This window comes from Pholcus phalangioides, unplaced genomic scaffold (genome assembly GCF_987345545.1).
Source record: "Pholcus phalangioides strain wild (caught in Gottingen) unplaced genomic scaffold, Ppha-v1.0 ptg000021l_1, whole genome shotgun sequence".
NCBI lineage: Eukaryota > Metazoa > Arthropoda > Arachnida > Araneae > Pholcidae > Pholcus > Pholcus phalangioides.
In genome coordinates this window covers 4405778-4476315 of record NW_028301614.1, presented here as the reverse complement: position 1 = coordinate 4476315, position 70538 = coordinate 4405778, and the positions used below count along the sequence as shown (strand labels likewise).

The 70538-nt window shown below is 36.6% G+C and overlaps 1 protein-coding gene across 1 annotated transcript; it reads right to left on the bottom strand.

Moving 5' to 3' along the window:
- Positions 1-11389: 11389 nt before the first annotated feature.
- On the bottom strand, positions 11390-60281 carry LOC149070522 (acetoacetyl-CoA synthetase-like). The gene is made up of 18 exons (XM_089249024.1): positions 59898-60281; positions 46451-46576; positions 45735-45838; positions 43076-43190; positions 40798-40908; positions 40593-40690; positions 39620-39734; positions 38128-38209; positions 33712-33865; positions 31410-31487; positions 28162-28351; positions 26248-26370; positions 20813-20926; positions 20154-20279; positions 19095-19164; positions 15979-16037; positions 13924-14126; positions 11390-13238 (listed from the first exon to the last, which is right to left on the bottom strand). Exons 1-18 carry the CDS (start codon positions 59983-59985, stop codon positions 13101-13103), a joined length of 2094 nt encoding a protein of 697 aa, XP_089105150.1. The 5' UTR covers positions 59986-60281; the 3' UTR covers positions 11390-13100.
- Between the last annotated feature and the right edge of the window lie 10257 nt (positions 60282-70538).

Sequence of the window (70538 nt, the reverse complement as noted above, 5' to 3'; positions counted from 1 at the left end):
ATAAAACCAAAATCACTTCAATAGACAAGAAAACTTATCTTTACTTATCTTTTACATCCTCTCCTTGTTCTACTTGGATACCCAATACGGTATATTTATTCACTTTCACCGCAATTAAATTTCCCCGATACCCGACAAGTTTCTCCACCGAAGGTCAGCAATGCCGTATTTTCGCTAACGAATACTTCGCCCACCATTGTTTTTCTATGACCCTCGCGCGTTAGAATTCGAATTCTTAAATAGTATGGATCTTAAACATCGAAGGCTTTTGCTCGTTGGTAAAAAGTGATGGAGAATTTTCCTTTAAATTCTCTGAGGTACGCTTTCCCCGCCTGAGGATGTTAGTAAATGACTTCACAGAAGAGAATTAAACAAAAAAAAAATCATGTTTATTCTATTTTTTTTTTAATCCCCGCATTTCTATTCTCTGCGACACTATGTGCGGTGTTTTTTAATAACAATAATAATACGCCCCGCTACGAGAATATATAACAAAGACGCGGAAAATTTTTCAAAGTCATCGTGCGGAGCGCCACGCCTTTTATTTCAAAGACTATCCGATCGGGAAGGTCGATCGCGTCCACTTTCAATAATTGATCTTTACTTCCGCCTCTGAGCTAATAACCTTGTAGAAGATTTGTCGATGACAACGGATCCGTAAGCTATTGAAAGGCCTTTTCTTCTAATATTGGGCCTACGTGTCTAATAACTACCCTGGTGAGTTGGTTTTTTCCCCCACGTCTGAATTTCAAGATCATAATATTTTTATTTCTCAGAGCAACCTCGAATATAACAAGATTTCTTTCATCCGTTTTTGAGGCTTCTACACCGCAAATGTCAAGCATCACCGTGTCGTTTACTGTATATATGGTATTTTGTGACTGATGTCACTCGAATTAGGTTTTTGTTTTTATTAGATTTGCTTGATGAACGTGAAAATTCTTTGGATATCTTATCCCATGGGTCATAAATCGTTAGTTTACGTGGGTGTGGTCAAAGCCTCTGGGTATGTGATTCTTCAGACATGCGTCAGTTAAACATCATGGGTGGAAAAGATTTGCTATTAATGGAATCATAACGATGATGGGAATTTTCGGCTGTAAGAAACAATTACGTGGGATTTTCCTAATTTGATAATTCCAACAGCGTTTATCCTTGAGTCTATCGTTGCTGCGATAAGATATCAAAAATATTGTAGATTGAAAATACATTAAAAGTCCGATGTATAACGAATACGGCTTATTACGAGTGATTATCAAAGAGCTAACGTTCAAAGTGCAAGAAAAAATTACTTATTTATTTATATACATCCCAACTACATATAAAATCCAATTACATTTGGAAAGGGGAAAAAAAGGCAAAGTGTAAATACATTAAGCAAATACGAATAAAAATGCATGAGAAATAACTACATTAAGAAATAAGTAAAAAAAGACAACACTTTAAATACGTACATAAAAAATAAAATACAACTAACAAAAGAGGAAAAGTCTATAAAAATAAGTCAGTACGTTGAAAACGCAGAATTACAAAGAATACAAAATCTGTTTATAGCACAGCATTCCCCATGTTGTTTCCATATATTGCTTTAGCAAAAAAGTTAAAATAAACATTCGGTTTAGCGAGATTACAAAAAAAACTAGAAAAAAATCAGCTGTTCTTTTATCTGCAAGGGATCATTAAAGTATTATGTCAGCATCGATTCGGGGGGTTCGGGTTTGCTGATTTTTGATGACAAGGGGGGAGAGGGTTTGATTGATGCTTACGTCATCAACTACTCTTTATAAAAATATGAAATCTGATTCGGTGTGCCAGAAACAAGAAAAATCTTTCGCTAGTTTGTGGGCACCTGAACTAGCATTCTCCCGATTGATAAGTCCTCTACAGATCCGCTTTAGCGATCTACAATCTGGAAATGTGTCCGGGCAGCTTAAGTGCTCTAAAACTGCGCCGCGCGTCACTCAAGTGATCCGTAATCTTACCACGCATCACCTAAGTAATCTGGGAATGTGCCGTGGGTAACTGGAGTGATGTAGAACTGCACTGGGGCCGCTTAGGCCCCCAGTACCTTAAAACTGTGCCACATGTCCATGAAGGGATTGATCTCTAAATGTGCCAAGGACAGCTTAAGTGTTCTCTGGAACTATGCCGCGGTTCACTTGAGTGATCTGTGTGTATGTGCCGTTTAGTTCATTTTTATACAATAAGGCTTGAAGTGACAGACCACATCAGATAACTCCCAAGGGTCCGTGGGTCATGGGTTTAGCATACATGACTTAGATGGTGAATCGCAATTAATTTATTCTTAAAAAGAAAATTTGCGTTCTTAGCCTTCAAATAGCATTGAAATTGATAGAAAATGATTATAATATCATATAAAAGTATTTGCTTTCAAAATTTTAATTTTTTCAAATATTTTTTTGCATCAAAAATAAATAATTTTTTTATTGTCTAGGGGGCAGTACCCCCCCCCCCCCCCTGCTCTCCGGCGTACGTCTCTGATCCCGATATGCGTTAGGAGGTAAGAGGCGCAGAGCTGACAAAATTTTGCTGACAACGTGGCTAAAAATCTGCTGACGTGAAACTTGAACGGCCCCCAAGAATTGAGTTGAAGATCGTATGCTATTTGTAGAGTGGTGTTTCCTAAATCCCCTTCCCCCCCCCCCCCGACATTTTGGAACTATCGGAACGGGAAAAATCATATTTCTATATATTTCTTATTCAGTTTTCATAAAATACTGAGAATAAAGCAAACCCTCCCCCCCCCCCCGTCCTAAACGGTCCTTTAGATCAAAATACTTGCCCACTATTTTTTTTTTATATAACGTGATCACGACGTATTCCCAGGAGATCTTTACGATCCGTCCAGGGAATTTGTTAGTATGTTAGTAGACATCCATGCCCGAACCGGGATTCGAACCCAGACCTGCACAGTCAGAAGGTAGCTCTCTATTCACTGGATTGCTAGGCGTTTCATTTTCTAAAAATTCATAGTGTAAAAAAAAATTGAAAGAACTATTCTGACTTCCAATCTCTTCCACAGAGGGTGGGCATAATAATTAATTAAATATAATTAGCAGTGAAGTTGTCACGAGACAAACGAGAAACTAGTCCAGTTGCTCAGTTGTACAGTACTTCGGTGCGAGAAAGACATGACCTTATAAATTTCACTTTTATAATCTATCCAAATTTTATTTTCTTTCAAATTGTTTCTCTGCCTATACGAGATATGAACTTGAATATTCAATCTCGTACAATGATATTAGCCTATCTATTGCTTGAGGCTTAAAATGCTAATCATATAAGCAATTAAATATGCTTCTAATACCTTTGAAGTTCACTCTTTTTTTTGCCATAAGTGGCCTAGTTAAGCAATTTAATTGGATTTATGATTTTCGAAAAAATCTCTCCGTAATAATTACTCTATACGAGTATTACTATACAGTGGAGCAGGCCTGGAAGAATCCTCAAAAATTTACATCCGTGGTCGGGCATGTAACTTTGAATAATAGATGCTCGAACCAAAATTTTATATGTCTGAAAAGTATCATCACTAAATTTACTTAAAATAAAAAAAAATTATTTGTATTAAAAAAATATCGATATATAATTGTGATATAATTTTTTTTTTTAATTCAAAAGCAATGGGAGCCATTAGTCAAACCGCTAATTCTAATTGCACGCATCGTCAGCGTCGGAAATGAAGTAAGTCACCAAGTTAGAACTCACCTCGCTTATAGAATCACTAGCTGTTACTTGCGGCTTCACTCGCGTGCATTTGATAAAATTTTTCGACGATGATTTCTCCCCCCCCCCACACACACACACACACAGTATTTGAACCACCTCATGACATCTTGGGAGTTGGATTTTCAGAAATCCCGTCTAAGTGAGCCTCTATATTATAAAATATGATACAGACCAAATTTCGTATTTATAGCTTCAGCGGTTTCGACTCAGCGATGATTATTACTATTATTATTATTGATGATGTCACTCTCCTCTTAGGGGCCATTCAAGTACTACGTAAGCAGATTTTTAGCCATTTTTGACCCCCCTCCCCACCCCCTTGTCAGCAAAATTTCGTCAGCAGCTTAGAATATTTCATACCTTCGAAAAGGGTGGTTGAAGACGTAAGCAACCTTCAAACCCCCCTTCCCCCCCTTGTCATCAAAAGTCAGCAAATCGGAAATCCCCTTCCCCTCCCCCCCCCCCCCGATGCTGACGTAATACTGGAATGACCCCCTTATCCATACAAAGGTTTTTTAACAGCTGGCTGATAACTTTAAATCGGGTAAGTCGTCATCTGGTGGCATTGTAAGCAATTGTGAACTTTGGCCTGAGTTAGGTCCGACCGTCCATGTACGGTCCCGTTCAGTGCACACGAGCTCCAAAGAAATATTGGGATATTCGTTTCCTCTGTAGTCTATAAGGCGTTCACTTGGAAAATGAAAGGACGTAGGTTCAATTCCCCGCAGGGCAGTTGAATTTTCCCTCTTTCCAAAAATATATCTTCGCATCAGTCAGATGTTAAAAAAACCTTCGTAAACTAAGAAGACTTTCCTTTTATTCCCATGAAAAATCATCACCATCAGGATATACTATTTCGTTGGAAGTGAGGTTTTTGGTTTTCCAGAACAAAGCCAGTTTTCCAGTATATGATTCATTTTTAGCCCAGTTGCAGCACATGAGAGCCCGATTATTCTTCTTGAATTAATTTGTAGTATGAAATTTTAACAGTGCCCTAGTTTCTCCGATAGTTGCAAATTTACAGTGGTATAATGATATACAGGGTGTTCTGTTAATGGACTGTTAAACTCAGAGGGTTGTTAGTAGGCATTAAGAGGAACAAAAATTGCAATGGAACATGGTGTCGCAAATCACGCTGAGCGGGGGAAATGCATGCAGGCTCTGACTTCAGAGGAGACGAAGGGTGGATATCAGTTGATCGCTGAATGCGTTCGTGGGTTCCTATGGGGTCACCTTAAATCACTCGTTTATGCGACGCCTGTGGATACACTGGAGGATCTCATAGCGTGGATTGTCGTCGCTTCGGAAGACATCAAAAGCATACCTGGTATCTCCGAGCAAGTCCGGGAATCGTTTATACGTCGTTGTAGACTGTGCAACGACGTCATCGGCCGCCACTTGCAACAACTCTTGTAATATAATTAGTCAAATAAATCTTTTTGCAGTTATTATTGTACTTTTTGTCGTTCGAGCGTGGCGTCGAAACCTGCATGCGTTTTTCGCAATTTTCACCCTCTCAACGTGATTTGCGACACCATGTTCCATTGCGATTTTTGTTCCTCTTGATGTCTACTAGCAATCCTCTGAGTTTGTCGGTCCATTAACAGAAGCCGCCCCCCCCCCCCCGTATATTATCCACAGCGTGCGCGAACAGCTACACGGTATGTGAGTAAAAAAAGTCTGTGATAGAAAGATGTACGGTACATGATCATCATACTTGTAATATAGCTGCTAAATAGGACAGTGAAAATCGATCAAAATACGTTGGCAACAAATATGCGTCATGTCTACCGAAGAAAGCATTTCCGTGAAGTTTCACACATGAGTGTAGAAACACTTTCTCCACAATTTAGTGTTCAGTAATCGGCGTTTTTTTTTTTTCAATTTTTTTTATCTACGATGAAAAAAATTAAAGAAACGTAAGTGTTTAAATTTTGTGCGTGCGTGCGTGCGCGCCCGTGGGGGTCGGGTATGTGATAAAAAAAATGCATGCCCTGTCGAAATTTTCTGTTGAATTTAAATCTTAAATAATCCAACCTTCCTTCTGCTTACCAAATGCTTGGAGAAAGAGATTTTGACATGCTTTGCAACGCTGATAAAAAGCTATGCATGTTGAAAAAACATGTGCTTTTCAAAAAGAATAGAAGTCTCTGAACTGAAACATGAGGTGAAGTGAAAATAATTTTCAATTACGTATTTCTCACAAAAAAAGTAGGACATTCAGAAAACGTACCCGCCTTTTTTTTTCTGAATAAATCGAATTTTTGAATTAATAATTTACGATTCTAATTGATTTGAAAGGGGAAGTTCAAATGATGGCTGCATTCATCTCTTAATCTTTTCACCACAAAATTTGATAGGCGACAAATGGTGTTTCAGGAGAACATTGGTATCATCAATGTTTTCCAAATGTCATGAATGGGAAAAACAACAGCTGGGGAAAATTTTCATTTGACTATAAAATATTGATACAAAATATTTAAAATTATAAAAAAAGATGAAATTTGAAAGTATACCACCGATCCCACTCAACTGATCTGGAACTGTGCCGTGAGCTACTTATGTGATGTGGAATTACCCCGCAGGTCAGTTCTGGAAAAATGCCGGGGGGGGGTGCCGCTTTTTTGAGTGATCGGTAAACATGCAGTGCGCCACTGAAGGGATCTAGGAATATGTCACGAATAAATCAAGTAATGCAGAACAGCAACGAAGGTCACTTTATTGATCTAGAAATGTGCCGCTTAGTTCATGTTCACAAAATTAGGTTTGAAATCGCGGGACCACATCAAACGACCCCGAAGGCCACATTTTACCTGCGAGCAAAGGATTCAGCATGTTTGCTATATAGGTCAAGGGTGGCAAACCTCTTTCTTCTCGTAGGCCAACATAAAGGTCAGCTGCAGAGTCGCGAGCCTCACTGACGGTGCCACATCGGCGTATACGCCAAACTATTATTTCAAATTAATTAATTAACTATAAAATTTCTTTTGCCGCTAGAAATTTGCCGTCAGTAAGCAGTTGTGCTCATCAAGAAATCTACTGTTGGAACGATAGCTTAAATGATAATCACAAATGTGATTCAATACACGGTGCGTTTACCTTGTCGGGGCCACACAAATTAAGTTCACGGGCCAGCTGTTGACAGCCCCTACTATAGGTCATTATGGATACAATAGTATCAAAACTATATGAATGCGTAGGGAATTTTCATTCTATAAATCGTATTTTAGAAAAATTAGGAAAAACATTTTTTTCTTAATGTAAATTTCTTTGTTCATCAAAAAAAAGGGGAAACAATTTTTTTCAATAAATAACCTCAAACGTCGAATGCTTTATATTATTTTCTCTCAAATAATTCATATCTTATACGGTCAGTATCAATGGGGTCAATAAATAAAACGATTAATGTTTTACTTAAATGTCAAAAACAAAGTTGGACGGTCAAGGATTAAGAACGAAATACATCGCAACCCGTGTTTTTCTATGAATCAATGCATCGCTCTAAATATTCGAAACAGTTAAAATTTATAATGAAAAACTCGTAAAAAATTTTGTGCATCGTTTTCGAGAGGACAGGAAGCGGTCCAATTACAGGCCCAAAAAACAAAAACAAAAAAATGCATAACCAACCAACTCACAGAGAATGTTCATTATTGTAATGGTCAGTGAATATTTTTTCCCCTCGGACGCGTCCGTGCCTCTATAATCGCATGTTTTTTTAATGCTAATGGGCATCTAGACCGAGTAGAGATCATTAGAATAATCGTGAAACATGTTTTTCATTAAGGGCATGTGGACAAAATCATTAACCTGTCCCGAAAAAACAAAGGTTGTCTTTTTAAGATTTGTAACCTGTTCTCTCGGCGTCCCTGGGGCACCCTTCTTTTCCCCATGGCGTCACCATTGACATTTTTTGCTGATTATCATTTATTCCTACACCACTGAAAACAGTTTTAAATAGACTAGCGAAAAAATGTTTCGAAAAAGTTTCCTTCAATAGGTTTTTTTCCCTATGTTTTTTGTTCACACAAGATCACTGATCGCTAGCTTTTCTCCCCTTACCATCGACAACCCTAATCTGACTGAGGTAGATACATTTTCTCAGGGCGTACCGAGAGTCTTTAAGACTCCCATACGCTTCCCTGTTCGATGCTGCTTCGTAGGAGCTGGAAATCCTGATCTACCCGCCATTTAAACTACCTACTATGACCAAAGTTTAATTTTTGGCAGGGTGTCCTATAAGATCGTAAACAATTCAAGAATTCACAAAAAATTGAGAAATTGTTTACATTTGGATGTGGCTTCTGCGAGGTTATTCTTATAAAAAAAAAACGGGGGCGGTTCTTTGATAAAAATTAAGTTCAATTTTTTATCGATAGAGAACGCTCCTCGATAGCGAATCACTGGAAATGCGGAAACTAGTCTTATAAATGTACGATTAACGGTTGATTTTCGACCTTCCAGTTTCTGTAAAACCAGACATGGTTCCTGGTTCTGTCCCATGGGGGGAAATAAGCACTGCACTCTGAGGTTTTGGGACAAGCTGGAGAGATCTTCCAGTTACTGGCGCTTACATAAGGTTTCACTGCGAAATTGACATTGAGGGATAAAACGTTATTGGTGAAGATGTTTCACCTCAGTCACCGGCTGAAGCTTCACGAACGTGTTGGACACAGAAGAGAGGTCCTGTTCCAGAATTACCGTATGTGCTCGTGTATAAGCCGAAACCCCCCCCCCCCCCCTCAGGACCACCAAAACCGCAATAAATTGAAAACCCGTGCATAAGCCGACCCCAAAAAATCCGTGCATTTCAGAGAAAAAAATATTCTTATATTTTCATGCACAAGATTTAGAATATCAAGCATAAGAATTTTACGGAAATTTACAATCGAAAATGATTCAAACTTTTTAATCCGTTTCTTCTGATTCTCCAAGCTCATCGTAATCCATCAGATCATCATATAGGGTGTGCGGCATCTCCGTTTTTATCTTCATCTTGGCTGTCATCGCCATTGTCACTTTCAAAGAGGATATCATCTTCAGTTCCGTCCATCGCATTGCTAATGTAACACTTTTTTGAAAGATCGGATGATAATTTCGGTGGAAAAAGAATTCCACGCCTCGTGTAGGCTACCCATTGGCACAATGTCAGATTTCTTCAAGGCACCCCTTTTTGTAGTTTCTTTATCATCGGAACTCTATTCGATCCAAAAATTCTTTAAATAGTCTTTGAAAAGCTTGGTTGATGCTCAAATCTAAAGGTTGTACAATCGACGTTAGCCCACCTGGTATCAAAGTCAATGATGTTTTCGATTTCTTTGCCTCGGCTTCGATATTATCGGTTCTGTGGGGCCTTTCGTTCCATATTTCCATTAGGGATCATTCAGGTATTACATCAGCATCGATGGGGTGGGGGGGGGGGGTTCCGATTTGCTGACATTTGATGACAAGGGGGGGGAGGAGGGGTTTGGATGATGCTTACGTCATCAACCACCCTTTATGAAAATATGAAATATTCTTGATGGCATCTTACTCGGTGAGCCAAATACGAGAAAAATCTTTCGCTAGTTTGTGGGCACGAGAACTAACATTCTTCCTAATGATAAATCCTTTACAGTTTCCGGGCCGCTTAAGCGCTCTGGAACTGTGCAACGCATCATTCAAGTGATCCGTAATTATGACACGGATCACGTAAATTATCTGGGAATGTTCCACGAATAACTTTTGAGTGATGTAGAACCGCACTGAGGGGGGGGGGGCGGTGCTCTAAAATTGTGCGAAATTTCATTCAAGGGATCTCTAAATGTGCCACAGATCATTTAAGTGTTCTGGATCTGTGTCGCGGGTTACTTGGATGATCTTTGAATGTGCCATGAGCCTACTTCAGTGATCTGAATATGTGCCACGGGTCATTTAAGCGATCTGTAAATGTGATGCTTAGTTTATTTTTACAAAATTGGGTTTGAGGGGCAACCCACATCACATAACATTCAGGGCCACATTTGGTCCGCGTGTCAAGGGTTTATCATATATGGCTTAAAGGGTGGGTCGCAATGAATTTCTTAAAGAAAATTTTTGAGTTCTTACCTTTCAAATAGCATTGAAATTAACAGGAATCGACTATAATTACACATATTAAGGTATTTTCTTTCCAAATTTTAATTTTTTTTAAAAATGTTTATTTTACATTAAAACAATTGTTTTTTCGTCTGGGGGGAGGCACATGAGCCCCCCCCCCATGCCCTCCTCCCGCGTACGTTTCTGATCCCACCAATCTGCGTTATGCGTTAGGATTCAGAGGGGCAGAGCTGATGACGAAATTTTGCTGAGCCAAGATTATAGCGTTATTTTGCAGGAAAAACGTAATTCCCTCGAGAAGGAACAAAAATCTGAAACCCTCCTCAAGAGAATTCTGCGTACGAACATGGGCAGGGTTACCAGGTTCAAAAACGGAGAAAGCAGAACACCTGCACGTGCCCCCTTAATGTTTTCCCGATTTTCACAAAAGATGACGCCACTTTTCTTTAAAAAAAACCTCCGTCCCAATTAGGGTTACTAGATTAGAAAACTGAGAAAGGAGGACATCTGCACGTGCACTCTCTGTGACGTCATTTTCCCAAAATTTTCACAACAGACGGCGCCACTGTACTGACAAAAAAAAACCGCCACTAAACAAGAAACAAATAGCTGTTATAATCTCCCTTCCCCTTATAAGTATTTCCATCGTCTGGCAGTTTATTGATTTTCCTGAGGCATGGCGAACGGTTTACGGTTTCCTTTAGCCAACAACGTTGTCTTTTGTTACATTTATTGGCATTTCCAGAAGCTTTCATAGCCCTGATAAAAGCCTCTACCCTCAAAAGTTTTTCTCCCTTCGGGAGTGTTTCTTTTTTGCCAGAGTCAGCGTTGAGTGTTTTTTGCACCCTATTTTCTTCATTTCTGACCCCTCCCAAATGCCCTCTTCAAGGGTGGTGCTCCTTGGACAATAACTATAATGATTTGTTTTGACATGCTATAAATTTACTGTAGAAGGCCCTCGAAATGTCTGACCTGGGGACCCGTGGAAGATCCCTAACCCTAACCGCTAATGCCCCCTCCCTAACCACTTTGGTACACGGTATTAGCGGTTGCTGCGCAAACAATTGATGTTGCGATTTTCGTCTTGCAAAACTGTTTTTTCCGTACTGTCTTTTGCATATCATCCTGGGGTACCTGCTTGGAAGCAACTTGGGTTCTGTTCTGGGAATTCGACGACAATTGGTGTAAATATGTGCGAGGAACAAAAACTCATAAAGCACACTGATTTCAATGTAGAGATATATGTTTCAGAGTGAAAAAAAAAAATCCCCAGGAAAAAATAATTCCAGAAACTTCAAAAGGAGGAAAAAAACGGCAAATTTTTCAAACATAGGAGGACGTTTGAAATGGCATCAAAAAGTAGGACGTCTGGTAAACCTAAACCTGACGTACCAACCCCCCCCCCCACTCCCTCTTGAAACCTCTCAAGGTACTCCCGGTTACGAACCACTGGCATAGAGGAACATTGAAAATTAGACGGTATGGAGAAGAAATTGCCTAATCATTTTTAATCGGGAACAATGAAAACTCTAATGAGCAATGAAATATGCAAATGAAAATGTAACGAAATACATAAGCTTTATTTACAACACACATTTAGCTACAGAATCTTTCTAAAATAAGTGATTTCGAATTCACATACGCATAGAAAAATCAGTTGTCTTTTTTTTAAATGCTTTTCATACGTAAGTTCACTAATAGGAAGAGAAACGTGTAAAATCACGTAAAATACGGTACATAAAAAAAAAAAAAAAAATTATCTTAAAAAAAAAAATAAATAGTTAATTTCTCGAAGATCTTATTTTTCATATTCAAAAAAATAGAATATAATACAGTTGTTTTTTTTTGGTAGATCATCTTAAAAGAAATATACATTGAGAAAAACTTTACTAACAATGTAATTGTGTTGGTAATGGGCAGTAATGATGTGTGGCAGTGAACTTAGGCTGCATTTTATCGATATAATAATCGAAACCGAAGTATGAAAATGAAAGTTTTCTAACGATTAAATAGCAATAAATTAAAAAAAAGCATCGAAATTATTGTCTGTAATAATATCTGAAACCCTTTTTTGACTGACGTTGCGTTCGAGCAACGCTCCGTTTAAAAAAAAAATTCAAGTAATTTTCATGCAAATTTTCGTATGAGAAACGAACATTTTAAACGTCTAATGAGTACTAAGAAATTTCTTTAAATCTCTTTACAAAGATATTTGATTTTTTATGAAATGTGAAATTTTCCTTCTGATTTTTCCATTCCGATTTTATTTTTCATGACCATGAAGGGAAATAATTTCTTTAAAAATTGGAAAAAAAATTGGTTTTTTGCCTCAAAATGCATGAGGTTTCTTGAAAACGTAACTAATAATTAATTACATTAATTAAAAGTTAATTAATCTGAAAATTATACTAACTGCGAAGCAAAACGCTCTAAATTTATGTTCAATTTTTTTAAACTTAAAAAATATGAAATATTTTCAAGTAACCATTCACCATTTATTAAAAAGTATCTGTAATTTGGTCATGAAATAATTACTAGAGCTGTCAAAAATGTGTTAAAGAAGGGGGTCTTCTAACTTTTAGACACGGCGGGCCAAATTGAAACTTCCCATGGATCTCGCGGGCCACCAACTCATGTAACTTAACGACATCCTAATTGAAGGGGACAATGGGATCCAAAGTTGAACAGGGACAAAAATAATTGAAGACATTTATTTATTTTAGTATTACTTCTTTTATAAATTAACAATTTTCATTGGATCTGAAATAACTTCCTCTCTAGTTCTGAAAATGTTTCTGTTAATTAATTACTGTTTAAATTTATTCTAAGATTAATTTAATCTGGAATCACTTTAAATGATTCCTTAATTATTTATTTCAGCAGTTCTGAAATTATTTGTTCCAAAAAAATGTTTAATTACTTCTTTCAGTAATTTTGAACTTTTATCAATTCAGAGAAAAATCATTTCTTTCATTATTTCTAAAATTAAAGCTTTGCCAATGTTTTCAACCATTTTTTAAAAATGATCGGCAGGCCACAACAAAAAGCTTCGAGGGCCAAATGTGGCCTATGGTCCAAGCGTTGACGACCCCTGGATTAAAGGAAAAAAATTAAAATGTAACGACAAAAGTACATTAATATTCGCACGAATAATTGATTCAGAATTAATTTTTATCATATGCTATGATTTGATATTATTAAATCTGTTTTTGTTTTTTGTCTCCTTTTTCACAAAGAATTTACAATCTTGACCAGTGTCCATCGTTTGCTTCCTAATAGTTTTGTAACTCTGGAATATTGCAGTAATTCTTTAGGCATCCTGGGTTCTTGACGTTGGCTACTTCTGGTACTTTGTTCGTGGCGATGATCTTCCTCACTAGCCTCTCGACTTTCTTATTGTTGAGGTTGTACTGTAAAGAAATCAAGGAAAAATAAACGAGTTTTTTTTTAATATTAAAAATGATTTCATGCTGAATTATGCAAGCATGCGTTTTAATGTGTTCATTCATTCAAAATATGAGTGAAAGTTTGCGTTAAAAGTTTTGCGGTTATTAAATTTTTGGCTCTACAAAGTTTGTGTTCATAAAAGTTTTCAATTCGTAAAATTTGTTTCATTTTCACCAAAGTTTGTTCTTTAAATTTTACCAAAGTTTTTACTCGCTAAATTTTTTTTTCACCAAAGTTCGTGCTCATCAAATTTTGACCAAAGTTTAAATTTTTCGCTCATCAAAATTTATTATGTTTGTTCTCATCATAGTTTTCATGAAATTTTGTACTCGTCTTGATAATCATGAGAGTTTATGTCCAGCCTAGTTTGCATTCATTAATGCTCAACCATACTTCATCTTATATATATATCAAGATATATATATACATCAAAGATTATTGTCATCAAAGTATTTGTCAACGTTTATACCCTTCAAGTTTCCTAAAACATTTAATCATTTTAACAGTAGTTTGAACTCATCAAAGTTTATATTCGTTCAAAGATTTTTCATTAAAGTTTGTATTCATCAAGTCAATGTTAATTAAAGTTCCCTTTGTTTCCGGTATGAAGGTTGAAGGTTTGTAATGATCATTCTGCCATATACTCACTGGGATTTCCTTAACTTCCAGGACAACTGCTGGCATGTAATCGATCGTCAACTCTTCGATTACTTTTTCTTGGATTTTCTTGACGAGTTCCTTCGAGAATTTGTATCCGTCCTTGAGTTTGACGAATAAGACAGCCCTCTGGTCACCGACACTATTGTCCTGACCCACACAAAGATAGTCTGCTAATTCTTCCATAGTGTGAACTGAAAATCCCAAGAAAACATCGTGACAAGTTAATATTGAATTTTTAATGAACTCGGGGGCAATATTTGCTTGATTCATTTTGAAAAATATAAAAACAATTATAAATCGTCTTTTCATTAATCACTCTGAAAAAAAACCACAGAATGTATGTGTGTGTGTGTGTGTGTGTGTGTGTGTGTGTGTCGTCATAAATTATTTTTAGTTAAAAATTCATAAATATTGAAGGAATTGGTACTTTGAATGCAAAAACGTTATTCTCATGAAAGCAGGTGGATTTTGTTTCCCCGTACGCAGAAATAGTTCAAGTCTTTGTTGATAGAGGGCACTGCACTAAAGCAAACTGGAAATATGTAAATTGGAATCCTATAAAATGCCGGGTGTACGATTAACAGCTAATTTCTGAATTTTCCTGTTACTGGCGCTTAAAGTTTTTCATTATGATGTTGAGATTGGTGAATAAAGCATCATTGCTAAAGTAATTTTACCTCAGCCACGAATCGCTGACTGAATCTTTACGAACGTTTCAGACACAGAAACGATTGAAGAAAGGAGCGGTTGCAATTCATCCCGCCGGACTGGTTTCCCCGGCTCTTTGTCGAGAAAAAAATTGAACTAATTTTTTTTCCTGCACCAAAAAACATCTCCCTTTGTGAGAATTACTTTTTTGCAAACCTCATTCAAATATACCAAGTCCTTTTAATTTCTAGGACTGTATTTACGAATTTATAGGACACCCTGTATAAACGAGGGCAACAGGAAAATTAAACTTTTTTTGTTAATCAAGTTAAATATAAAATAATATTTTTTATGAGTTTCAAAGGCTAAGAACCGATATCCTGGTCTGGTCTTTCCTTTCATTCAAACCGAGCACAACTCAGGTCTATCACCATCTAAGGGCGATTTACTACCTACCTAGTGAGCTGTGCCGGAAGTGTAACAGTGTGTGTGTACCTAACAGTCTTTGAGTGCGTATGTAGTGTTGTGTTTGATTTTTCAGTGCGGCCATATATATTTCGGAAGTGAAGTGAGTGATGTGTTATGATTGAATTACATTTGTACTGACTGTTTATAGGTCTGATGCTCTCTGTGGCGAGACTTTTTAAAGGGGAGATCGGCTCGCATTCGCTCCTTGAAGATGGGACCTGGTCTGGGTAATATTATAATACAGGGTGGGCAAAAAGTCCGTAGGAACTTTACAAATTTATAAAAAGCAGAACAATAACCGAAATAAAAAACGGTTTGCAGGGTTAGCATCGCTAGGTCACGGGAATTTGTTTTTGACAGGAAAAAAAATGACTACAAAAAACAGCCGATAGGTGACACTGACGTACACAAGTCAAAGAAAAGATACGCAAATAACGAACAGAATGCTTTCAAATCGTTTATTACAGCAGTAGGCTATGTATTCCACATGACCAAGGCCACACTGCTGCGGCACTCTGCCGTTGCTGTATTTGTGACTCGCCTGCAATGTGTTATCCACTGTGTTGGTGGTCATGTGGAACATATACTGCTGTAATAAACGATTTGGAGGCATTCTATTCGTTATTTGCGTATCTTTCCTTTGACTTGTGTATATATATGTAAGCGTCACCCACCGGCTGTTTTTGAATTATTTTTCCCTGTCAAAAAAAATTCCCGTAACCTAGCAACGCTTACCTTACAAACCGTTTTTATTTCGGTTATTTTTCCGAATTTTATTAATTTTTAAAATTTATATGGAATTTTTATCCAGTCTGTACATAAATTAACATTGCTATAATTAATCAAAACAAATTTAAGATACTGTGATATCTATAATTAAATTTTTCCTTTTTTTAGCATATTTAATATAGTATAAATCACACTCACTTGCGCAGTAAATATCGGCGGATCCAAATCGTTCGCCATTTGGATTCAATGTCTCGTCGCTATCAAGAAAAAAGGAAAGAGTATAAACGATATAAACAAAATAAATTTTTCTATATAAAAGCTTTCAAAATACAAAATATATCTTTCCAAAAAAGAAATTTTTTTTGGAAAAATCCATTTTAAATATGATTCGAGCAATTAGTTTTATGAAACATTACCTTTCATCGATCACGTCAATTCAAACTGAGCCAAATTAATGACTCAATTGCCCTTATCGATTGAAAAAGAATGCGTTTTTAATGAATTCTCATTGAAAAATCACATAAAATCTTGAACAGAACAAATTCTAGTGTTGTTTTCTGGTGTCATGCAAATGTTCCATAAATTATAAATTGTTTAAAAATTTATAAAAATTGAAGGAATTGGTACGCGGCTTGTGAAAATGTTATTCTCACTAAAAGGGACTTTATCTTTGACAGAGAAGAAAATTAGTTCAAATGTTGTCGATAGAAGGCACTGCACAGAAGAACCGATTAGCGAATAAGGTCACGCTAGATGAATATTCATTTTTCCAGAAAAAACTCATACTATCAAGATTGATAATGAGGCAATGTTGAATGAATGATGGAATGACCATGTTACGGTAAATGTGATAAACCCGGTTAATATGTATAATCGCCGAGCATTTTGGTAACTTGATAAATTTCACAAAATTTTTGACTTTTACTGGCGGTGATGCATGGTACTCAAGCGTCGTTGGTAAATTTGATAAATTTCCCCAAACTAATTTTTTTACCGGTGATTATGCATAATACTCAAGCGCCGCGTCGTTCGTAAACATGATAAATCGTACTATATCATATACTATACATGATAATTCGTACATGTGATGCGTCATTATATCGGGGTACGATAGAAAAATTTGTTTATCGGGGTTTGGACTATTAATATTCATCGCACATACTAGACTCATTTGGAATTTTTTTCATATTTATTGAATTCATCAATTACACTAGGGTATTATGCATAATCACAAATAAAAGAGAAAAGTTTCAAGTATTTATCAAATTTACCAACGACACTTGATTATTATGCATAATCGCCGGTAAAAGGGATAAATTAATCAAACTTACCAAGACAATTGGCAAGTATGCATAATAATACACACACACCGATTGATCGCATTTAAATCGTAAAAACCACGTATAGTCAACTGGAAAATTTATTAATGCTTATTCATGCCATCAGTAACGAAACGTGTACCCAGGAATGCTGGCTGCCATCCCATGGGTAGCTTTACCATAATCAAAACACATTGTTTTCTTTTACGTGTATGAATAACTTATTATTTTGCCATTGTTTTTTCCCCCATATTACTTTTTTTCCTATTGACACTAATAATTATAAGCCAGAAGTTCAAAATCCCATTCGAGTAGGACACATTACGGTCGTAATATGATACTAGTTTCAATTGTAATTATGTACAGTCAAGGACACTTTGAATTCCGTCGTACCGTATTCTGTTAATGTTAAAGGAAAATGTACGATTATAATTGGATTGCAAATGAACTTTAGTATCGATTTCAAAAATTTGTTTACAATTTAGATTTTGATTAAACCTAAAAGCGTGCGTGATTATAAAAACTAAATTGAACTTTCTTTCAATTCGTCTGCAACGATTGTTTATTGCCAATGGAGTAATTTGATACAGTTTCGCCCGAGAAAAGAAGTGGGTTGTGTTGTGCCAGGGTGCAAAGAATTATCCCGTTACACTTTTAAATTTTGGTGATAGAATTTACTTTGAATTAGAAAAATTATCCAAATAACGTGCCCATTATAGATGTCATTTATTTTACTAGAGGCCGTATACAGACTGTGTCCCAAATTCTTTGTACCGCGGATATCTCTCCGACCGTTGGATTTAAAAACATATTTTCAATTACAAAGAGTTTTAAAATGATGTGCGGTTACTCAGAATGTCTTAAATTTTCCAAGGGGTCGTATACGTATAAAAATAGAAAAATTAACTTTTTTATGTGAACCCTGTGAGTGCTAAAACTTCCAATTAGTGAAACGGAAATGCGACAGTAGGGGCTACATAGGAGACAGGAGAGACCGTAACAAAAGAAATTAAATTTAGTATCTCAGTATATATATACGGCCCCTAGTAAAAACAAATGGCATATCTGAAAATGGATAAGTTATTTGGATAGTTTTCCTGGTTGAAAGTGTGTGTCTATCACCAACCATTAGAAAGATAGAGGCTGTAATAAGGATAAGACTTTACACCCTGCATAGCTTTGCGTGTAAAGTGCTGCTGTTGTCGATTTTCCAAACCTAGTTAATTAGTCTTTCGGATCACATGCATAGGAGATTTATCCAACTTCATATATTATGCACGTTGTTGGATGTATTTTTATGTACGTTGTATTTTTTATGTAAATTTCAAATACAAGACTGTCCCTTAATTTCTGTGTCATACATAATATGTATGACACAGAAATATACTATATGTTAGGGGTGGCCAACCCACGGCACGCTGCCAAAAGTGACACGCCATTGTATCAGGAGCAGCACGCTAACACTTTTCAGAAATAAAAGATTCATTTCATCTTTAGGTATAGTTGCTGGACATCCTGTGAGTACCAGATTCAAGATCATCCACATGGGGGACATTGTACAAACATGAATTCTTAATGGGGGGGGGGGGGTGCTAAGCCCTTACAAAGTTTATTGGGGAGGGGGGGGGGCAAGCACCCGAGTCCCCATGTTCCGGTGTCTATGCCCTACACGGTGTAGCTAAGATGAACTTTGTTTTTCTACCGATGTACATAAAAACACAAACTGTATGCGATAATCGAATCTATGCCTCAAAAGAAAGACAATTTAGAACTCAAAAGAGTGAAAAATTTGAACAATTTTACGAAAATAAGAGGAGAGCCGCAAAATGTTTTGCAGAAATGGAAAGAAAATGCTCGTAACCAGTAAAACGGGATATATGGTCTGTGTTTTAAAATTCGTAGAGTGTCATACGCATCGAAAATAATCTCGATTTTGGCACGGCTTGAGAAAAAGGTTGGCAACCCTTGCAATATACTATAAACATTCGTAATTACCTTCTTCCAACGACAACCAAGCCCTTTGTGATTGGATCAAACCAAGCTTCGTCATTCTGACTCCACATACCTGGAAAAATATTCAAATATTAATTAAAAAACAGACAAATGCTAAAATGTGTCTTTTTTTCGATTTTTGTAAATAGTGATAAGTAATTATATAGAGAATAAATATCAGCAATGTGTTTTGAATGCACTCGTTGGTTCTCAACCTGGGGCAATATGCGCCCCCCTCCCCCCCGTGATCTTGGGATATTTTAAGGGAACCACGAGAAGTGGTGAAGGGAGCTAAAAAGAAAACTATGAACAAAAAAAGCTTTCTCAAGTGAAATATGATAGGAAAACATGCAGCTACTTTCAGTATCCAGCAGAGCTGTTTATAGCATTAGGGTCATCTTAAGCAATGGGCCCATGCGAGGGGCATGCTTATATTCTGGAAGGGACAGAGACCGGACCGTGTCTGGTCTGACGGAAACATCACTTCGAACGGGAACCCAATGCTGAGATGCCCATAACGGACGTGCCATAAAACACCCACAAGAAAGCTTAGTCAACTTTAACTTAGGATAGGCGCGGAATCACAGTGATGTGTCGGAAGGAGTGATTTATTGTGTTCGTTCGTCTCATATCTTATATGCACCTACATTTTCCCCTACAATGGGATGACGACCCCCCCCCCCCACCTTCTGGATTCGTGTATGACTCAGAGATTTCAGAGATCGGTCTTATATATTTATTTATTTATATTTTTTTCAATTTTTATTTATTTAAAACTTCGTTTTTAAATTTGAAGTTTTAAATAAATTTAAATTTGGTCATGGCTAAATTCAATTCAAGAAATAGAATGGATCTCACTCCAGGATGAGAGTGGTCACGAAAATAGAATATGGTCCAAAAGAGGGCCATGAGCTAAAGAAGGGATGAGAAAAACTGTTCTAACTAAAATAACTTTATTGAATATTCGTCTTATGAATTTGACTATTTGCACTCAAAAAATTCTCACACATATATAGCTTCTTTCTATACTCTAACACTAAATAATTGATACGGATTTGCTACCTGGATATTTGGACAAGTATAATTCGTTGAGCCTTTGGTGCGCCTTGTCGTTGAGTACACCAATGGGCATGGAAGGCGTAGGCGTGCCTATGACCAGTTCACCTTTTTGACCAACGACGTTCTTACCTATAAGGGAAAACCACAAAATAAATACAATGATTCTATTAATAGATTGAAAAAAGTCATTATACATAATTCCATAACATAATTTTCGATCATAAATATGTTCGATCATACTTGTTTACTGGCGATGTGCATATAATGGCACCTGCCCATGTATATATATTTTTTTTTTCAAGCTCAATAAAGGGTTAGGTTTCGTCTCTCTGTTCCTATTACTATCGCTATCATTACATAATTTCGATAGCAGCATTATCCATTTACCAGGAATGCAGAAAACTGGCATTTATGTATAGATGCTTATTTTTGGAAAGATAAATTCACTTATGCTTCTACGGGGACTCGGTAATAATAATTATAATCATAATATGACCGTGATAATCATTCTCACGTGAAGGTGACGTCACAAAGTGTTTGTTTGTATTATAATGTGTGTGTATTTGTGTAATATAAATATTTTAAAAAATTCATGAGTGTGTGGGAGAAGCGCTTGTATATTTATTTTATCCATATCAGATGCAAAATGAAAAAAGTATTACCTTGTTCGTCCAGACACCTGAGATCAACTCCGAGAGCCGGTGCTTGTATCTCCCCGCTATAGGCGGGTTCATTCAAATCAAATCCTCCAAATACGCCTATCACTTCGGTAGCTCCTGCAGAATATATTACAACAGAAAAATATTATTCGAATTCAATTAATTTCATTAATGACCGAATTTCAATGCAAATAAATTTGCAAGATCGTATATGGTAATAAATATTGGCATTCTAATCGCTAGTCATCGGGTGTCAAGATCAGAGCAGTCTTAAGAGCATCATGGGGCCCCAGGACAAATTGGTTTTTCTGAGGAACTTACCTGTTTACCAATTTACATGCTTACTATCGAAGATTGGAATTAAATATAGTTAACATGAGTTGGTCCGCAAATACAAATAAATGCAAAGGCCACAATAGGCAAATTACCCCACGATAACAGACGATAAATTTATTCCTATTGAATGAAATAATACATTTCCAATTGTTGTCATTTAGTATTAGTAACTTATGTATGGCCTTCGTATATTTAGGGTAACCATATCTCATCGAGAAAATTGCCAAAATTTCAATCCTAAATGCTTATTGTAGGCACAAAAAAGCAATTTTCAAAAAATATATATTATTTATTGCTAAAATTGCTAAAGCGCTGGGGAATTGAGGGGGGGGGGCTGCTACAAATCACAGTTAAAAAATATATATTTAATGGGGGAATTAATTTATTTCATTGAAAGAACTGCTGATTGGTAATTGGGATCTCAAATACGGTAAAAAAAAATGCGACATCGACAATTGTCATCAAAAACGTTGTCATAACCCGGCAAAATAATCAATTGTTGCTCATGCTGTAAGTTAGTGGTGGTGGTCGAATTATTTAAGGAATATTTCTCTCTATATTTGGGTAGAGAATGTTTGAGAAACGCTGCACCAACTCAAAACTTTTTAGTGTTATTATGTTATAAAATGCTTTGCGAAAGGCCCGAAAGTTGCATCGGAAAATTTATGTATATATTATGTATGTGTGGAAAAAACTACACACATACATAATATACACATAAATAAAAAGTAAATGGGAATCTTAAGTAAAAAAAAGTAACATTTTTGTAATAAAGACAAGATTTTTCTGCTGATAAAAAATCGAATAAAGCACCTACAGCATTCAAGTTGAATTGCCCTTAACCCTTCGCCGAGCGCAATATGTTGACCGCTGAGTTTGGGAGCAATGTGCTTGATGGGCACATATTCAGAAAACATAATGTACACCTAATTAAGCTCATTTATGCAACTGTCAAATGAATATCATTATTAGGGGTGTCAAAAGAAAAAACACAAGTTTTAAACACAAGTTACAACATTAAGTTTTTGCAAAAAAAAATATTTTGCAAAAATATTTTGCAATAATTTTTGAATCCAATCTAATCGAACAAATTTTAATGAAACGTACGACCCACTATCAAATAAAGTTAGAAAATCGTTTAAAAATGTATATGTGCGTTCACAGTATTAATATCTATTCAGTCCTCTTCAGAGAGTGGGAGGGTCTGTACCTTCTCCAGTAAGACACCGATCGCACGCCATATTTGCATATGTGTTGCACGGCATTTTCAAAAATGTGACGAGTTCGGGAGCAATGAGCTTCTCTTGAACAAATCTTGAACAAATTCCCTTAGTAAAGTTCAAGGACAAACTAAAAGGTAAAGTTACATAGAGCAGTGGTTCGCAACATTTTGGAAGCCCGCGACCCGGTTTCATCTATTTTTGTAAGTGGAAGGCTCGGTCAAATACACAACTAATGGAAAATGAAACGGCAGATCAAGTCGTGGCCCGGTATGAATGATGTCACGGCCTAGCGGTTGAGAGACATTGGCATAGAAGGAAGCTACTAGGAAGGGCCGGTTGCCAACGCCGACAAGCGGCGGGGCAACGTGAAAAAAAATAACCGCACTGCGCTTGTCAGATCGAATGCGAACGACGCCGACGGAGGGTTAAAATGCTATCAAAAATGCGTAGGTATTCAGAGTCCATATTGCTATGTAGACTGGAGTCGTATAAGAATCCAGTCTACATAGCGCGCAATATGGACTCTGAGTGCTATGTAGACTGGAGTCATATAAGAATCGAAAACGTTTTGAAAAATGACACTGTTAATATTGGTTATACACATACTCGATTCGCGAGTTACATTTTTTACGCATCCGGGCACTTCATTACATAAGATCAAACTCGTGCGTCATTTCTACCTCAGTCGAACTGTTAATATTATCTAATGCTGCAATTGATATTCAATGCACCAATCATTGTCATTTGTCTCTCTCTCGTAAACGTTCAAACGACAGCGTTTCGTCGCTGTTCGTTCAACGTTCGCTTCAACGATAACGCGGTGGGAGGTTCGAAGCATCATCTGCGTATGACAAATCTAACACTCGTGAATGAATCCCCTAAACATTTATTTGACTGATATCATCAAGATCAAAAATCTCAAGCATTTGCTGAATGTATATCCATCCATACGCACGTGCGCATGTAAAACAATCATAACCTCATTGAAATGCAAGCCACGGCGTGAATAAAAAGTAGATCTTTTTCGGTTATGAGAGAGGAAATAAAAAATTGGCTTTTGACCTTTAAGTTCAAACTTGCTAGTTGATAAATTTTTGCGCCATGTTGTTTTTTTCCCCCCTACCATCCCTGGCAGTTTCATGTCAACAACGTGGCTAGTGTGTCAAGAAGGTGGTAAAGAAGATCCGAAGAGTAAAGAAGAACCTAATTATGTAACGAGGTGAAAAATCACTTTATTTTAGCTACTGTTTATTCAAGTTTGTCTTCTTTTTGTTTGTGCGTCATTTATTAAATAGATATGTTACCGCCTAACCTCGAAATTGTCCAATTCACGACTGGGCTGGCCACTTCGCAAATTGGCCGATTTCGTTAAATATTGATCCGGTCAGTTCGCGAAGTGGCCGGTGATCCGTGGTCAAAGTCTGATAACTAAAGACATGGTTTGGGATCATCGTCAAGTTAGCTTATTTTTTCGTGATAATTATGTCCACGTTGGTTATGGCAACCCATTAAACTGCAGTCAATATGTGGTAATTATTTTTTTTCTCCGAAATTTGGCAGGAGAAAAATCTATGTTTATATAATTGTTTTTATAGTTTTTCTCTTAAATTTCACTTCTTTCTCTCCCGTCACGTGGAGCAAATCCAATACAGCTGTTACATATTAGAGACATGTCTCACACGTTGGCGATTAAAAAAAATGGATTTTTGGCTCCTAGCGGACCATCTTACATCAGCACATTGGGCTTTGGCCAGAGATCGGCGGCCACTGCGAAAAAAAGGCCAGCAAATTCCGAAATATTTCTCCCATTCCCACTTTGGCCAAAACTCTTGGCAAATTCACTTAATGGCCGCACTTCGGGCTTCAGCAGTAACAGATATATCTTCGTATCATTATTGTTATTATACCTTAAAACCTCCTATAAGCAAGACTACTGTATTAGTGCTTCCGAAGATATCTTACAACATCGGTATTTGGCACCACCTAATCACTGAAATTGTTGATAAAGTTTTCGGTATTGCCTTTTATGTGATACACAAAAGTGTATGGCAGTAAACATCTTTAAAGTGGCAATACACCTCTAACTGTGTGTGAATTTTGTTTACTGACTATATATATAATTAAATTTTCTTTGCGCCACAACGTTGATTTAGAAAAGCTGCCAAAAGCAGCATAAATTCGATGTCACGTGATGATACTGTTGTTTCTCGATATAACGCGATGATCCCTCTACAGCGATATTTTTTCTTGGTGAGTAGAATATTGTTGTACTGAGGTTTCACTGTACTAAAAAAAAAGAAATGATGATATAGAGAAATATATGCAGGGTTCCCACTCTCTTATCGTTGTCAAATGGCTATTTTTTGAATCGCAAGTTTTAGAGACGACTTTCAGTTAGAAAATGATATTCGTCGAGATATTTGAATTAAAAAAAGAGAAAGGGGTGAAAAAAACAGCATAAGCTAGGGGAGGTCACTCAAGTATTACGTCTGAACTAATATTCTCCCTAATGATAAGTCCTCTACAGAGACACCACTTAAGTGGTCTCTAAATGTTTCGCGGATACTTCAAGTGCTCTGGAAATGTGTCCGGGCCGCTAAAGTGTTCTGGAACTGTGCCACGCATCACTCAAGTGATCCGTAATTATGCCGCGGATCGCTTAAGTAATCTGGGGATGTGCCGCAGGTAGCTTGAGTGATGTATAACTGCACTGAGGACCGCACCAGTGTTCTAAAACTGTGCCCCATGTCACTCAAAGGATCTCTAAATGTGTCACGGATCGCTTGAGTGTTCTGGAATTGTTTCGCGGGTTACTTAAGTGATCTGAAAAAGTGTCACGGTCTTCTTAAATTCTCTGGAATTGCGCCTAATCATTTAAGCGATCTGTAAATGTGCCGCTTAGTTCATTTTTACAAAATTTTGTTGGGGGGGAGCAGACCACATCAGAGAACCTCCAAGGGCACATTTGCCATATATGACTTGAAGGGTGGGTACAATGAATTTCTTGAAAAGAAATTGTGAGTTCTTAGTCTTCAAATAGCATTGAAATTGACAGAAATTTATTATAACATATAAAGGTATTTTCTTTCGAAATTTTAATTTTTTTTAATATTTTTTGCGTTAAAATTTTTTTTTTCGTCTGGGGGGGTTGCGTGAGCCACCTATGTGTCTCCCGTTCCTCTCACGTACGTCTCTAATCCTACCAATATGCATTACGAGGTAGGAGCAGTGCTGATGAAGTTTTGCTGACAAGGGGGTCAAAAATGGCTAAACATTTGCTGACGCAAAACTTGAACGGCCCCTAACGAACAACGGTCTTTCTCTCATTAATATGTTGTTCTTTCCCTCTTTTCTCTCTGCTTTTGAATTATATATATATATCTCAGCGAATATTGCACTTAGAGACGTGGAAATTTTTTGTCGACCTCAGGAGAGACAGGGCACCAACTTTTTAATTGGAAATTAAAGGACGGGGGACAGTATGGAAATCAAAATTTCGTAACTATTAATACAGTCAAACCTCGTTAGTGCGTCACCCGGTTAACACGTCACTCCGCTTACCGGGTCACTTTTTGGAAGTCCCAATTGTCCTCAGGCAGGAATTGGCACAGCTATGTGTTACTCCGTTTAACGAGTCACTCCGCTTACTAAGTCATATTTTTGCTCTCCCAAGAGTGACTCATTAACGAGGTTTGACTGTATATCTTTTTTCCCCCATTTGAAGTGCATTTAAGATGATGGGGGCGATATCATTTGAAATATTTTTTTTTTCTGTTTGAAAGTTGTCTCTAAAACTAGGGGTTCAGGAAATAGCCATTCGACAACGATAAGAGTGGACATCCTGTACGTGTGTGTAAGCATTTTTTTTAAATGTCTTACCGTATAAACATCCAACGAATAAGTCCTCGTGTACCTGTCTGTATAAGAAATCAAAGTTTTGAAGTTTCACTGGACTGCCACCGATTGTGACCATCTTTAGATTTTTGAGATCGCAGCCTGGAGCTAAAATTTGAAAGACAAGAATGATCGGAAACGAATCGAGTGAGGATTTGCATATCATATTTTAAAAATATATATAAATGTGTAATTGGAAATTTATATATTTTTTAATATGTTTACATTGGAGGAGCGCAGGTGTCGAGGAGATATGATTGAAGTATTTAAAATTTTCAACGGGGTGAATAGGATGGGACATGAGTTATTACTACGTCGTCAATCAACTGCTTCGACGAGGAGACACCGGCATGAATTGGTAAGGGACAATTCCAGGTTGTGTGGTGGCGTAGGAAATGTTTTTTTTTCTAATATGGTTGTGAATAAATGGAATAACTTACCATTGGGGGTCGTTGGTTCCAACACAATTTACACGTTCAAAAATAAATACGACAAACATATGGAGATAAATCGAGAAGCTATTCATATATTTAGATAAGAGACTGGGGGTTCAGCGCACCAACCTCTCGGTGAGTACAAAAAAGTCAGAAATGTCGGACGCTGCGGCTCGGGATAGGTAAGAAATTGCAGGTCCCGGTGTAATTAGCCCTCGTGTGCAGAAAATGGCCCTGATTCGGCGACAAAAATGATCAGAGTTTGAGAACTCTGTGTGTGTTTCTCATTCCTCCTGCTACTTCAAACAGGCTGCAACTACAAATGACAATGTACTTATGAGAATTGTTGAGTACGATCAACGCCATCAAATACATAAAGATGGTGTTGGTGGGTCTGTATTGCCGTATGATTTAGATCAGGCATGGCCAACTGCTGGTCAGTAGGCCACGAGGGGATTTTGTGCGGCCCCCGACAAGGTATAAATACTGTGTATTAAATCACGTGTATGATCATTATTTTAGCTATTGGTTCACCAGACCGGCACTTTTTTACATCGAACCACCGATATTTTGGTTGAAGAAGGTAGCTCACGTAATAAGAATACGCGTATCTCGCGAATCTGGTTCTATGTAATTTCATGGACTTACAAGAGCATCAGATGATGTTACGCACGCATCTTTTCATATCTACAGGTAGTTTGCCTGGTCCATATTATCTTGGTACCATCATGTGTTTGCTCATTCTAGGTGATTTCGGAGAGGATGGTAAATATCGTCCATATGATTGGCTTTTTAGCACGTTAGCACGCTTTTTAACGCAATAATAAATCTCCTTTCGACATCTACCGGTGAATGAATCAATCGTGTCAACCCATGCGGTCACATGGGGTGCCGCGTAGATGAAATAGAGGAGTGCAGAGTCTAGGGTGCGGGTTTAACGAGTAAATTGTCCATGTTTTTCGTGACGTGCTTAATGTTTCGTGTTTCGTTCTTAATGACGTGCACAAATTTGCGAATTTTTGGGCTATTTTACTGGTACGGCTTATACGCCGGAAGGTGCTTCCCACGACGATGCAACTGGCCGGTATGTTGGCCCTCGAATAGAAAGAAGTTGGCCACCCCCGATCTAGATTAATCATTGCATACTCGTAGCATACCTTCCTCACACCTGGGCCAAAACTGACTACTAATTTTTTTTTTTTGGACTGCTTTGTGTTTGTTGTATGTCAAAATGAATTTTAAAAAGAAAAAATTAATTAATCGATTAATTAAGGCAGATATCTTTACTAGGACCATCTCAGTTAGGTGCATATATATATGTGTTCCTCAGATCTTAACTTGAAAAAAATAATCATTAAAAACCATTTAAAACGAGGAACTCATGAGTGTACCTCTGGAGCGCAGAGAGGTATACTTATGTGTGTGTTATGTTTACACTCTGAGAACTTGTGGTTGATTCACTCACCAGGAACGATTCCTTCCTTTTCCAGTTTATCAACGATGCACGTCACAAGGAACGTATAAGAGACTTTGTACTTGGACATCATATCCCAGAAATGGTGCTTAGACAGGAAAAACGGATTGCCATTGTACAGCAAGACGGTCGCACCCAACATGAAGTTCGCAACAAAGAGATTCCACAAATTCCAACCGACCTACAAAATGAAAAAAAGCAAAGAAGTAAAGAAGTCAATGTAAAATCAAAAGAGCATTAAGTTATTTGAAAAAATTCTATGAACCTCTCAGAAATATCACGCGAAAAGAGACAACAGACAGCACGTACTTTCTATCTCAGTCAATGAAACTTAATTAATTGAACTGCATTGTAATTATTATCATCATCATCATCATCATTAAGTGATTAGTCATGAACTAGTTCTAGGTATTCGGTGCTTCACCCTTGATCGAATTCATTCGTAATTATTATGGCTATAAATCCTTCTTTTTACGGTAATTACCTGGATCAAGTGGTCTTGTTGTCGAACTGTGTGTGGCCTTTGCAACGGCCTGCATCATTTTTTCTTCGATAACTTGCCACACTGAGGGTGTGTCCAGTGTGGCCGAATGATTCTTTTAAGAATACCCGATTTCGTAAAAAATTCTTCTTTTTTTTATATTTTGAAATTCCAGATTTTGTCACGTTTATTGCATAATATGGGTGACAAACGGTTATATCAACTTTATTGCGTGCCTTAATTTTGCCGCCCACCATGTCTGGTTGAAGGTATTCTGAACATTCTTTTTTCCTCCTCTAAATAATTAATAGCGGATTCTTTATGCTGTGTGATGACCTCCATAAATTCATCTTCCCTTCACGAATAGCCAAAGCATTTGCGACATCTTGTCTGTCGCTAGAACACATTCATCTTGACACAAATATTTATCACAAAATAAAGAGAACTTTTTCAAAAAAACAAAAAACTATTAAAAATGAAATCAGTGATGTCTCTCGGCGCTTTCCAAATTATTCCAGCATCACATATTTATTCAGCTCGTACACATTCAATCTCCGACTCAAGTCCTCGAGCTAAAAACCTCAAACTTTCCTCATATGCCATTCAAGGGTGCAAAACATGTTACTGTTTTACAATGCATTTTCCATGCGGCATAATAACTTTCTCTATTAGCATAAACAAATACATACATATCTCCAAGTTTTTTCTATGCCAAGGACGGCTTGTCTCTATTGGACACTACGCGTCATCTCGACATTTTTCATGAGTTTTGTTCGCCAGATAGATTCTAGTTCATTTTTGGCGTCGATCAAATTGACATTGTCTAGTAATATTTAAGCCTTGAGGTATCCGACTACGCCCGAAGACACTCTTTACGTAAAATGGTACTGGAGTGTACTTTAATAACATTTTTTTGATAGAAAGTAGTACAACAATAAATTTCAGACTACCCATATCATTTTCTGTGAAAAGGTCATTTTTAAGTCAAATTTTAAGTCGAAATTCATGTAATATTCGAAGCATGATTGCAAAATATTCTATGAATGGGAATGTTTTGTTATTTTCACAGTACATTCAGCTAGTGATTTTGCAACTATTGAACCAAAATGTAAAGGATTGTGTGGTATGCTCATAAGTTACACTGAAATCTGTCAATGCACGTGTGAATTACATTCTACATATCGTCCACAAAACAATGGAATTAGACAAATAAATGTGATAGACCTTAGATTTTAGTTCAACAATATCAACAATATATAGCAAAATATCATATTAAAATTTCGCAATGATACAATGAACAGATTTTTATAAATCATGTTTAAGAAAACATGTTTCTCTCTCACATGTTCAACTCAAGTAAAATGTCAAAAATAGCACTCTTCGTAAAGCACGTTTGAAGTTTTAATTCACGTATTACTTGTATCTCTAGAAAAACAACACTAAAGTGTACGTCGATTCTAAGCGTCATATAAACAAAACTAGGCCTGTTTTGGAATCGCAACATACGGGGCTTTCATAAAAAATGGAAAAATAGTAATCAATATTTTCTTCCAAAATGGCGTTTCCAACTTCGTCGGAAGCGGTTTCTAAATTTCCCTTATACGCATTTTATAACTGCAACTGCGGAAATCACCAAACCCTCAATGAAATTCAATACCTTTCCCAAGAAGAATATTTTTTTCCGAATTTTTTGCAGGTCTTAGTGTTCCTTCCCCCAACTCTAACATAAAAAACAATCTAGGAAGAGAAATACTCCGACTTCTTCTATTATTTATACTGTACACATACTCCTATAGTTTTTCGAAGGGAAGGAGAAAAAGCACCGTCTCTCTCTATCTCTCCTTTTGTTAACAAACTTTAAAAAAAAAAGCTCGATATTCCTATTGGCAATTAATCCGACTAATTGGGGAGAAATATAACATATTTGTGATAAGTCCTCAATACAACACTGGATGGGCTCGGCATTGCCGAATTTTTTTTTTTTAATTATTTATTATTATTATTATTATTTTAACAACACAGCACACAGACACCGTACCAGGAAATACAAATGAAAGACAATACAACATATATGGACAATAAACAATACATTCACTATGCAGCTCTTAGGGACCCACTTGGTCCGTCCTAGGGCGAATAAAAAATTTCTGTATGCAATAAGTACTACTGAACCAGACATGAACCTCGTCCATATTCGTCTGCGGAACTTCTAACGAATTGGTACATGTTGGAATGTGTGCGTGTAGTGAACCTTCCGTGAATCTTGTTTCTTTGTAATGTTTGTTATGTATAGTGCTGCCATCTGCCATCAATTTTTCTAACTATGCATGAAGTATAATGATTGATTAGTACACCATTGTAGGCCTGTTGCTCTGTGCGGTGAGACTTTTTAACGGGGAGATCGGCTGACATTTGTGCCTCGAAGCTGGGAACAACGTGTATACACTAAACAGCACGCTCTTGATTTATTTCAATAACTTGGTTTTGAGTTGGGCCCCAAGTTGGGGTCTTCAACTCGTTCTGGGCCGGACTGCCCTCGTGGCGTCGAATTTGCGAGTTGATGCCTTATCTCTAATAGGAGGGGTCGGGAGTTTTTCTAAAGCTTATTCCAGCAAAAAACTGAGGGCTTTTTTACGGATGCTGGATATCAAGTTTTTCGCGAGTCATCATCAAGTTTAGTGAAACATTCCACAGATATATCCACCTTTCACGCCATTGAGAGGATTAGTTAATATGATAAGTAATGATTGATACTTACTGGGAAAGGTGTCATAATGACATCATTCCTGTTGAAATTACAGTGTAGTCCAAAGTCTCTTAGAAGAGCGAGAATTGTCTAAAAATATAGAAAAGTATTGAAACACAAATTGAAAGGGTAAATAAAATTTTTTTTTCACCAAAAGTTTAAAAAAAAGTCTGGATTAATCATTAGACATAAATAGATGTCTTTATGGAATAGATGTCTTATTCGATAATGCAGTACAATAAGACTGATAATACAAGCCAAAAGTCTAACGAGATGACAGAGCCTGGGGGAAATTAATTGCTCATATTTATAATCGCTTTGTTTTCCCTTTGTAAGCGTGAATTGTCCTATAATAATTGACCATCGTTGGAAATAACGTTAAGCCAGGGGGGCCTCACTCATGTTTAGGCTGGTCATTCGCAGAGATTTGCCTACATTTTTTTGCTTCCTGCTGCTGCAATGAAGCACCAACGGCGTAATCTGCCTACAGACTGACCCAATGTTTCTTGGCGAATATTCGCTTTCAGAACACTCTCTGTGTTGCGACTGTTGGCGTTCTTGGACCCAGGGCCGGAACTAGAGGGGGGGGGGCGAGGGTGCAACTGCTCCGGGCCACAAAATTTAGGTGAAAATGAAAAACATGAAAAAGTTGCCCAACGCCCGTATATGAATCAAACTCCCTTGATATAATCTTTCATTAATTTCGTTTCCTTATCAAGAAAATTTTCCTCTATTTTCTTTCAGTTTTCTCTCATTTTTTGAATGATTGGAAAATTCCGAGCCGATTTTTTTCTTAGTTTTTATATTTTCACGCATATAATAAACCAATTTCTCTTCATACTGTACACGCACGTGACGATTATAGTGAAGAATGTTTTTCATTTTTCTCCCTTTAAATGATTGCTTCATATCTCTCTCGTTTGAAGTTATATTACTTTTTATCTCGGGAATATCATCCACCATCATCAAAAAGGTTGCTATATGATGGAGTCTGTGTCAAGGTCAGGCACAAACGCAATTGTCCAGAGAATATTTAGGTTGGAACGAGACAGTCTGTGTGTATGTGATCATTATCTCGCATTCTTCCGAATGATGGAAGGTTAACCACTTTGTATGCGTATGATTGGTATATGGCATGGGCTTGAACACATGCACGAGTGCATGCGTGTACACACTACCTACTCTCATCTTGTCTATCCAGGAAGTTACCGAATTATTCTGTTTATTTCTTCCTGGAAAATTATTTTTCGCTATTTTTTTTAATTTCATCAAGGGTCATTCGGGTATAATTTCTTTCGTGGTGCTTAATTGGGTAGACTACTCGCAGCTCCGGTTTATCCTCATACTAACTGCCTTGTTCTCCGAATTCGAAGGTAATAATGATTCCCTGTGTGTCCCTGAACACGAAGGGGTATTAGTCACATACTACGCGACAATTGTTGTTAATCCTGCAGCGTTGAGTTTATCACTCAGTTGGCTGGTCTTTGATTTCTGTCTATCGAGCAAGAATGGTTCGAGAATGATTCTTTGAACATGACATTTCACCATCTATTTTGACACCAGAAACCACGAATGTGAACGGAATAGAGACCGTTTGGGACGTCTTAGATAGACACATTCAACACATAAGTGTCGTATTTCATCAGATCTATTGGAACTTTTGAGGCTTGTCTGATTGATTCCTTGTCTTTTGCTCAACGGAACGGTCTTTAGCAACTTGTCGATGCGTTGTACATCGACATTCTTGCCTGGATAATGTAATATGGTCAAAAAGTGACCATCGTTGTCAAAGAATTTCGTCCTGCAACGTTGAGTTTTCCACCCAGTTTGTTGGCCGTTCATTTCTATCTGTCGAGAAAGAATGGTTCTCTGAGCATGACAGGGAATTCACCGTTTATTTTGGGCACCAGATATGAATTTTTTAGACAGAAACATTCATCTCATAAGTGTCCTATTGCATCAAAATCTTTCAAGGCTTGTCAGGTGTGATTGGCTTGTTTTAATTCAACTGAAACATTCTTCAGCAACTTGTCGAGTTGATGCGATTCGGGAACTTATTCGGGAACTTCGGGAATTTCGTAGAACGGGAACTTATCGAAATATTGAATTTCCAATTCAGTGACTGTTGTTTTCAATATTGAATAGTGAGTAATAATAGGTTTCTCGTGAATATATGGATTCAAATACTCCGATCAGTTCCACGTTCAGTTCCCAATTCAATGTTCGTTATATTTTATGTTCATGATAGACTAAATGTAAAAATTTTAGGTAAAAGTCTTATAATGTGTAATTTTATGCATATTTCTATACTCACCACTGGTGAATGCAATAATCCTTTCGGAACTCCCGTTGTTCCAGAGGTGAAGTTAACGAAAAGTGGAGTATTGAAGGGCAATTGCTCGAACTTCAGTTCCGGAACCGTTCCGTCCCGATTCCTTCCAGAATCCAGAAAATCATTCAAGAATATACTGCAAAAGATATTCAATTAAGATTTATAAGTAAATCATTAGCACAAATTAGTCTTTTAATTCCGCAAAGTAGGAATAAAATTGAAGCTCATGTTTCAGATAAGCGTTTCTCAACCTTCGGTAAGCGGAAATGAAACGGGGGGGGGGGGTGCTCAGGAATATTTAATTATAATTAAATTGAAATTATTTCTCTGACACCACAAATATTGGTTACATTCACCATAGCAGAGGTCTCCAAACCTTTTTTCTTATCGCGAGCACTGCCTGTACGTATCATCAAAAGAAGAGCACCCTTACGGTAAATTTGGCATACCAATGCATGAAATCAAGGTGATTTCAATCCTTGAATGCAATTTGTACAAGGTGTTATATTGGAATGTTAGTCAAGTGCTCGCGAGCACGAAACCTGGCACGAGCATCAAGCACTCTGGGTGCTTCATGGACGCACGCGTCCGTCAATCCGTCGCGAGCGACGGACGTCAATATGATTTTTCTACCTACATTCTTTTATCAATTTATGTACAGTATATTATACTGTTTTATTCTTACATTTGTTTTTGTTTCCCTCCCCCCCCCCCCACTCCTTTTCTCTTCTACTTTTTTTTTCCTTCTCCTTTTCCATTTCCTAACGTGCGGTTGTTAGAACAGGGTTACCATATTTATCGCCGATTCGTCAAATAGAAAGCATCCGAATTTCTTGCCAAGCGCTTGGAAGCGATGTGCTTAAGTGATGCGGAACTGTATCGCCAGTCACTTATGTTATCTGGTAATTAGCCGCTTAGTGCATTGTCATAAATTTAGGTTTGGCCACATCAGATGACTCTGAGGGCCACATTTGGCCAGTAGGCTATGCGTTTTGGATTATAATCATATGTATAAATGTTCATCTCATATACTTAAATTAAATATTTTCTTTCTGTATTATATTTTGATCCACTACCACTTGTCATCGCATCGTTGGCGATTTTTCTATGATAGGTGACAAGTTTGGATATTGTTGACAACTTTTTTGGATATAATTGGCGAAGTCCCGTTTATACTTTACGCACATATTCCGCGATTTCGCGTGTTTTTATCGAGTAAATATGGTCAGCCAAGCCAAATACAAATACAAACATAAAGGCCACAACAGGATAATTGCCCAACGAGGTGGCTGAATATAGGTCTAGATCGCATTGTGTGTGTGTGTATCGATACTTTTCCCACTGCTAGCTACTATTGCAACTAAACAACCATGCACATCATAAAACATATGCCTCTAAGGCACTACTTGCAAATTGATGCATGCCGTCGCAACGTTCCATGTATGTATTGGGTGCCTAATATATACTGTACATAAAGTTTGTTTTTCGGATATGTCTTGTATGTGTTCAAGAAGTAGTTCCATCTTTCTTCCGAATTCGGAAGCGAACAACTTGGCAGTGTTATGCAACACACGGAAAGAAACTTCACGTCAACCCCATTAAAACTTTCAGAGGGTACAATTCCGATGGTACGAAGCACCCTCGAAAGAACAATAACTGGCGATGAAATTTTAAAATATGTATATCGAAAGCAATTTAAATACCGTTGTTATAGGACATAACCAATACTGCATGGTATATATGTCACAGTAAATGTGATAAATCCGGTTATTATACATAACAACCGGTTAATATGCATAATCGCCGATAATTTTGGGAAGCTTGATAAATTCTCCTAAATTAGTCACTTTTACCGGTGGTTATGCATAATACCCAAGCGTCGCGACGTTGGTAAACATGATAAATCGTACTATATGATATAATATATATGATAATTCATACATATACAAATATTTTATCATTATATAGGAGTCCGATTATATTCATCACACATACAAGACTCATTTGGATTTTTTTTTTTTTTGTTTAATATTTACCCAAATTTACCAATTGCACTAGGGTTTTATGCAGAATCACAGATAAAGGCGATACATTTCAAGTATTCAAATACAAATACAACGCCACAACAGGCAAATTGCCCAACGAGGTGGCTGACTTAAGAACATCATGGATCCCCGAGCCATTTTTTGGAGGCCCTACCTACTACTGCTACACCACACATGCACCCCGCGGAACCCCCAACGAATCGGTACATGCGGGAATGTGCGTGTACGTGTAGTGAAACCTGACGTGAAGTTTTTTTCTTTTGTTTCTCTGTAATGCTTGTAATGTGTAGTGCTGCCATCTGCCACCAGTTTTTCTAACTATGAGTGAAGTGTTATGACTGAATGATTTATCGTTGTAGGACTGTTGCTCTCTGTGGCGAGACTTTTTAACGGGGAGATCGGCTCGCATTTGCGCCTTGAAGTTGGGAACCACAGAAAACCAACTTCAGCCGACCACCACTGTGGGGTTCGAACCCGGATCCTCGCATCGCGAGTCCGTCACTATAACCACTCGACCACCACAGCGGCTTTTAACAAGCACGTGTCGTATAGGGATGGTCCCTGATTTCCCCCTTTGCCTGGAATGTCTGTAATTTAGGTCACGTACACGCACATCTCTGTGTGGGAGTATTCGGGGAAAATCATTCCCTTAAACGTGAACAACGATTCATGGTGTTTGTCTGTAGTTTTGCCTACAGTTCGGCTTCGCCCTGGCTCAAGTGGCTCTAAAGACTGTGTGCTGTGCTTACTCGTCGGCTTCGTGTAAGCCAATTGTGACGTATCTGCACGTCCTTTGTGCATTAACTTGTGTCGTCCGTTTAATGACTAAACGGCAAATGTGTGGGAGACGTTATCTTAGAATATGTTCGAAGCCGGAATATGATCGTCTAAAATGCAAAGATGGTGAAATTAACCGTAAAACAAAATCAGCCGCTGTGGTGGTCGAGTGGTTATAATGCCGGACTCGTGATGCGAGGATCCGGGTTCGAACCCCACAGTGGTGGTCGGCTGAAGTTGGTTTTCTGTGGTTCCCAACTTCAAGGCGCAAATGCGAGCCGATCTCCCCGTTAAAAAGTCTCGCCACAGAGAGCAACAGTCCTACAACGATAAATCATTCAACCATAACACTTCACTCATAGTTAGTAAAACTGGGGGCAGATGACAGCACTACACATAACAAGCATTACACAGAAACAAACTTTACGTCAGGTTGCACTACACGTACACGCACATTCCCGCATGTACCGATTCGTTGGGGGGTTCCGCGGGGGGGGATGCATGTGTGGTCTAGCAGCAGTAGGTAGGGGCTCGGGGATCCATGATGATCTTAAGTCAGCCACCTCGTTGGGCAATTTGCCTGTTGTGGCGTTGTATTTGTATATATATAAAAATAAACTATATATATATTTGTATATATATATAGTTTATTTTTTGCTTTTCGGAACCGTAGCTTTCGCCGTAGCTTTCATCAAATTCACAAACGACTCTTGGTTATTATGCATAATCTCCTGTAAAAGTGGTAATTTTTTTTTAGTATTTATCAAATTTAGCAACGATGGGTATTATTCCCATTCGCCGGTAAAAGTGATAAATTTATCAAACTCACCAAGACTATTTGTAAGTATGTATAATAACCGATTTATCATATTTACAGTAACACACACACACACCCAAACATGATTCACTTTTTCAACATATCAATTGCCGAAGTTGATGGAAAAGAAAAATATACAATATATCTCTGACAGCTAATTACAAATCAAATATCTTTTTTTGATTGAATGATGATTCTCGATTGAATTCATCTCTCTTCTTAGCTCATTTTATTGGTGAATTAATTGCGTTTCTCTACAATCAAAAAAAAAGGGGGGTTTTCATCATTTCTCTCTTATCCATCAAAGAAGATAAGAGACGTCCTTGACTGAAAAAAGAGCCGTAATAATGATCACATAGAATGCAATTGAACGTGGTTTTCTCCGCCGGCAAGGTTGATAATACTAATAACCATCGGAACCTTGGCATTTCAATGTGAACTTGACCTTGACAATTCAAACGAAATGGAGAGGAGAGTCCTTCACGAAGTCACATTCAAAACGAATCACGAACAGAGTGCCCAATAAGTTAGATAATACGCTAATAATTTTTAGATAGAAGATAGATGATAATGATGGTGCGTCTGTTGTTTGGATAAACCCAGGGAATGACTGTAATTTTCTAACTCCAGGGTTATCTTATTACACCGTATTTCGATATTTTTCGATAATATCCGTCATATTATGTGGGGGGGGGGGGTGTTTCTTTTTAAGTATTGTAACAACAGTCAATTTTCAGGGGAGGGAGGGTTGTATTTTACCTGTTTTTGACTCCAGAGATGTCTTTTTTGAGTGAATCTTCTCGGCTCGGAACAATGATGACCTTCTCGATTGAATCAAGATCTGAAAATTAGGATTGTACTTAAAAATGAGTCACATTTTAAAACATCACAATGTGAAAATAGCATTCAATATGTTAAATAGGTTCATCTAATTCATACTTTTAATAGTAACACTACGGATATTGAAGAAATGCCTTTATAACAACCTCTTCGCTCCAGAGGTATAAGTGTGCATGCATATTATTTTTAACTGTTTTAAGGGGATTGGTGCATGCAAATTTTGTAAAAAACACATTTTCCAATTTTTCAATAGTATGAAACTTCCTGCGTCTAACTGTGTTCAAGTTTTTGTTCTACCTATAATAAAAACATTTTTAAAATATTTCAATATAAACTGCTAACAGATATTACACATGCTAATGTTTTTCGCTAAAATGGTTTTTTCTCAAAACTAAGTTTTTTGTTTAGATAAGGAACATTTGAATTCAAACACAACTTTTTCAAATGTCTTGAAACTTTGTTTGTCTTTCAACACTATAGTGTTACATAGTACTTTAACACGAGTTTTTAGGAATTTAATTGTTGGTTATTTTTTTTATCGAATTTTAATTCCAACAACATGTAACTTTTTCAAAAATCACCAAAATTTACTCATATTTTGTACCATAAAATTTTGTTAAATAATTTTAATAAAAAGTCCTCATGCTAAAGTATGTAACACTATAGTGTTGTGATACACACAAAGTTTCGAAACATTTGAATGAGTAGTGTTTGAAAAAATGTTCCTTATCTAACAAAAAACTTAGTTTTGAGAAAAAAAACATTTTATAGTGAAAAACATTAGCATGTGCAATGCCTGCCAGCAGTTTATATTAAAATATTTTAAAAATATTTTTAGTACAGGTAAAACAAAAACTTGAACACAGTTAGGCGCAGAAAATTTCATAGTATTTAAAAATTGAAAAGTTGGAAAATGTGTCTTTTGGAAAATTGGGGTGCGCCCCAATCCCCCTTAAATGGTTTTTAATGATTTTTTCAAGTTAAGACCTGAAGTACACGTATGTGTATCTAACTCAAATGGTTCTAGTAAGGCTACCGACCCAAATTAATTAATTCTTTAATTTATTTAACTTTTTTACTTTCGAAAGGTATTTCGACAAACAATAAGCATAAATCAATAAAAAATAATAATTAACAATCAGTTTTGACTCAGGTGTGAAGAAGATTTACATTCCACATCTAATAATGCGGCACATTGAAAGCGTAATCGTTCATTTTTTTCTCACTGATCTGTGAGTGCAATAAATTATTTCAGTTCATAAAATTATTTCATGTAGTCCTTAATTTGTTATTGAACAATTTCTATGAGTAAGTAGAGTTTTCCTGGGTGTTTTATACATATTTATTCATGAAATCAGGAAATGCGTCCATATAATTAATCACACAGATAATGATACATGTATAAGCTTACCGTTCACGATAGACGGTAGGTTGCCTAGAAGGTTGAACTCAAGCTTGTTGTCCCTGAATCTGTCCACGGTGAACAGGAATTTCGGACGAAGTGGTTTGATAATGTTCGAAGCAGCCTGGAATGTAGATCAATTAAATGTATAAATGAATATAAATAAATAAATCTAATATGCGTGCTAATCGTAACTATACATATTCCTTAGGATAGTGATAGACAAACTACGGCCTGCAGAACCAGATGCGGTTCTATTCGGCCCGCCGCAGATTTCAAAATAGCAGTATAGAAATTTTTAATTTCAGTGTTTTAAAAAAATTCATTCAAGAGAATGATCCTTTTTTTGCATATGTAATATATAATTGTGGGAATTTAAATAGAAATTGATTTATAAAAATGTTTTCATGCTTAAAAATGAAACACATATGCAATAAATATGCATAAAGTTGTTAAAATATACATACGGTGCTTATTTTTTCATTTGCAATGAAACCGTGACAGTCTTCAAAGTATACACAACACATCCCACCACTTCATTTCTAAACATATATAATTCCAACCACCGTATTCCCCCTCTTTAGTCGGCATACCAGAAAACTAGTCACATATGGGAAAACCACCAATACTGCATGGTATACAAGTATACGCCAATCACAATATATATGTCGAATCACAGATTCTGGAAAATTCTTAAACACTAACTTTATTTTAAAAATTTATTGAATTGGTTAAATGCATATTGTGATCCTTCTTAAGACTCGCTTTTTCAGACATGTCGGGAACGAAGCAGACCACTGCATTCAAAAAGCTGATGTCCATCTAGTTTTACGGCATGTCGTTCAATGTGGGGGATTACGGTATCAACCAATGTCCGAATATGTCTGGCCCGCCGAAATTTTTTCTCTTAGTTTCTTGGCCCGTTTCTAAAAAGTTTGCCTGTCACTGCCCTTAAGTACGGTGACATAACATGTAAAGATACCTGAGCTCCATAGAATGGCAAAGGTCCGCCCCATATTCCACCTACACTTGCCGTGGCAAGCATCGCGAATACCGCTTCTTTTCTGTTGGCCATATAACCTGAATTGAGAACAAAATAAATTCAATTAGTTCAATGTCTATTTCAATTTAATTATATAATTCATCCCAAACACTGTAATTCAATTAATTATAGCAATTATACTTACAGCCTACTTTGTCACCCTTCTTAAGGCCATGCTTGCGGAGTGCTGCAGCGTACAGCTGAACTTCTTCGTACATCTGAGCATACGATACACGCTCCTCGCCACCTTCTTCATCTGAGGATATAAGATGGGAAACACGGTGAAGGAAAACGTTAATTAAATTGATTAATGCTAAATAAAAAGGAAATAATGAACATTATACAGCTCATTCGATTCAAAATTACACTGCTATCCGCACTTCGGTAAATACTTTTTTTCCTGAAATGATAAACTGACCTCTATTGGTAATAATATCTCATTTTAAATCGTCTACTTTCTACATAAAACATGGTTTCATGACATGTTGATGGATATTCCTGCAGTCAAAATTAGCGAAAGTGCAGCTGTAAAAATTGGCATTTCTTTATTATTTAGAATTTGTCTTTTTACAAAAATAAGCAAGATACTGTAAAGCAAAGTTCAGGCACCTGAAGAAAGTGAACTCTACTGCTGATTCAGCAAGTCAGCACAACCTATCATAACAACGAATTGCACCTTGACAATACCAAAGAAATTTTTGGAAAGACAGAATCATCTCTAAGGAAACGTATCTAACGATTATGGTAAGATCAACGATGGGATTATCCTTAATTTTTTGTGAGGACCATGTACGTATACAAAAATATTCCGCACAACTTGTATAAGGAACGCCACCATTGTCTTCAAAAATGCCGTAGTATAAAAACAACATAATGCTTCATCAGATAGTAAGAAACGCGTTGAAATAAACAAATTATGTGAAATTAAGGGACGTCATTTCCAACATTCTTTATACGCTGAGGTAAATATTTTTCTGTATACAGGGTCTCCTGTAAGTCCTAACTCGGCTTTTCATCAACCGTTCGTTGTAGAGGAATGATTGAAATTTAAAAAATACTCAAAATATGTTCAAAAATCACCCGGTACCAGTTTTGAAAATGAAAGTTTAGTGTGTCACAAAATAAAAAAAATCTAAGTTTTGCTGTCTTTTCCCAACCTTTCTCTAATTTTTGAATTTATATATCTTAGTGAATATTGCACTTAGAAACGTGGATTTTTTTTCCTCATGAGAGACAGGGCAATAAATTTTTTAAATGGGATTTTTATGACACGGCGTCTATATAACAATTTAGATTTTAATTTTATGGCACTGTGTTTTCACTCCCAAAACTGGTACAGGGTGGTTTTTGAACACATTTTTTGAGCATCTTTTAAATTGGAACCATTTCTCTACGATGAAGGCTTGATGAGATAAAGGCTAAGTTACAACTTACAAGACAACCTAAATATACAATATTCACTACTGATAATCTATACTGATATCATCATCACCATCAACAACAACAACCAATTTCAATCCACTGCTGGATGAAGGTCTTCTCTAAATTTTTCTCTATACTGATATATTCACTTATATATGATGCTTTTCCGGTATGTGAACGATTTCAAAAATTAAACGCACTGTATTTTTCATACATACTGAAACGTTGAAGATAGTGGTAAAACTCAATTAACTCATTTTCAGAATTAAATTCATTATAATACGAGTATAATACTTATAGTTAATCAAATGATATCATAATGCTCGTCATAATAAATGATATCACGGAATGGTCTAATTCAATAAATTACAATTTGATGGAAATGGAAACGGTAAAATAGAAAAGATTCTAGGATTGAATCTAATCCCGTCAAATCCTTTCAATTTGTTGACTTTTGTTTTCATTAGATTTATTATGAAATTAAAAGATTCTTTTGTTCTCAAAATTAGAATCTCCTCACAATATATTCTCTCTCTTGTACGTTTCTTACTTCCAATTTCAATGAATGAAACATTCGTTTTCAATGGATAGAATTATCGAGAAGGATGCACTTGTGTAAGTACCATCAGCATATAGCAGCTTTCATTTCCACCGACTTCCGGATTTTCTTGTCAGAGATCCGTTTCCGTATCCGTTATCAGAACTTCCGATGGGACCTTAACGTGGAATCCGATAACGGCGAAAATCTCTTTGAAAAACGCCTCTTTTCTGAGATACTATAATAATCTCTATGCACTAAAGATTGTTTAGATATCTCATTGACCGTAGCAGGATATCCTGGCATCAAGTTTATTAGATAAGACACCAGAGGGAGACGGGAGATCAGTTGTTTTATGGATTTTATTCAAGTTCTGGAACGATTCCAGCTTCGATAACAGCATATTTGCTCTTAAGATTTCTTACACAGTACATTCTTGTCATGCATTTATTTATTTATTTACCTGCGTAGATAATAGCTGGGTGATCGTCTCTGTATCGGAGAAGATTCTCGGTATAATTCAGTTCAGCACCTTTGAACCATTCAACATCAATGAACCCTGGATTCTCGTCAACAACCTAATATTTTGATGAAAAGAAATATGTATTTATCAGCGGAATTTATCGAATTAAGTATCATATAATGTTTATCAGTTATACTCACTCTTGACCCACGTAAAAATATTATCATTATTTAGTGGTATGATCCAAACATGTGGCTTGTCACCGTAATAAAAATATTTGAAGTGTTATCAAACGTATCTATCTAAAAGTGCATTAGTAAAATTTAATAGGTCATTAAGTATCAAATTCGGATCATAAAAGTCCCGATAACATTTTTGTAGAAAGTAAAACCACATAATAAATGTTTGCTATATATTATACATTTGGCTGTTTATCGCAAGGATACGCGGATAATGAGTTCGACCCTTGATTTTCGATTTACCCTCTTGTGATTGGGAGAAAATTGCACTTTTAAGCGATTAATAAACAATATTTCGAATGCAGTGATACATCGGCTTACGAATTTTTTGGCTAACGTAGATTTCGCTCAACGTTTTTCAGCTACGGCTAAAGAGAATACGGATTTGGGGGATAACGAACATTTTTATTGATATGAATGCACGAGCTCTCATAAAACAGCTGCGTCGGGAGATAAATTTTTCGTACCAGTCGAATTGAAAATTTAGTGAGTAACTTCATCACTTATAGCCAGATTAATTTATTTCCACCTTGGAATCGCTTTTCAGGTACACACCTCTTTTTCTCTTTCAGGAAGATTTTTAGCCATTTCATTAAACGCCATTGTAAAATGAATGTCATTTGTGAAATGAATGATTAAGCTTAGAGGAAATGCATTAAAAAATATTGGGGTAGGCTGTGTTATAGACACGACCACAAGTTTTGACGTGAATACACTTTTTTGGCCTACCTTTGCTGGTAGGCACTGACATAATGAAATTGGTATTATCGGATTTGCCTATTCGTAATATTTGATTATCGTATATCGGATTTATCTATTTGTCTATTTGCGTTGCGAACTGCTCTAGATATAGCGTGAAACAATTTCGTTAAAAATGCGGGCAAAGCAAGCCTGGTGCAGCCTGGCAGAGCAAGAGGTGTTAAAACCAGAGTAACACCATTGGATTTGTTTTAAAAATGCCTATCAGATGACATATTAGCTTCTATTTGCATCGCGAACCTCTCTCGAAATATAGCGTAACATAATTTCGTTACGAAATCGGGCAGCGACACTGTTGCCCAGATCACAACAGGTATTAAAACTAGATAGCCATCATTAGATTTGTCGCAGAAATGCCTATCAGACAACAACATTAGCTTCTATTTGCTTGCGAACCTCTCTAGATATAGTGTAAACCAATTTCCTTACGAAAGCGGGACGTGAGTCTGGCGCCCAGACCGGAAGATGTGTTACAATTAGAATGGCATCACGGGATTTGACTTAACGAGATGTACCCTCAGACATACAAAACAATGACATATTCTGAATACTTCCTGAGATATAAACCTTTCAAATTATTTCGTTATGTGACTTTTTGCAAATACAGTATCGTCGGATGATTTAAAAAGCGTATTCCCGTCAAAAAATCCTTAGACTTGAATGGTTTCAATGCATACGGAAAGACTAAATACCAAACCGAAGAGTCTGGACACTCCAGCAACTTATCTCTTCCATCTGCATGTATGTGAAAGGGAAATGAGCTGACACTTATCTCATAGCACACATTTTTTCCCCCACCACGTCTCATGAATCCGACTTCATAGCGTTACATAGTGTAAAATAAAAAGATGTTCAGTTTTTCAACTTCCTTTTTTCATCCAATTGTGACGTTATTTATCACAGCCTTCGATCACTATTTGTTTTGTTTTTTTTACAGTTATTCTAAGTGTTTTATAAAAGTTACTTCGAAATTTTGAGCCGTTCCTTGAATGAATTAAACGATTTTTCATGAGAAACCTATGGGAAATTGTGTTTCGGCTAACGAATGTAATTCCGGAACGAATTATCTTTGTTAGCGGAGGTATCACTATATTATGCAATTTGAAACCGCTGTTTCATTAGTGTGTGAAATCGGTATTTCAGTTGACAGAAAACTATGAGATTTTTTGTTAACACTATATTTTATTTAACGTCCAAGCCTTGAAATGAAATTCTCGAGGGCCTTCAGAAATTACCAAGAAATTGAACATCCTGTTATATCCGATCAGGAGAACACGGTATGCCCATTTCCTCAAGACTGATACCGTTATATCACAAAAGGCATTCCGAAGTTTCGTGAATTAAGAAAAGAGTTGAATCACTGTCAAAATCACACTAAAGTTATTATAATACTTTCATTTGTAGAGAGATTCTTTCATTTGAGAGATGGTCTGCTAGAAAATGACTATCGCACACAAAAATGTCCGTTAATCGAGCTGTTAGCGCATCAATTTCGCTCCACATTAACGTGGTATTGAAAACACAAACATCTAATCTGCTATAAAGTAAACGTTCTGGTTTACTTAGCCTCCCTGTGCATAGAATTGCCTTCTATTACGAAAATGGAAATGTTATAATGATTTTTAATGGTTTTTTTATATCATCTTATTTAATCAAGTTACCTCATCGTAAGGTTTCGAGCAGATGATCCCGAAATAATGCCATATCTCCTCCCAGAATTTGCTGTAATTGTCAATAGACCATTTATGAAGTTCCCAGTAATTTTCTGAAACAATAAAAGAATAAAATGTGTTATAATCAAAGAAAACAGTAAAAATATCATATACAGGGTGGTCGTAAAATAATTTTGCCGAGTCTCAACTGGACGCAAAAATTAACGAATGCGTAGCAATTCGAGATATAGGTGTTTCAGAATATACGCCCAAATACGAAAAGAGGGGAAAAACATAGTCTCGTGGTTACGGTTACAGCAACAAAGTTTTGAAAAATTCAAATTGCAACACACATTTTTATGCATTGCAGATTGATCGACGCAGTAAAAAGCTATAAATGGCGTTGGAACGGTACCTGTAGCAAGATAAATACCGGCGCAAGCGCAGCAAAGAAACAGGTGGGAAAAAAAATCAATGCAGATCACATTACTGCAGCAGGAAGTCCCCCACCGAGGGGTTAGTGCACCAATCCATTGATGAGACATTCTTTCTTTGTCCGTGTCCTACCGTTTATGCTGCTACAGGTACCGTTCCAACGGAAAATGTGTCTTATATGCGCATACTTTGAGAATTTTGTATCTCGATTTTCATTCGCATGCGTTGATTTTTGCGGCCACTAGGGTCTCGTATATCGGCTAAGTTATTTTATAGTGAATAATACTTACGGAGTTTAGTGTTGTATTTAGCGTTGATCGTCTCCCTGAATTTCTCGAGTTGAGTTCCAGGAGTTTTCTTGTTGTAGACGCATTTCTTTCCGGCACCGATAATATCTACTATACACCTTTTACGACCTAATAATAGATTGAAAAATAAATATTAAATAAAATTGCTATGTATGGCATTAAACGACAACCATATTCAGTGCGGAAGCATACACACTTTCGACTCTTACCTATGCATTTCACGCCCTTCCCAGAAAAAAAAGGCGAACGGGCATTAGTCCCGGGCTCTTATAGAAACTCGTCTCACTTTTCTTGATTTCTTACACTAACAAAGTTATAGTATGACCCCCAATTGCCCTAGCCACGATTAACAGAGTTTCTGGTTGTCCAAGGCAGTGTTCGTAAACCCATTTCAAAAATTTGGTGCAGTCTAATGAGTTGCGAAAGATTTTGTCGTTACAAAACTGGTTCACAATGTTTCAAAGAATGGGTGATATCTATGTACCTTTAGAGCACAGTGATTCCCAACGTGGGTGTTAACGCCCCCCTGGGGGCAATGGAATGTTCCAGGAGGGCTACGGGTATAACATAGGATCCTATGGGTTAGATTGCGTTGGAGGGGGGCGATGGGAGAAGAAATTTCTGAAGAAGGGGGCGATGGGACAAAAAAGGTTGGAAACTATGGAGAGGGCATATCGCCCTTTAGGTACCGGAGGAGGTGGCAGAAATTACAGATGCAATAAAGGATCCTTTGGGGTTAATAGTAAGGTAGGATTTTTATTTTTCGCCGCAGATGACGATGAGATAAATGGGTTTATATGTCTCTGGATTGGAAAAACAGCTCGAGCCTGTTGTTCGCGAGCACTGTAGTGCTCTCCAGTGCTGTCTTAACACATGGGCTCACCCGTTCACGGCCCGGGTGTCTCGAGCGCATGGTGAGGAGGACTCGTGATTATTATATTTGACACTATGATTTTCAAAAGTAAGTATGTAAATTGGTACCCAGGTACACCCACCTAGTTAGAAATCCTAGAAAATCGCTTTGATCCGGTTACCTATAGTACTGTTAAGATGGCTCTGGTGCTCCCTCTGCATCATATGAGAGCTTTTGATGAATGCAAAATAAAAAATGCATACAAAATGTAAAATAATTTTCGAAATTGTATGTGTGTGTGTAAAGTGTAAGTACATTGTAGTACTTCATTTGACTTGAAATACAGGATGCGCGGAGAACGTCCTGAACACATTTTAAATTTAATACAAATCAGCCAATTAACATAGAAAGGTGCGGTTTGCACTAAAACACTTATCATGGCCAACGGAGTTTTTTGTTTTATTACATTTAACAAAAGAGTTCAAAATTTCACTCACAGATTGCCCAGTTTAACAAAAAACTCGACAAAACACATGAAATACAACGCAAACAGTGTATAATTAATGTTTATGACAATGCGTCGCGAGCACTGCCTGTAGCCATCATCAAAAGAAGAGCACCCTTACGGCAAGTTTAACAATCGAATGCATGAAATGACGGTAATTTAATTCCAATCCTTAAATGCGATTCTTCCAAGGTGGAAGAAAATTAATTAGAACGTTGATCAAGTGCTCGTGAGCACGAAATCGGACACGAGCCTCGAGCACTCCAGGTACTTCGGGGAGCACCATGGTGCTCGCGAGCAGCGGATTGAAGATAGATGCCTGCTATACATAGTAGCTGTATTGGGCTAGCTCCATGTGAACAGAGAACAAAAAAAAAAAGACAAATTTGAGATAGAGAAAATTATTTATAAAATATTATTCATAAATCTTTTGGAGAGAAATAAATGATTACCGTATTGTGACTGCGATATGATGGGTTGACATAGCAAACGCGGACATATTGTAATTATCACGAAAAAATACGCAAATGGCGATAACCTTGAACCATGTTTTTTCTTTCCGGACTTTGGCCTGGGATCTCCAGCTACTTCGCGAACAGACAAAATGGTCAAAGCCCGAAATTTGGACATTGTCCGTTTCAATTTACAATGAAATTGGTCAATTCGCGAATTGGCCGATTTCGGGCTTTGACAGTAGCATGTACAACACCAGAAAAACTCTCTTGACATGATTAACGTAATTAAATTTTACGGAAAATAAATTTATTAATTTATTCTATTTTTAGAAGAAAAAAAATCAAGTGCGATTCAAATTAGTAAATAATCAATTAAATAACCAATTAAGATTAGAAAACAGCTGCTATTAATTCAACCTCCGAAGGATCGATGGATGAGATAATAAATAATACAGTTTTTGTCATAACATCCGCTCATACATGGATTTATCCTGGGCATTTCAATGAGTTTTTCTTAATGATTAATTTTTTATCATAATTTTATGCAAAAAAAAAAGGGAAAACACGCTCACGATGCGTCTATGAAACACATAGTAATTTTAGTAAATAGGTCTAGGATTCAGATTATTCTTAGGATCAAGGACGTCGGTATGTCCTAAAGGAAATAACACACGTTTTGAAGTGTTATTGATGGTTTGTGACGTGCGTTCATCATTTTACCTTGATTCAAATTTTCCACATAAATTATTTCAATATCATCTGAACAGGTGTCCAGATATGTCTGTTTAATACTTCCTCGTTGTTCTTCCCTAATCAGAGTATTTAAGAATTTGTGGCTGATGCCACACCCAATGACCACGACCATCCGTTCGAGGCCATTTTTCCGGATTCGTGCGTAGTTGGTTGATTTATTGTCGTGTTATATATCCGCTTATAATGTTCCCATTTGTAACGTTTTCCCGCTTAGTGCCACTCATTTTTGTGGTCTCAACTCCAAGTAATTCTCTCATTAATATATGTTTCCCGTTTAAAACATTTTCCCGACTACGACGGTTTTTTGAAAAACGTTATAAGCGGGATCCACTGTATAATTGTCTTTTTTATCACGGTTTACACATTTTTGTGACGATTATCGTCTAAAAGTTAATGAAATCCACTTGATCTTCTCCGTCTATAAGCAAATATATCAATTTATAACATAGCCAGCCTGGTGGTTAGTGCACCAATTTCCGATGTAGGGTCTAGGTTAGAAATCTATTCTGTACACAAGGAAGTCGTACGGAATCAGCTGAGAACTCTGGCTTAATTAGCTAAATTAGCCTCCCCCTTCCTCCCCACGAAGGCATAAATTGGTTAAGCTATTTGTATAAGAGTATTTAACAGATTTCCATCCACCTTGGAAATATATATATTTTCGAGATTTAACAATCTCTTACCCTCGCTTTAAAAAGTACCCAGGGTTACGGCACTGTTGATTGTTTCCTTACATATAGAGGGTGCTCCATAGATCCTTGAGTAATTTAAAAATTCACAAAAACTAAAGGAATTGATATGTTTGAATGCAGTTTGCAACAAAATTATTCTCACGAAAGGTTTTTTTTCTGTTTCTAGTGAAGATTGCCAATTATAGTAAATTTCATCAAAAGCAACGAGAAAAACGGAACATTTTTGTAGTGAAAATAGTTGGAAAAGGCGAAATTATGTAAAAATACGTCTCGTATACGGGTCATGTTAATTGAGCACGTCGGAGAGCCAAACACTTCTCTCTCTCTCTCTCTCCTCTTTTCATCGTCAGGTGCCAAAACCACCATGGCTACGGTAGGAAGTCTCACATCGAGGGGATCACAAACCTTCCGTTGAGTATAAAAGAAAAAGGTTGCCGTTCGGAATTGGCGATAAATTATAGGTCCCGGTCTACCTAGTGTACAGAAAATGACAGTGGTGCGACAAAAATAATCAATCAATAATCAAAAACACCATAAAACTGCGAAAAATAAGTCCTTATGTCCGAGTTCGTGGCATTTTCATTGATGTTATTAAGCAAAGCACATCCACATTATTCTCTGTAGAAATCATCTCAGACCGCCAATTATTGATATCACAACCGAGGTCGCTATAACGGAGTTTAACTTTGACTGTATGTATAATTGTCTTTAAAAATGTATAACTTTGTTTCCTTAATGCTGTTCCATTCATCTCGTGTCTGTGCGTTAAAATATAATTGTACAGTATGCTGTCACCATGACTCCCACAGCGGCAGTGTTAACAGGGCCCAAGAAGATTCTTATCATTTTTTGGTTTTTTTCCACACTATAAATTCCTGTATGGAGAATCCCAATAGACGGATGTGGGGGCCATGACTGTTGCCACCTTTGAAACTTACTCTGAAAAATTGAATACATAAATACCTATCTCTCTATTTCAAAAAAAAAATGAATAAATGAAATAAAATAATTCAAAAGATTTTTCATCGCAATCGGTTTGAATCCATTCATATTAAAAGCGAAACCTTGTAATTTCTACATTTTCCACCCAAAACAAAAAATATACTGCCACTTAAATAGTTTTTTTATCTACACCAGGCTGCTCTACTTATAAATCTTCGGAACATGCCAAGAAAGAAAGTTGCCGACCTTGCAACTGATCATTACTTGAAAAACGAAATATATATATTACCTTAGAAAAATAAGTTTATCTTATAATTATATATATATATTCAGATTTAAAATGAATACTCATTACGTATTTTAACATTTCCTTTGGTGACACTGAAAAAAAACGCACACAATAATCCCTGATGAAGTTTTGAATAAATCCCTCTCAGAGAGAGAGAGTTGCCTGCGCAGTGTTTTCGATATTTTTTATTCATCCACGTGCTAAACGGTAAACAACAAGAAGAAGAAGAACAAGCTTGAACGTTTGCGTGCGTGACATAAGAAAGTGTTCATCCCTTGCGGCCAATACTGAATCCCGTTCTGCATTTCAATCACAGCCGTGTGTTTGATTTACATGAGCCCGTTTGCTGTCATCAAGAGTTCTTGACACCGTTAGATCGTCCGTTCTTACTTTTTCCTTTCGGAGAGAGCCAGGGTTTTTCTTTTTTTCCCGCTTCTTTATCACCAACACGTTGGCCAAGAAACCGTTTCTTATTCTTTTTGAATTATACGTGAATGTGACTTATTATCCTTTTAGGATACAGTTGAATCGATTAACCACCGGCTCGTGCACCCAATTTTTGTTGTTACCGGTTCGTATATACGGGCTTGGTAGCCTCGGGTTGTGTTATCATTGTGATTTTTGTTTCGTCACATGATGTCCAGACACGGAAACAAATATGCTAAAAAGCCACGTACATTATGGGACCGATAGACTGGGCGTATGTGATAAAGAGTACTTGGTAAAAGAATTTGAAAAAAATTGGTATGTTTGTAGTTCGGGTTAGTATGAGTCAACCATTTCGAAAAACCTTATTCTTTTCACGTTTTCTTTTACTGGAATTAACTGCTAATATTCAGGCTGTATTTGATCATCAAGATACAAATAAAATACAATGACTGATACAAAATCCTTTTCTTGAAAAGTGCAATTCATTAATTTTTTTATTCTGCTTATACAAATCTAAAACACGTGTGTTCTAAAAATACAAAAATACTTCACAGTCTACTATTTTCCCATTTAGATCATCTAATCAATGACAATGAATATTCTTATAGTATCCGACATTTGCAATAAACCCAGATTAATGGTAGGAAAAGCAAAAGCGACATCAATGAGATTCTCGAACCATCTCCAATGTAGTTAGTTCGTAAAATACTGGGGATCTTAAATTGCAGAGGCCAGACGGGGTTCCAAGGGGTTCCGTTCGGCCGTGAAAGATGTTAAAAAATACGTGGTCAATAGTAAAAGGCTGAACGTGTTTTCTTCATAAAAACACAGGAAATTGGGATCCTTACAATCGAAATGCATAGCAATTATCGCCAAAAAATGTCAAAGAAAAATTTTAAAAATAAGTATGGTTGCTGCTATCGCTAAAAATGCTTAAAAATCACCAATAGCGGGAAACAAGGAACTGCGTTGCCTCACAATTGATTAAAATGTAATTTAGCAACAAAAAAAAAACGTATATGTTTGATAAATATGTGAAATTAATATATCTTTGACTATAATTAATTATGATAATTAAGATAACAATTATCATCACGTAAATCACAGTCTCAATCTTCGATTTCAGTAAAGAGTATAATTCTGTAAGACTAGTTGAAAGACGGGATATTTTTATTAAATATTCGAGACAGCCAAAATTACGGGAATGTCTCGTAAAATACGGGTCGTATGGTCACTGAATTTATCCCAGTTTCTAACCCGCTAATGGCAGAAATACTACATATCTGGCTAGCGGACTGAAAAGCTTGCGCATCTCCTGATTTAAAGTACATTTAAGAATTTTCCGGAATCTTTGACTCGAATTTCATGATCGGCGTGCTGGAAAATACGGGTACTCTTGGTACTCGTTTGTTTCCCGGCTTGCCGGCTAGTGTGGGGGGAATATGGTACAAGTTTTTTACTGGTGCCGAAGCCGAAATAAAATTTACATCTTGCCGAATGATTGCACGAATGCTTCCTTCCCACCCCCCCCCCCCTACTTTCGGGGACCGAGAATTAGGGCAAAATGCACATCCTGGACAAAACAAAAACTTGTCGTGATGCTTCAATGGAATCTGATCTTGATTTGATGATCACGTCCTTCCGTTTTTAAATGATCTCTCACGACATATTCATGATCTCGTCGGGGATATTTGTTTTCTCCTCTCACGACCGTAACTAGTCAGTCACGCGTGTGATCAGTTTTACGTTTTCCAAGCAATGAAAGTAATGGAGAAAGTGATTCTCTTTTCTGATACGGATATTGCGCTACTATATCCTTGGTGTTTTCCACTTAGATGTGTCTACCTTGCCCGATTCTGGAAACAAATTCACGCGTGAATGCGTCGACGCACATCATTACTTAGAGAGAGTGTTTAGAAATTCACTATATATTTACTTTCTTTAATTTAATTCTTCTTTTTTTTTCTTTTTTTTTTTGTTGGAGCAGAACACAATGAATAGACGGTTATAAATTGCTTATTCGAAAACAAAACACTTGTTCCTTTTCTCTCTTAATCTTGCTTCATGCATATTACTTGCCGGAACATTACAAAACGAACTACTTACATATTTGCGACAGACGTAATCGACTGTCGGGTATTTTTTATATAGATAAAAATGACTGTGTACAAAGGTTTCGACCTATAAGACAAAATTAATGTCATTTGTACAGGGTGCACACATAGCAAACAGGACGTATGGCATTTTACTGGCGAACCATTGATCCTAGAGGTGTTCTTCCAATTGGAAAGTTTCCAAATAACGTATGGTACTCATATATGTCTTTCATGTTTCAAAGGGTTGTAATAGTTATTAAAATAAAAAATTAACTTTTTATATAGTATCCGTGCGTCTCAAAAACCCAATTAGAAAGATGTGTCCCTGTCTCTCCTAATGCAAACGAAAAAAATTACATGTTTCTAAGTGCAATATTCATTGAGATATTCTCGAATCGAAAAACGGAGAGAGTATGGAATGCATTTGGAACTGGTTTTTTTTTTCCCAACTCTCCTCCGTTTTTCGAATACCTTGGTGAATGTTGCATTTAGAAAACTGGGTAGATAGATAGAACCGCTCACAACCCCGGACTGACGCAAAGCGCCTTACTTCCGTTACCTCGAAATAGGCAGTGCTGTGTCTGAAAAAGTTAGCAAGGATTTTTAGTGGTGGCTCCCCTTGCCCCGTGCTCGCAAGTATCGAATCGCTCGCGTCGTTCTCCCCATGAAGACAACCATCAACGATGCAACGTACAAGCCATTTGACTAAAATGGGTAGCTGAACCTAATGACTAGGGAGAAAAATTACACGTGCGCCGAGTGGCACATAAGAGCCGGAGACCCCAGCTTGGGATTTCAAAAGAAGTTGGACTTGTGGGCAAGAAGAAAAGACTTGTGGGGCAAGTAAGAAGAAGCTGGCATGTTGAAGTGGGAGAGAAAACGGTCTAAATACACAATGTATACCAAATGTATATACAGTGCCTCCACCGTGACGGGAAACGTCTCCTTCCACAGAACTGTGGGCAGTTTTGTTTCCCTTTCCTTTTACGGAATATACACATACAGAAAACACACAGAGCCTCCATTGCGACGAGAATAATCAAACAGAGCCTCTGTTGACAGTGCTGGGCATTCACATTTGAATTACTTAGAAAAGTGGAAATTTTTCTGTTGGAAACATGAATATATTATGACATATCTAAGTAATTTTTCTAATTGCATGTACACCACTACCACCACCACTGGAGAACTGGAGAAACCGCGAGGACACCCGATTTGAGTTCGGAGTTCTACAAATACCAATTTCCTACCCTTATGTACATAATACCGTACCAAGAGGTCGAAAAATATGGATAGGAACGGTTTTTGGTACTGAAATGGTGTTTTTGATGGTAAGGGTAGGAAATTGGGTATTTGTAGAACTCCGGCCTATCCGGCTTTCCTGTTATCCGGTCCGCCCTTCCGCAATGTTAGGGTGTGAACATAGTGCGTCCGTATTTCCGATTCTGGAAACCCGCGTCGACTCCGATTGGTAAAAAACCGAATTTCAGGCTAAAAAAAGTTGAAATTCGGGTTTTTAACAAATCGGAGACGACGCGAGTTTCAGAATCGAAAGCACGCGTGCAATATAATCGCACTCTTACGCCGGATAGTCCGGATTCTACCGTATATCTGTAGTATCAACGATCCGCCAGTAAAATGCCATGCGTATTCTTATAATAGTGGGAATCTCTTTTGAATCGCATTATTTCATAATTCATCTTTCGTTACAACTGAAATAGCGAAACTTGAATCTGATGAAAGTTACCTCTACAGCAGGGGTCTTCAAACTTTCCGGGCCAAACCAAAAACTTCCATGAAGCCCGTGGGCTATTAAGCCATACTGTGGTATTTAACTGTTAAGATGGTATACAGATTCGTAAGAATTTAATCAATGTACAGTGCGTGTTACAACGGATGGACGAACGGGCCCCAAATTAGTGAAAAATTTCTCTGAAGTTTATCCTTGAATTCATTCTGATTTATTTGGCTTTTTATCGTGTTCAAGCATTTCTTGAAAAAGTATGAATTTTCAACAATTCTGAAAACTTTTTTCTCTCGCGGTTCTGCGTTTTTCTTTCTTTTGTTGCTTGGTTTTAAAATTACTCATGAAATTTTTTATGAAAATTTATAATTGTGAACTTTTTTTCGCACAAAACTCTGAAACTATTTATAATTTCCTAATTATTTTCCTCAAGAAATCTGAAACTAACTATAAAACTAATTAGGAAATCATTTCTGAGAGTGATTGTAAAATACTTTCTAAAACTAATCATGAAATAATTTCTACAAGTAATCATAGAAATAGTCACTTGCACAAAAGAATAATTAGACTGATTACCAATGATTATTGTACTCCCTCACTACAACTTTTCCATTCTCTAAACATATTACCTCTTCGACATCTCTATTTCTTCAAATCAATAGTTATTTTATATAAAAAACAACATTCTTTACCTTTGAACACCTTTCGTTCTTCTGCAAGAATCAACTCCACCTATTTACTCCCTAGAATCTATAAAACGATTGGTAAGAAACATTTTTCATATCTTATCCCTAAATTCTATAACTCTTTGCCTGATCAACTCCTTAACAATAATACTTCGTTATTAGTTTTAAAAGAAAAAAGTAAAATGCTACCTGTTTTCAATAAATAATATTGAAGAGATTTTTAGGATGAATTTCCCACCTATTTCATCTTTTCCTCAAATGAAAAGAAAAAATGGTAATTTTTTTCTCCCCTTTTTTCTGTATTCCTCATTTCTGACTAATAAAGTATTGTATAAAGTTAAAAAAATAATTTCTAAAATAATCATGAACTTATTTCTAAAAGTGATTATGAAACTGTTTCTCTCGGATTCAATCTCAACCTATTTCTAAAAGCAAGTCAGAAATTATTTATTTTGACAACTCTAAGATTTCTTTCCTTAAACCCTGAACGAAATGATTGTATGATTTTATAAAAAATTTTCGTTCAATGATTCTGAAATTATTCCTTTCCACAATTATATCTGAAATACTTTGAAAATAGCTCTAAAAGTATTTTCTTTAGAAATTATATCTCAAATGTATTGGAAATTCGGCACTTCTGAAACTATTTCTTCAATCAAGGTCGATTCTTATTCTTTTATTCTCTTCTTATTCTTTTATTCTCTTCTTATTCTTTTATTCTCTTCTTATTCTTTTATTCTCTTCTTATTCTTTTATTCTCTTAATTCTGTTGTTATTAAAACTTTATGGATGCCGAATTTCCCACTCGAAGTAGTGTACGAAATTAAGGGTCCTCAAATGTGTAGCCCAAACACTCTTTTTCGAATTCGTTAGGACGACGCTCTTAACCCTTTAGGTCAGAATGACGAGATATCTCGGCTCTATAAAAGCCTCTTATTTTGGCATTGACAAGCCCAGAAATTTTTCAAAAATTCTTTCTTAATGGAGAACTCCCCCAAAGCAGAATATTTAGCACTGTTCTGCGACGAGCCCTCAGCTAACTGGAAATGTTCTGGGGTAAAAATCCCTATTCAGGTAATAGTGTTTTTTGCACTTTTTTTTAAATTCTTCCAAATTGTTCTGCAATAGCGGTAATTGTTCTGCGACGTACGTCGCAGATTTTGACACATTCTGCTTTAGGGGTGAACTCTTCCCTATACCCCTCTGTTTTCACGTCCTGAAAATCGGAAGAAAGCCTACTTCATTAAAAAATATATGACATTTTGAAGGAGGGTTTAGTGATGCTGCTTAAAGGGTTAATGTCATAGGCGGAGATAGACTTGGAAGTCTGGGGGGACAAGGTCATTATTGCTGGGGGGCACGATGATGATGATGATGTCAATTCATATATACACATATACATTAGATCTTCCCACTCCACTTTTGACGCTGGGGGGGGGGGGCAGTGCCCCCACGGCCCCCCCCCCCTCGTATCTCCGCTCATGGTTAATGTACATGTATCAAAAGCATATAGAGATACAATTATAAATAAATACATCAGTACAGCTCTTAATGACCAGCGAACTTTAACGAATCTTAATTGTAATAAAACGCATAGTAAGTAAATACTTTGAAATTTTGTGTAATTTAGTCAATTAAAATTGTTTTACACAGAATTGTAGAATAATATGTGAGTCATTGTTTAGTGAAGGTATTCAAAAAAATCAAAACTCCTCATTTATATCGAATTCGCAATTGCAAATTATTGTGTTTTGATATGAGAACGAAAATTCGTTATTTCATTCTATAATTACAGTGAAAACTCGATAGAACTAAGAAAAAATAACGCTATTGAGAGATAATCGTTATAACGAGAGTCAGCAGTTTAACATTAGACCAGGCATCTTTAACCTGTTACTCGCGAGCACCGTGAGTGTGTTCTTCCTTTGATGATGGATACAGGCAGTGCCCGTGATTATATGAAAAGTTTGAAGACCTCTTCATTAGACTAAGGCATTTACAAAGAAGACTTGAAAAAAAGTTGTAGTAGAAAGGTTTATCGTTACAAGGAGTATTCTTGTAGCGAGATTTCACTGTAGTTATAATATTTTAGTATACGAGTTGGGTCCTGTTTGGTTCTTAAAATTGGTTCAAGATTGGTCAATACGTGAAGATTTGCATATTTCAGATTGTAGATTTCAATCTTATTGAGGAACCTATTTTTTTTGCATGCAACTAATTTTACCCTTTCCGCAGCGTAGTAGAAATCAGTAAACCCCCCCCCCCCCCGCAAAATGGCATGTTTTTTTTAATGATGCGGTAGGCTTTTTCCGATTTTTAGCAGGTGGAAGGTTTGGGGGGCTTTGGAAAAACGTTCCATTGAATGCTCCATGTGGAAATACTATTAAAAATATTTATCCGTTGATTTAATTCAAATTTTTACCATATACAGTCAAATCTCGTTATAACGGACTCCACGAGACCGTAGAAATAATTTCGTTACAAAGGAATTCCAGGTTTTTCGATTGTTCCTACGTAAACTTATCTGGGGGATTAGAAAAGTGTTCGTTAAAACTAAATTTTCGCTACAACGTCACTCGTTAAAACGGCATTCAACTGTATATTTCACTGTGTATGGGTACAACAGAAATGACGAAATGACCACAAAAAAAAAAAAAAAAAGATTGCTACTGCAGGGAGTCCCACATCGAGGGATTAGCGCACCAACCTCTCGGTGAGTGTTAAAAAAAAAAAAATTTCGTTCGGAATCGGCAATAAATTGTGGGTTCCGGTCTAATTAGCCCTCACGTACAGTGAATGCTCGTAGTACGACAAAAATGATCATTGCGTATTGCTATCTTATGTTGATTCAAAATTTTATGTATCTTCGATACTTAATTTTTTTACAAATTTTCAAAACAACATTAAAAACAGCTTGCACGCATAGTAAAATAGCATGACATCAATGAAATTGATTCAAAATAAAGGAAACTGTTCAGTTCATGAAATGACGAAAAATATTTGTGAGGTTCATTCATAAATACTTGGGTTATAAAAAAAATTTAATTTCCAAAATTTAATTTCCAAAATTTAATTTTCAAAAAGATTAAGTCGATAAAATCTTAGTATTTTTCATCATTTTTAGAACTACACTTTTATTGTTTTAATCTTTTTTTTTTATGTAATTGCATTGATTTCATGCAATTTTATCATGTGCACAAGCTGTTTTTGATCAGTTTTTTTTTAAAAAATTATAAAAAACTAAGTATTAGTGATATGTAAAAATTTGTACTGGCATAGGATAGCATATACAATCAAATTTATGTGGTAAAAAATTTTAATAAATTAATGTATATAAATATTATTTTCAATAATATTTCTACTGACAAAATTTTTTTCCATGTTAAAAAAGTTAAATAAATTTTAAGGAAACATTAAATGAAATTTAAAAATCACACGTTTATCAATAGATTTAGGTGTAATTTATGAGCATACGATCCTTTAAGTTTTGGTAACAAACCTGCATACACTGTGAAAAAAAATTCATTCATCAAGTTTTTTGCAATCGTGTTTCGAATATTACAAAATGAATTAATGAATTTAGCCTAAAACTGGACAAAAAAAAATGACTTTTCCCTAGAAAATGACATAGGTAGTCCAAAATTTAGTATTGTTTTCAGCACGTTGAGACCCTTTCTATCAAAAAATTTTATTAAAATTCACTCCAATATCATTTGGTGGAAAAAATGATAAGAAAGATAGAGCTATATTAAGGTTTCCTACTCTATTTTTTGGTAGTATTTTTATCACAGTAATAAATTTGTGAAAAATTTGATTTACTTCAAAATTTGATTTTACTTTCCTTAATGTAATTTTACTTCCATAATGTAAAAAAATTTTCTCAGTATCCTTGCAAAAGTAACCATCCTCCTAAACTTTGAAGTTCAAAATATTTAAATTTTTAGAGAGTGTTAAGAAAAATATTATACGTATTTTCCATACTCACCGCTAGTACCGTTAACGCAGTTCGTGCCATTGGTAACTGGATGACCATTGTGTCCATTCGTCTGGCTGGTACCGTTCACGTAAGACATTATCACAAAAAAATCTGTATTATCCGATGTCTCTATTATATTATTGCCGAGTGGAAGAAAAAGAACTTCACTATAAGGAGATCACGGAGAGAGAGAGAGAGTTATCTTATATAGCGGATTGTGACCCTTACTCCCCGATTCAATCACTTTATCCGCTTTATATATAAATGCTTGTCTTTTTTTCCCACCCAACTGGCCATTACACCTGGGCCGAGGTTACCAAACCACACAAACAACAAAAAATTGAGGGGAAAAAAATACATACATACAATCATTAGCAGAAATTTAAAAATCGTGGGGGGAAAAAGAAATGAAAGTCGCCATATCGTGAGAAAAATCTCGCCAAGTTCAGGTAAAAGATTGTTCTTTTCTTTCACCTCTTTCTTTGATCACTGTCTGGTATCGCACTAGCGCCAAAGTATTAACCTTCCGGTACAAAACATCCGGATAAAACGCAATTCAAGGAAGCGTGATGTTGTAGAGATTTGCAACTTTCACATTATACGAAAACAAATGATAGATATTTTTAAGCCAGTTATATTGATAGAGAAGTTATTGCTTTATAATGATGCAGAGCTAACCATGGGGGTTATGGGGAGTAATATAAGTTTGAAAATATAACTTACACTGCTTTTGCGTTAGTTTTGGTTTAAATATTTATGAATATTGAATTCACTGTCATAATGTTTTTAATTATCACTGGACAACAAATTTTGACAAAGTTTTGCGTCCAAAATAAAATTAGTCATTTCGTATGTAATTGGTGTCCACACGAATTTGCCCATAAAAATACTTGGATTAACTCAGTTTTCTCTGAAACGGCCCATTTAATACACATATAATGAGATAATACAATTCATTGAAACGCAAAATAAGTACACAGAAAACAAAATAAGAATAGGAAAAAAAAACCAGCATAAATATGTATAAACTTCACCAATGTATCTGTGGTGTTTGGTCAGAACATGATATTTCCAAAAAATGGCTTTTTGATTTAAAGGTAATTACAACTAACTAATGCAACTCTTGCTAATTATAATTAACTAATGCAACTCTTGCTAATTATAACTAACTAATGCAACTCTTGCTAATTATAACTAACTAATGTAACTCTTGCTAATTATAACTAACTAGTGCAACTCTTGCTAATTATAACTAATTAATGCAACTCTTGCTAATTATAACTAATTAATGCAACTCTTGCTAATTATAACTAACTAATGCACAAGGCTAAACAACATGTTGATGTATGGTATTTTCATTTGTATTTATGTGTATGCTTTATTTTGGAGTTTTAAGTGACAACGAAAACACTTATACCTCGAAACTGTGATTTTGGAGTTATCATGTTCTGACCGAACACTACACAGATATAAAGACACAACATTTTAATATACATAAAAACACAACCTTTTAATATACATAAAAACACAACCTTTTAATATACATAAAAACACAACCTTTTAATATACATAAAAACACAACCTTTTAATATACATAAAAACACAACCTTTTAATATACATAAAAACACAACTAAAATACATAGAAACAGAACAAAAATTCATAGGAACGCAAATATGTTACAGCACAATTTATCGGCATCTGACACGTACTTCGTTTTGCATTGCGATTGTACTGGACGTAAGGAGCATCTCGTACAATTATTTGTTCAACAGTAGTCATCCAACATCAGGTTGACCATTTGCACTGGTAACATTGTTTCATGGTCCTTACCTCTCTTTTCACCATACAATAATACTTATAAAGCACTTTTTAACTATCAACAGGGAAATAATATCTCCAAAACGAGAGCCAATAAAACTTTTTCATGGCGATATCCGTGTTCAGCAGGTCAAAACCATTCGGCATTGTATATTTTCATTTCTGACGCAATTTCATTGTTGTCTAATATTATGAATTCGATGAAGTTTCACCATTTGGAATGTGTCTACGGTGTTTTGTATCCATTTAGTGGAAACATAGGTTTATCTCTATGTGATCATACTCCCTTTCACGTGTATTAGAACAATCTGACCCTTTATGATTCACACTACAAAAATTTATTTTTCTTCTTTTTTTTACCAATACCGATGTAAATAAGTACCGTTAGCATATTTTTAAAATAAAAGATACATTAACAAAACAAATTAATGGAGTTGATGCACAATTCTCCATGCCAGCACAATAATGGCTTCCCGTGCTTTCCAATGGGAAAAATTCCCTGCCTCTTTTTTTTAAAGGAATATTCAATTTAACTTTTCTCTATTCACTTTATGCCCTCAATTTGTATCGCCTCAATTTAGTGTGATTTTATAATCACACTATTTTTATCTTATATTATTGTCTTTTTTATTATTATAATCTTTTTATTCAAATATTCATACTTTCAAATGTTTCTAACAACTGGCTGTTGCGAAGATGAATTTTTGGAACGAGAGAAGATTCAACTGCCTTTGCGAGGAATCGAGCCCACGTCCTTTCACTTTCCGGGTGGACACCTTAGACCACTAGACTACGAAGGCAACGAACCTCTTACTCTTTTCTTGGATCTCGTGCACACCGAAAGGAACCGTACATGGACGGCCGGACCTGACTCAGGTCAAGCACACAACTGCTGACGCTGCCACCAGATGGCAACTTATAAAAGGATGACGTCACTTTCCGTCATTCATTCATAAGTTTTTAACTGGCTGTCGCGAAGATGAATTTCATGCGAATTCACACTTTCGCATAGAAACTTTACAAAAAGATCAAAAACTGCCACAAATTAAAAAAGTCAAAAATGCAGAGATTCGAAATCGCATAAGTGATGAGCAAGTGGGTGCATCTGGTTCTTGAGGTTCCGGTGTAAGAGGGGAAACTTTTCACTTGTATATATAAGTAAATAGAGTACGATGGTTCAATTCTAAAAACTCTTATGATTCAGCTCATCTATCTGATGAGCTGAATCATAAGAATTTTTAGAATTAAAATAAGAGTTTTAGCTTTAGCTCATCAGATAGATGAGCTGAATCTAAATTACAGCTCCAGAAAGATGTATTGATTCTTATATAGCAGTGATTGTTAACCAGGGATGCGGGAAAGCATTTTTAGGGGTGCGAGATGGAGAATGAAAAAGTAACACGATAGCTGATTATATTCCTGAAAATTGAAATGGTGCAAAATATTGAATTTTTCATTAAAAAAAACACGAATCATACCTATCATTTTGTCACCTCATTTTTTAGCTTTCGCTCGTAGAAATGTGTTGCGCGAAATTTGAATGTCTCCAATTTCAAAGAGATTTATAAAACGCACTTAGATGCAGTTTCCAGATGCTTTTTTTTTTAGTTTCTTTTCCCGTTGAGATTCATTTTTTTTTTTAACTGAATATTAATGATGATAATTTAATAAAACCAAATATTTCATTTAAATGTGCTCGTATTTAAATGGAATTTCAACTCTAAATGGAATATTTAGAGGAATTTCCATGTGCTCAGTTGGAACCATTACCAAAGCTAAGGAAGGCAGCTTTGCAAACACTTTTACCATTCTCTAGTCTTTTGGAATATGGGGTTTTCATCACTTTTTCTTGTGAACACAACAACCACAAATAGCTTGAATTTAGGTGATGATGTGCAGGTAGACTTTTCAAAGAAAGAACCTTAATTTCAAAATTTCATTTAACATAGAAAAGAAACATGTTAGTCACTATAAAGCGACATGTACAGTTTTTACAATTTACAATTTTAATTTTGTCGCGTTCATTTTTTCTTCAATAAATTTATTTTGCAATTTAGAACAGGGGTTTCCAACATAAAAGCTTTCGTCGAACTCTTATGGATATGACACTATTCCGAAGAACCCTTGATGGCAGTGTTCTCAAAGTGTGTGTCGCGGCGTTTAGGGACGTCACCAACCATTGTCAGAGGCGTCACAGAGAGCTGGGGGGGGGGATATTGATTTCTGTGCCTATTTATGCTTTGAAGTGGTTCTTTTATATGGGAAGATATCTATCAAACTATTCTGGGGAGTCCCCTTCCCTGCCCTTCCCTAGTTTCGGCCCTGTCTATGCCTACCTTGGGATAGAGTTCAATGTGCTTTCTTCTTGTGGGGGTTTTATGCATGGCCGTCTCAACATTATGGGTGACCTAGTATGGGTTCCCTGAGCAAAGTGATGTTCTGTGGTCCCATACTTGTATGTAAGCAAAGAGTAACAGCTTACATATTTACACTCGAATATCTACTCGGGTCGGGAGAAAAAACTACTACAATTACCACTTTCACTGTTGATTGGTCATCCGAATTGGTCTGAATTTGTTAAAATATTTTTTACACTTTTTCGTCAAAATGCAAAATAAAGAAAAGCACCTGTAACAAGACCTTCTTCTTTGTTTTATTTTCAAGTTCACCGGTTTCCAAAATCTTTTAGGGATCCCCGACGTTTGATTCCGCGGAACCTCAAAAAAGCTCTCACGGAATCCCAGGGTTCCGCGAAACACCAGTTAGAAATCTATGATTTAGAGGATTAATGTGTTTCAAGTTTGAATTTTTTATAACAAAAAAATTATTTACAAAAAGCTAAATTTTCAACTATGTGACAAGTTGAATTGCACCGGGGAGTACGGGACGGAAAAAAGGCCAAGAACCACTTTGACCTTTCCCACACCCCGCTTTCCATCTCAGTGAGATTTCGACGCGTTCCCGGAGGATGGGTGTTCCGGAAATTTTATTAAACATCTCCAAACCAATAAATAAAAATACTTTATATATATGCGTACAGATTCACACGTATTCAAAACTCGGCAATGAGCGGATCATAATATACTATAAAAATGAAATTAAAAAAACAAATTAACTATAAAATCAACATTATAGTCTTCCGAAAGTTCCATCCGAAGACGGTGGTTAAGAACCACTGCTATAAAGTATTTATTAATTTAAAGAAAAAGACAATGTGATAATGAACACGTTAACCTTCACCTCCTTATATCGTCACATGCACACATATATTACGATACTCCATTGTTTGTTTTTTTACACCAGAGGAAATGACAGACAAAAATTATATGCATATTACAAGTAATGTATTTTATTTTCTATTTCAAACATCCCATAAACTTGTAGACGCCCTATTCCATAAAACAATCATAATTAGAGTATAATTGTGCTATTATATGGATATTATGATTCTCCTTCCATGGCTTTTAAGGATGAACTCTATTGACACGAGGGAAATGAATCGGCGGAAAAAAAAACATGCTTTTAACTGAAAACACAAGTTGTTTGCTTTGTTTTAGTATTCAATATTCCATATTATTATTGTTGTTTCAATATTAGAATTGTTATCTCATTTCGAGACAACTCCTTTTAACTCCTTTATTCCACGTAAATTGTACGTAGGCAAAATCAATAAAAATATGCCAGCTACGTAGGCGCGGGGCCCGAGTGGCGTGGTGGTAAGATGCTCGTCTACCACCGTGAAGATTGCTGTCACGGTCCCGGGTTCGAACCCAAGGGAGGAGAATATAGATAAGATATTTTCCCTAACGAACTTGAGGCGACCACCGATACACAGCGCCTTCATTTCTAACCCATCTCATAATGACCGTAAATAGCGATATGGTTAGAGTTGGTGTTTGGTGAAGTAGTAGCTACACGATTGAGTCAATTAGTCTTGTCACATTACTACCACCAGCTTACGGCTATCATAACCAGCAGCTGAATCATACATGCTCAGCCCATTTTACGCGAGAAATGTATCCCTGGCAGACACATCTCGTGTGGCCCTACGCTTAAAACTAATTTGTAAAAATGAAGTAAGCGGCACACATGTGAACAGATCTCTGAAATAATCCGCGGTGCAGTTACCATCACTCAAGTAATCCGTGGCACATTTGCAAATTTTAAGTGACCTGCGGCGCTTTTCCAGATCCCTAAAGTGGTACATCCCCATGGTACATTTCCACATCACTCAGGTAAGCCGAATAAATTAAGTGTATTAGTAACTCACCCGCGGCACAGCTCCAGATCACTCAAGCGGGTCACGACACATTTACAGATCACTTAAGTGACCAGCAGCGCTATCCCAGATCACTTAATTAAATGGTCCACGACCCGTTTTCGAACAAATGAAGTGCCCCGCACTCTCTTGCCGTCCTAAGAGCATCACGGGCCTCCGAGCGAATGATTACTTGACTATGAAATTGTGCCTTTCGATTCTGAATTCGAAAACTTTGGGCCACGTTTCATTGCCATGAGGTTCTTCTGCAATTGAGGACTCCGAGCCGTGCCTGGGTGGGCAGCCATGTATTAGAACAGCGCTGCTTTTTCGAACATTTTTAGTCATATTACATGTCGCATAACCATTCTGGAAGAGTCCATACTCCCCAGAACCGACAATCGAAATTTATCGAGCGACATTGTCGGCGATTATAGATTCATAACCATTACTGTTAAAAGTGTCATCTAGAAATATTACTGAGGCGGAAAATGTCACGATGGCATTTCTCAGACGGTATAAGTACCATCGCCAGCTTTCAACAACGACGGCGGAGTGCTTCTTTCTCTCAGAGATTTGGATCCATCAAATCCAAACGCTTAATAAAATGTGGCTGTTGGAAAAAAAGACAGTGGCTCGCAAAAACTTTTATCACCCGCGACTCCCACGCCCGCTTCAAATCTTGTTTATAACTCTCAAGAATAGTTTATTAAAAACCCCCACCCCCTATATAAAAGAAGCACTTCAAAGCATAAATAGGTACACAAATCAATATCTACAGCTCCCCATAACGCCCCAAGGAGCAGCAACGCACATTTTGAGAAACACTGGGAAAAATCGGAGCGAATGGCCGATCAGAATTTTTTTACAGCTGTGAAGATTTTCCACGAAAACAACTTCATTACTATTGGTGCGGTGCAACAATCATTGTACCGTGTAACGGCACCTCGGATATATCTTCAATAATTGATGGCCGCACTTGATTCCCATAGAAAATAATGGTGACGAATTTGTTTATAACGTCGATAAAAACTCATCAACCGCAGATTAACAGCACTTTTTTTGTGGGTGTGTCGGTCTTGCTTTGTTTTTTATGGTATTTTCCCCTATTCCTATGAAAAAGCAAGGGCCACACTCGTGTCCAGCCAAGCCGACCAAGGTTGGTCATGACAGATCAACGCGGCCGCTTTCCCATTGGCAATGATCGTAAAGTGTTGGGGGACGGAAGATATTAGAAGGAGAACGACCAGGTCCTTCCATTCCCCCTCCCTGAGTCAAACAATCTGCCTCCGTTCTCGATCCTCTAATCCGTCTGGTCACACATAGGTCGAAGAACGTCAACATTCACAACACGGAGAGTGTTCTGGAAGCAAATATCCGCCAAGGAACATTGGGCCAAGCTGGGCCAGTGGTGACACTGTGCCTATCTATGACACTACTGCTTCATAGCGGTGGGAAAGGAAAATATTGGAAGCAAATATTTGCGAATGATTGTTGGGCCAGAATCGACACGAGTGTGGCCCTATGCCTTAGCTTTAAATAAATAATCAGAATATAATAATTCCTAGTATTAAATAGCAATTTTATGCGTGATATTTGATTGTATCTGATTATTTTGTCAAAATAGATCTTGAAAACGTGGAACTCGTTCATAGCAATAAGTTTTATCAGAATTTTCAATGTCGTTATAACTGTTAGTAACTTTATTCAATTTCATTTGCTAAATACTGTTGGTGTCAAATATATGAGGTAGTCACTTAAACAGTGAGCTGACTTTGTGGCAATAATTAATAACGATTTAAATACCATGATGGATGGTAATCGTCATTTGACATTTTTTATCTTAAATGCCCAAGATTATACCCATTTACTGTCAGACTTCATTATAACGGCATCGAAGATTCCGTGAAATTTTGTCGTTATAATAAGGCATGACCTTTTCAGACTTTTTCACGAAAAATTTAATAGGCGATAATCTAATATGGGTATGGAAGTTTTTATTTGTTTATGATATATCAGGGTGACCATATTTGATCGAAATTGCGGGAAATTGGGTTAATTGACACGGAACATCAGCGATTCTCAAACATGTTGCCAAAAGTCGGTAAAATTGTCAAATATTGCTTATAAATCAACCTTCAGCGAGAAATACAGCGGTACAGTAAATCTGCCAAAATGTATGTCAAAGAAAAGAATAAAACTTGACTTATAAATATGCGATTTGAATATTTATTGCGTTATATTCATTTTTACACAATTTATAAATTGTGCAAATTACCTTTATTCCTAATTATAGTAAAAATCAAGAATAAAAGCAAGCTTCGTTGCAAAAAAAAATAGGGGACATTTTTATAAAAAATAGTCGAAAATTGCAAAATACGGAAATATATTATGTTACGTACAAACATGCAATATATCTCAGGTCTGGGCAAATCCTTGTCGCCAGGTCACCGTGGCGACTACAAAATTGGTATTGGCACCTAAAATTTCATTTGTGTAGTTACTAAATTGCAGGACTGAGAGCAGCACAAAATGTTTCGAATTTATAGCAGCATATGGGTCATTATGCCCTGAAAAAATCAAAAGAACCATTACTTTAGAAATTTTTCTTCCCGTAAAATTTTTTTCTGGCTCCTAAATTTTTATTGCGATTTGTCCAGCCCTGGTAATGTTTTTAGGTGAGAATCGGGACTATCCGGCCTAATGTGGTGGAAAGACAGGCCGGATAACAAAAAAAAGCCGGATAGGCCAGAGTTCTAAAAATGCTCACTTCCCTTCCTACCCCAAGCATAACTTTAGAAACAACCTTTTTGTACAAAAAAAAACCCGCTCTTATATTCACATTTCCTGACGCCTAAGTACAGGCCAGTACTTTATAAACGTTTTTGTACCGTACTGTACAACACAGCGTAGGCAGGGATTTCTTGGAGGAAGGTTTCGGGGTTTTTTGTTTTTTTCAGTGTTTCGTTTTTCACTGCATAATTTCGTCATAATCTCTACATGATCTCTTCATAATCTCTGCATAATGTCGCCATAATCTCTGCATAATGTCGCCATAATCTCTGCATAATGTCGCCATAATCTCTGCATAATGTCGCCATAATCTCTGTATATTAAGCCATCATCTCTGCATATTGAGCCATAATTTTTGCATAATACGCCATAATCTCGGCTCTAACACTCCCACTCTGCTCTGGCCACCGCCTATTGGGAATATAAAATCATGTAAACTGTTTACAGTATGAATATGTGACCTATTAAATTAACAAAACATATATTAATGTAGACTTAATCGTACAGAAATTACTCAAATTTATTTTAGTGTTCATTGATAAATGATTACGCTAATCCCAGTGATCACTTGATAACACTGGGAACGCCTTAGCAAAGTAAATTATTCCCCTATTTTGATCACGGCAAATTATTATTATTCAACTAATCTGGGTAGAGTACGGAGTCCGGATAGTCACGAGCCGGATAGTCTGGAGTCTACTGTATAAATAGAACGCTGACGAACATCCCCTGGATGTGATCAGCTCTAAGCTTAGGAATTTCTTGGGAAAACCATAATTGAAACGGAAAATAAAGCAACAAAAAATCTGTCGTTATATCCGAGGTGGTTGCGAGGTTAATCATTTGATCATTTTTGTCGAACCACGGTCAATTTTCTGCACACGAGGGCTAATTAGGCCGCGACGTAATATTGCTGATTCCGGGCGACCGCCTTTTTTTTATACTTACCGAGAGGTTGAGGTTGGTGCGCTAATTCGTCGGTGTGGGACTCTCTGCGGTAGTAATCTTTTAATGTGATCATGTCGCCGTTTCTGACGAACCCTACGTCAAGAATGTTTCTGACAAGAGCGAACCGGCAGGGCCGTCTCAAGACCATCATGGGCCCCCCGGGCCAAATGATTTTTGCGAGGCCCTACCGGGTAAATTCTCGAAAATTTCAATCAGATTTCATTTTGTGAGGTTCTTTCTTCGCTTGAGGCCCCCGGGCCGTTCCCGGGTGGGCCCATGCGTTAAGACAGCACGGCGAACTGGGTATCGGACTCGCGACATGTCTAAACACATCCTTTGGTACTTTAGACGAGTATCTTATCGACCTGTTCTACCACGTCGAAGGGGAGTTGCGAGGTTATAAGCAAGGGTTAATATAACCACTATTCCCTATGGGAATCAATCCGGACCGGCAATTATTGTTGTTATACAAATACAAATAATACAAATACAAAGCAGTATTTAGCTGGCATTATAGCAGAAGTGTAATTACAACAGAGGTCGTTAAACCGAATACTTTGATTTCCTACGACCACTTCTTTAAAACACAAATTAAGTGGCATAATTATATTATTTTCCCGTTTTTTGACATCTATCCCACCCCGTAATAATAATTATCATTATTTTGTGAAACGGCCTTAAAATATTTCAGGATTTAGTTTCATGGTCAAGACGTTGTGATTACCTCCTTAATGTCGGTTATTAAATTCAATGAGGCGTTGAGAGAGAGAGACTCGCTTCGTTATTATTATTATTATTATTATTGTCATTATGTACTATTATAATGCGGTT

What these genes read in the sequence shown, in the direction of transcription:
- LOC149070522 (XM_089249024.1), bottom strand. Translation starts at nt 59,985, where the DNA reads ATGTCTTACGTGAACGGTACCAGCCAGACGAATGGACACAATGGTCAT. An exon ending in CCCAGCTATTATCTACGCAG is followed by an intron (nt 40,909 to 43,075) that starts GTAAATAAATAA and finishes TTATATCCTCAG; the next exon opens with ATGAAGAAGGTGGCGAGGAG. An exon ending in GATTATTGCATTCACCAGTG is followed by an intron (nt 31,488 to 33,711) that starts GTGAGTATAGAA and finishes CTATATTTTTAG; the next exon opens with ACAATTCTCGCTCTTCTAAG.